At 41.3% G+C, this 60,948-nt stretch overlaps 4 protein-coding genes across 9 annotated transcripts in view; 1 reads left to right on the forward strand and 3 right to left on the reverse strand.

Moving 5' to 3' along the window:
* The window catches only part of tmem88bl (transmembrane protein 88B-like), a 13,113-nt gene extending 3,074 nt beyond the window's left edge, over window positions 1-10,039 (reverse strand). Inside the window, exons 1-4 of one of the 2 annotated variants that reach the window (XM_070549237.1) lie at window positions 9,141-10,039; window positions 7,854-7,906; window positions 7,454-7,709; window positions 6,218-6,512 (exon numbers count right to left, since the gene is read on the reverse strand). In XM_070549237.1, the coding sequence (XP_070405338.1) occupies window positions 6,218-6,511 (294 nt within the window). In that variant the 5' untranslated portion in view covers window position 6,512; window positions 7,454-7,709; window positions 7,854-7,906; window positions 9,141-10,039. Of the gene's footprint in view, window positions 1-6,217; window positions 6,513-7,453; window positions 7,907-9,140 lie in introns of both variants that reach the window. The other variant, XM_070549238.1, reaches the window with a different exon arrangement.
* A 6,659-nt stretch (window positions 10,040-16,698) lies between these two features.
* On the reverse strand, window positions 16,699-23,686 carry nbl1 (NBL1, DAN family BMP antagonist). Its single transcript, XM_015959878.3, has 4 exons — window positions 22,883-23,686; window positions 20,558-20,738; window positions 18,414-18,525; window positions 16,699-17,350 (listed from the first exon to the last, which is right to left on the reverse strand). Exons 1-4 carry the CDS (start codon window positions 22,893-22,895, stop codon window positions 17,072-17,074), a joined length of 585 nt encoding a protein of 194 aa, XP_015815364.1. The 5' UTR covers window positions 22,896-23,686; the 3' UTR covers window positions 16,699-17,071.
* A 2,052-nt stretch (window positions 23,687-25,738) lies between these two features.
* LOC107385775 (mitochondrial contact site and cristae organizing system subunit 10) lies at window positions 25,739-31,722 on the reverse strand. 3 transcript variants are annotated; one of them, XM_015959881.3, is made up of 4 exons: window positions 31,590-31,722; window positions 26,149-26,196; window positions 25,978-26,081; window positions 25,739-25,876 (listed from the first exon to the last, which is right to left on the reverse strand). In XM_015959881.3, the coding sequence occupies exons 1-4, from the start codon at window positions 31,663-31,665 to the stop codon at window positions 25,871-25,873; spliced, it is 234 nt and encodes a 77-aa protein (XP_015815367.1). In that variant the 5' UTR covers window positions 31,666-31,722; the 3' UTR covers window positions 25,739-25,870. The 3 variants fall into 3 exon arrangements, with proteins under 3 accessions (XP_015815367.1, XP_015815366.1, XP_015815365.1); XM_015959880.3 differs by having other exon boundaries at window positions 25,972-26,081; window positions 31,590-31,721; XM_015959879.3 differs by having other exon boundaries at window positions 25,739-26,081.
* Window positions 31,723-37,169: 5,447 nt separating this feature from the next.
* Window positions 37,170-58,238, forward strand: capzb (capping actin protein of muscle Z-line subunit beta). 3 transcript variants are annotated; one of them, XM_015959875.3, is made up of 10 exons: window positions 37,170-37,404; window positions 45,812-45,901; window positions 47,175-47,296; window positions 48,024-48,137; window positions 48,211-48,352; window positions 49,977-50,093; window positions 50,171-50,236; window positions 50,353-50,429; window positions 54,930-55,031; window positions 57,361-57,743. In XM_015959875.3, exons 1-9 carry the CDS (start codon window positions 37,402-37,404, stop codon window positions 55,021-55,023), a joined length of 825 nt encoding a protein of 274 aa, XP_015815361.1. In that variant the 5' UTR covers window positions 37,170-37,401; the 3' UTR covers window positions 55,024-55,031; window positions 57,361-57,743. The 3 variants fall into 3 exon arrangements, with proteins under 3 accessions (XP_015815361.1, XP_015815362.1, XP_015815363.1); XM_015959876.3 differs by having other exon boundaries at window positions 54,930-55,024; window positions 57,361-57,593; XM_015959877.3 differs by lacking the exon at window positions 54,930-55,031 and having other exon boundaries at window positions 57,361-58,238.
* The last annotated feature ends 2,710 nt before the right edge of the window (window positions 58,239-60,948 follow it).

Genomic DNA, 60,948 nt, shown 5'->3' on the forward strand with positions numbered 1-60,948 from the left:
AGAGCTTACAGATCACATGGCTAGATCAGCTCCATGCAGCACTTAAAGTATATTTGACTCATTTTACTTTACATCTTTTAGCTTTCACCAACACATCAATACTAGAAGTCACATCCTGAGTGGCGGCCGACTTCAGGATGTGATTCAAGTTCTTGTGTGAGCCTTGAGCAAAGCTTTGTTTTATTTATACTCATTACAGAGGAAACTTGCTCACAAAGATACGTTTATTTTCACTCTTCATTGTAAAGTATGAAAATAAAGTTTTCACAACCATCTCGCGGGCCGGATTTAACCCGCTTGCGGGCCGCATCCGGCCCGCGGGCCACATATTTGACACCCCTGATCTAAAGGCTCAGGAAACCTTTGCAGGTGTTCTGGATTCATGAGCTGATGTGAGTGTGACACTTTGAGTCTAGAATATTAAATTTCTTCACAATATTTTAATTGTCTGAGATGTTGAATGTGGAGTTTTCATCAGCTGTAAGCCAAAATCATCACAGTAAAAAAATATTAAAGGCTGAAACATCTGGATTTGCATGGAATGGGTCTGTCTCAAAGTTTCACCTTTTATAATGAATTACTAGCATAAATAAACTTTTGCACAATGTTCCAATTTTTCGAGTTTCTCCTGTGATTTTCCAAGTAGGAAATGAGCATCACCTGTTACTTTGCATGCCTGAGTTAGATATGCGTGCTGGGCATGGACGTAATTTTCACTTTAGAAGGGGGGGGGGGGGGGTATCTTTACAGTATGCTCTAATGGGAAACAGGCTTCAACACAAATGGTTGTTTTCTGCTTGGTCCTAGAGCTCAACCAGTGTCAATTTAACATAGCGTAATATTGTTTTTGGATGGTAAAAAGTGCAGGGGTGAAAACTTGACTTTAAAAAAAGTGTGTGTGTGTGTGGGGGGGGGGGGGGGATTACATGTCCCCCCCCAAATTACGTCCATGGTGCTGGGTAAGACTCAAAGCTATCAAGACATCAAATCTCAGCTCAAAATCAGAAAAATTGTCTGACTTATAGCCGCTATTGTTGATCAGCTGTAGCAGCCATCTCATTAATCAGGTACATTTCTCCAGGAATTTTCATATAATCTGTCCAGTGGTTCAAATAAACCAGCACCAAAATATCATCATCATCATTATTATTATTATTATTATTATTATTATAGATAATTATCATGACAAAAAGAGAGAAGTAGGTGTAAGAGCCAACAAAGCTGAAACATAAGCCATGCAGACTGTATTCAGTACCCATACAGCTCACTAATTTCCTATTTTAAGTATTTTTTAAATCTAAGAGTGACTAAATGGCCACTTTGCTTTCTACAGAAATGTTTTCTGTCTGTGTTCTGACCCCAGATGCTGCTGACACCAAATCAGAATGTCTTGTCTTATTAGTAAATGTGTCACCACAGCTGAAAGACTCAAACTGACAGAGTCAGCACCTGTTGGCTTCAAACTGACTCCTTCCCTGATAATAAATAATGTCTCATTGCATTTACACGTTAACTGTTCAACAAGAAAACTCTCAAACCACCAGACTGATAGGTTTCTTTAAAGAGCAAGTCACCCCCTACCAGAGTCTTACTCCACTTTCACTTACTGTTTTAAAAAAATGCAACAAATTATAAACGAGCCACACTTGTATGGCGCCTTTCAGAGTCAGAGGACTCCAAAGCGCTTTACACTACAGTGCATTGTTTACCCATTCACACACGCTGATGGTGATGATGCTGCCGAACACCGGCACCACCGGTATCTCCGACCACCACCAGCCGGCAAGGCGGGTTAAGTGTCTTGCTCCAGGACACAACAGCAGAATTTTCTGTCCAGAGCCAGGATTGAACCTGCAAACTTCAGATAACTGGACAACCCGCACAGCCTCCTGAGCTACCCTAAATCCTGTTGCCTGGCAGACCAAGAAGGCAGAGCTGCTAATACACACACACACACACACACACACACACACACACACACACACACACACACACACACACACACACACACACACACACACACACACACACACACACACACACACACACACACACACACACACACACACACACACACACACACACACACACACACACACACACACACACACACACACACACACACAACAGCACTGTGACATCATAGTGTACCTCTTAGCCAATATTGATGGCCGATTTAAACTCAAATGTAGTGCAGAGGTTTTACCTGAAGAGGGTGCAACACTGACAGTTTTAGGCAGAGTATTTAAATTTGAACCAAGATGCACTAAAGAGCCAAATTATTGACTACACGTGTCTACAGCACGATTAGACACTCGTTTCTATAGTCTATCAGCAAAAAAAGTTGATTTGGGGATGACTTGCTTTTTAATCTGTCGGTGAAAACCAAACTGCTGATCTCAGAACAAGGCACATGTCTGTAATCATCTCATCAGTAGTAGAATCTCCAACTCCAGTTTTATCATTCTGGTTTAGAGATTTTACTCCTAACACTAAACAGAAAATTTAAACATAAAGAATAAATGTCAGCACCTTTGCGGAGAGTTTATCATGTTTTTGTCCAAATAATCTTCAGCTCCCATGAGGCTGATGGTTGGCTCCCCTCAGAGCAGCATTACACTTTCTCCTGCCAGACCTAAAATCCTCTCGCTCTCCACAAACAACACGAGCGTGCATGTCAAAATTTCCAGTAAAGTCAAACAAGAACGAGTGCTGCAGATTCCTTCTTCTAAATGATTTGTGAACATTTCACCTTCCGTTTAATCCAAATATTTCTGCAGCTCTGGGAAAACATGTTGGTTTTGGAGGTGAACGAGGTAAACACAAACCCTGAAGCAGACATTTAAGAGGGTTTTGTTTCCCCATCAGCTATGGAGATTTGATTTTGTTCATTGCATGTTTTAGATCAAATCAGAGAACTTTAAGAGCTTTTGTTGTGTGAGTTTATGTGTTTTGCCTGCTTTTCCTTACTTTTGCTGGAGAAAGCATTTTTCTTTCATTACATTTTCATTCTTGATTTAAATCTCTTTTGTAGACAAGACTTAACATTAAATTCTGGTATGCTGGTGCCAGCTTGGACCCCATTTTGCCTTTAGAACCTCCTAAACTATTCATGTAGATCTAACCAGATGTTCCACAGAGGTTCTGGTCCAGACTGATATGACAGCATCAGCCCCACGCATGAGGAGAATCTCCCGTTCCACCACATCCCAAAGGTCCGGACTGAGCTCTGGTAATTGTGGAGGTCGTTGGAATCCAGTGAACTCATGCTCCTTTTCAGCCAGTTAGAGATAATCTGAGTTTTGTGACACGGTGCTTGATCCTGCTGGATGTAGCCATCAGAAGATGGGTCTGTGTGATCATAAAGTTCAGCAACAATCTTCAGGTAGGCTGTGGTGGTTAAATCATACTCAGGTGGTCCTAAGGGGTCCAAAGTGGGACCAGAACATCTCCCGCTCACCATTACCCCTCCAGCAGCAGCCTAAAGCATTGACACAAGGCAGGATGATCCATGCTTTCATGTTGTCACCAGATCCTGCTGCTGTTGTCTATCATCTAGAACCAGTCTGCCCAGTCTCCTCTGACATCAGCAAAATATTTTCATCCACAAATCTGCTGCCCATATAGGACATTTTCTCTTTTGTGGAACATTCTTCTGTAAAACCAGGAGATGACTGTGGACTGTGTCACTGTAAATCCTCTTTTTTATCACCCAGATGCAAGGTTTGATCTCCAGAAGCTCGTCTTCATCAGGTTTTGATGTGTAAATGCATCGAATTGCTGTCATGTTGTTGGAAGCTTAGATGTTTACATTTAACATCCTAAAATCAAATTATGAAAGTACTATAGAAGAACTGGAACAAGTGTAAAAATTATCTCTGTGATGCTCTAGAAAGCTCTAAAATAATCCCCTAATTCGTCTCTAATGACAGCAAAGTTAAATATTTCTGTGAATGTGTTCCATACTCAAACAAAAGTGTTCCTTCTAACCAAGCAGGTAATGAGTGCCGGAGCCGTTTGATGTCGGCGCTGCACAATCTTCAACTCCACGTCAGATTCAGACACGTTCAGATCGATCTGGATCAGATGAAGAGATTATGCTTCTTCGTGAGGTTATGGTTTGCTGCCAAAATGTTCTCTTTGGAGACAGTAACTCGTGGTGAAAGCCTGGGAGTGAGGGGGCGTCGAATGAGGTCGGAGCGCGTGTAATGTTTATCTCTGTCAGGATGCAGGCAGGACAGGGGGAGCCTTTTATACCAGCAATTCATCAAAACCAGAGAAAAACGATAACAACCCTAGATAAAAGCCTGCAGCTTGTTCTGATACAAAAACAACCCGAGGCTTTATTCAGTTTCTCGTTGTCATCATTTCCAAACAAACTCTGTTTCTCAGGACAAGCAGACACAACCAGAAATATTTCTCCGTGATTCTGCTCATGCGGTGGACCACCCAGTATGAAAACTTCAGAGTCTGCTCTTAGATGTTTATAAGCTTCATTGGCAGGTTCTTTAACTTCTCTGCTCATGGGAACTCCCGGAGAAAATAGAAATATAACTACATGTGTGCAACCCATCGACATAATATACGTGGACATCTTCTTTCCATAGGCTCCAATATCACGTTTTTGATCCCAAATGGGAGGTGGCCACCACCGCCATTTTGACTGTGTCACAGGTTCCGTCAAGCCCAGACAATTCCATAAAAGGGAAGAGAGGAGGAGCTGAGGGTGGGGTTGTAAGGCTGGGATCAACTGACGACACCGGTCGAACTAGCTACAAGCTAACCTGAAGCTAACCCAAAGCTAACGCGGAGGTGGGAGCTAAGCTAACGGAGGTAGCAACCTAGCTACAACCGGACTTAACTGTGCACCACACCAGAGCTTCTGGGTCAGAGATACGCCGGCTGACCACTGGGTAAAACCGGGTGGAACACAGAGGTCTCCGAGACCTCCACAAGCCGGCAGCCGCACAGCAGACAAGCGCCGCTGCGCTCTGAGATGCGCAGAGCTGCCGCTGGGGAGAACCGGGTGGAAAGGTTTCCATCCCAGAGCTCCACAAGCCGGTAGCCCGCGCAGCAGACAGAAGCCGCGATCAGACAGAGATGCGCCGAGCTGCGGGGAGGGGAGAAACGGGTGGAAAACATCGGTCTCCCGAGAGCTCTACAAGCCGATAGTCGGAACCCAGCTCCACCAACATGTTTTATTTCAACCCATTTTCTAAAGTGCAGCATTATGTTAAATGCATTTAACATACCCTATTTACCCTATTACATTTACATTTCATGGTTAAACAGTACATGTTAAAATCTAAGCTCAGCTCGGCAGTGACCTAAAATCCATAAATATAATTTTACTTACCGAAAAAAATGAAGTGGAGACTCCTTGGACGCTCTATTAGTGCAATTAATGCCACAGCAAGTCATGTTGTCCAACAATTGCACTAAAAATATCCAAACAAGAATACACAAACGCTACAACTATGGTCTAAGTTCAGAGACAAAAAATCATGGAACAGTTTTCAGGCGAGACCGAGGCTCTACTGAGGCCTTTTCACGGAGCTAGCTCTGTGGTCACGTGGGTCGGATGCTCATTAATTATACAGAATTTTAGGCTTTTAATACACTTAAACAGAAGAGTGAGAAAAAAAATTCACCCCCCTCAGAGTTGTCATGAGTGTAAACTAGATCATTTAAACCAAAAACATGTTTTGGTACCAGGCTGTAAACATGTTTATTTCTGCTGTGAAATTGGTATTTTTAACATGGGAGTCAATGAGGATTTGCTCGCTTCTGACACCAGCCCCCAGCGGATGAGGGTGGTGCAACCTAAGGCCTCAGACAGCCCCGTGTCTTTGGTGGGTAGCTGCAGAAACATCTGGTGGAGCTAAATGTGGGTAAGTCTGCTCTTTAAAAGCTGAACAATGAAAATGACTTCAGCAGAGAATGCGAATAAAGAGCTAAAATGAAGCTTTTACGATTCATTGATTTAGTTTTCTGCTGACTCTTCACACCTGATCCTCATTTGTTGATTCAGCACACCTGCCTTACATTTAGCCTTTAGCTTCCTGATTACTCAGAGCCCAGAATCATTTGTTTGCAACTGATTAGCCTAATTTATTCCCCTGCGTTAGCTTGATTCAGTTTACCTTCTGACTTTATGATGATGTGCCACAGTTTATACGATCATGTATTAATTCTCTGGGTTGGTCCCTTCACTCACCCTGGAGTGGCAGAGGAAGCCGGCGTACAGCAGCAGCCCTGACGGCAGCAGCACCACACAGAAGACCACCAGCAGCAGCAGAGCTCCGACTGAAACCACACACAGGTTCCAGAGGATGAGAGCTGCTCCACAAGCCAAGCAGCCCCACCTGCCCCTATGGCCACCCCACACACTGCCCTCACTGTGGGCCATGGGAGGGGGCAGCATCTTCACAGCATCCCCGGTCCAGAACTCATCCTCCTCCTTCTCCTCATCAGCTGGACCATCATCCAGGTCCACGTCCACGCCACACATCCTGAGATACAAACAGATGCCCAGAGTACTTCACTGAGCATAAAAAACAAGTTTCTGAAGCTGTTAGTCACTTTTCTGTTTTAGCTTATAAACTTTTAATTTATGGGAACATTTTAGTAGGAATTAGCAGCTTTAATCAGCTCATTAGTCTGTCACAACAGGCTGTGTTTAAATGCAGGATCTAGCTCATCATTTTATATCTGTTTACTTTGCTAAATAACGTGTTCTATAATAATAATAAAAATAAATAATAAGTATTATTATTATTTGTAACTAATTCTAAAATTGCATCTTATGTTGCTTGTATTTTAATTTGGCACAACTTGCATTTATTTATAATCCGTTTTAATCACTTCCTGTTTGAATGAAATGCTTTTATGTTGAAAGGGTCCATTTCCTGTTCTGTTAATGCAAGCTAGCTCAACAGCGATGAAAACGGCCAAAGCAGCGTTGACGGAGATCTAACATGGATTTTGCTTTTAGCAGCCCTCTTGATAGAGGGACAAGGTAAATTATTATCTTAATGTACTTATGTTTGAAATATTTTTTGTTGTATAATGGTTAGATCCAAATGCATTGATTTAACTTATAAAGCTAAGGAAATGGTAATTTATGGTGTATGTTGTTAATAACAGTTGTATTGGTGTAAGAGTGTGGATCTATTTACATGGGTAATTTTTTTTGGTACACATCTCCAGCTCTTACGGTGAAAGTGAGGGTCATAGTCATTAAATCCAAAACTTCATCAGTAAAGTGTCATCCTTCATTCGGGGGGTATTATTATTATTATTATTATTATTAGTAGTAGTAGTATTACAACCTGTTCTGAAATATACATTTCTGCTTATTTTCTAAACTTAATTCTTAGAGAAATAAATTTTCCGACCAAAAGATAAACAACCTCTAAATCATAAATATTTATCCGGTCTTTAGTCTTCTTACCTCGACAAGACGTCCCGTTAATCGGCCAATTCGTTTAGATTCCTCCCGTACCGAGCGCCACGGAGCTTTTAGTTTGTAAAGAATCAACCCAGTGAGACAGCCTGAACGCACAGAACACACACTGACACTCACACACACTTGTGTGTGAACCTGCGCTGCTGAAGTGATGCTACCATCTGTCCACATCCTCTGACTGCGCGTTCCCGGGACGAGACGGCGACCCTCTCAGAAGCGCGTTCACGCGCTACCTTTAGAGCTAAAAATAAAAGATCAGGTTTTAAAATTCAAAGTTTCTGCCGAAAAAATTAAATTAACAAATGAAAACGTTGTGAAAACAACTATTAACTCCCCACAATTACATCCTCATAAATGAATGATATCTTGTTAATATTTGCCTTACCTAATTCTACTATTTTGAGCAGTATGCTGAACTCCTCAATCAGCCCCATGGACCTGAAAGAAGGTGGACCAACATTCAGTTTGAAAAGTGAAACCATAATAACCCATTTGCACCTGCTGCCATGTGGGCCAGAGGATGTGTCCAAATTCAGGGGCTGCATCCGTCTAAGTTTGCATTAAGGTGATGATATCACAGCGAAGCGACAATGCTGTCCAAATTTGAAGGACACCCAAAATGTGTCCTCAAATGTGTCCTTATATCCTCTGAATTTCGAAGAGGGGTCCAGGGTGTTTCTCAATGTAAAGGCACCTGGCCTTGTGAGGCGCCTTGCTTACGAGGACACTGCCTTGGTCAAAGAAAACGGTTAAATGGAACAGACTTGCATCATGTAACGTCACGTAACACAGGAAATAACATTTTGTTTACATTTCCATATAAATGTAGAACGAGCCCTTTTTTAATAATTGTGTATATATTTGTTTAAATATGTAAGCGAGTTACTACCCGCTATCCACCGAAGCTGCAACTGCTAAGCTAACTAAACCATTGATAATTTCTTTGGAACTAAATTGGTTGACTTAAAACTTGAAATTTGCCCCCGAAGTAGCTGCCGGCTTCTGATCCGCCGTCCTTTTGAAAATACAGCGGTGTAATCTGGGAGATTTTAGACCAAGGCTGGGGTACAAGATACCTCCTGTATCCTTGCTCAGCTAGCTAAACGGCTAACGAATGGAGAACACACACCTGGCTAGAACATGAACATTAGAGCACACCTTGGTGGTTCCTGATGACATCTTCTACGTAACCGGGGCGGGGCCAAGACATCAAGGCAAGGATCCTTGGCATTGAGAAACACCCCCGGTGTCCTAAAGGGTATCCCAGAATTCATTACAGCCAAAAGAGAGTTTTGGGTTCTTGTAATAATGGCAGAAGATGCAGGAGAGGATTTAAGTTTAATATTCGTCTAATACCTGTTGATTAAAAAAATAAATAAAAAAACTAAAGCAGCTGTGTTGTTTGGCTTTTCTGTAGTTTGAATAAGAACATTTCTGAAGACATTTTGAAAGACGACTGTCATTGTGGTGTAGAAATCTAAACCACGACATACAGAATCAGCACAGAGACGGGGGTCAAGTGCTTAAATAAGAATTTATTAAAAGGGAAACCAAGGAAGCAGCATAAACTGAGTTCTTTCACAAGGGAGCCGGTGCTGGAAATCTGGACAGATGGGAGTTAGATCCAACTCGAGGGGGGGAACAAGGAATCTGAATTGTGCGGAGGACTTACAGTCTGGAGGAGGGAAGTAGCTCGAGGGAGGAGTGGTCCGGTCTGGGATTTCCTGAGACTGAGATCCAAAAGGTGAGACATGGAGGGAGCTGAGTTTGTGGAGATCCAGGGAGCTTAGGTGGGCAGCTGGAGGTGGTTCTGGCCAGGGAGTGGCTGAGACACGAGCAGGTTGGAGTTTCAGAGGATAGGAGTTCCATAGTTCAGCCAGTCGGAGATGAAGGTGGAGGTTTTATCCAGGTGAACAAACAGGAAGGGTAAATGCAAAATCCAAAACACATCTAAAATCTCAAACGGTCCAAGGAGCTCGAGAATAATACGAAGAGGTGGCTGTAGCAAGATACCCAGGTAGAGTAATCATCCAGCGAAGCGTAGAAGTCTCTCAGCTGCTTAAATACACCTGGCCGGCTGATGAGCAGATCTGCTGCAGCTTGGTCAACCTCCAGACACGCCCACCTGCAGAGGGAAAACTCAAGAGACAGGGAGTGACAGCTAGCCTGGCAAGCCAGACTAAATAAATGTATTATTTAGTCTGGCCATGCTCCATTGACGGCTCTCGGTTGTGGGGCGGGTTCTACCGTTGTCTTTCAAATGATCTCCGCATTCCACTGGACAATGAATGTGACATACTCTTGTTTCACTCTGTTGCATCATCCCACCCACCAGGCATATAGAGTGCCCTGATTGGCCCACAAAGCGGATAAAGCTCTGTGATTTGTTCACTAAGCAGATAGAGCACTATGATTGGCCCACCATTATGGACCAATCACAGCTCTTTATGTGTTTGAAACCCCTCTAGAGAGCTGTGATTGGCTAGCCAGAGTCCTGGTAGGAGCTGCTGAGGTTCCAATGGAGCATGCCTAGACCATTCTTTGCAAAGCAAGAATTTGGTCTAGTTCACTAGGCTAAGTGACAGCAGGAATGCCACCTGGCACAAGATAGGGGCCATGTGTCATAGACCAATGTGAACCACCATGTAATTGGCAACTCAAACCCTACATTCATGTCCTATAAGCTTGCCAATAAATGGTGCATGTCATCAGTAGGTGGTGTATTGAGTGGTCCTCTATAAAACAGTCATTAGTGCTCTGCTGAGCTCTCACTACTGATGCTTATATAGCTGCTTTCCAAAAAAAAATTTGGGAGGGGGGGTTGGTGATGTACAGTTACTGAACCAATGTGTTAAACAGTGAAACACAACAGAGTACACAACATTCTGTATCAATCTGTTGTTGCATTATGGAGATATAGCTGTTTGGAAGGATCTAGGAGGCGCTATTTTAAGAATCAAATAAATCAACATCAGCTGTTCTTAGGTGGACGAAGATCATTTACGTGCAGTTTAGTGTGCGTGAAATAATGCATGTGTTATTCACTTTTAATAATTGAGCATGTGAATGTGTGTGCTGCTGTTGTATGATGGCACAGGGCAAGTTTGGTTTAGTTGTGACCTTGTTTGTAAGAGTCATTAAAGTTTAAATGTGTCTGGGGCACCGTTTCAAAATCCAATATAATCCCTCTCAGCTGTTCCTAGGATGACAAAGATCATTTATGTGAAATTTAGTGTGAATGGGACCATGCTTGTGTCATTTATAGCCAAGTGTCACAAAGGGGGTGGAGCCAAACCTAAATCAGCAAATTATAACATAAATGTGCTAAGTGAGGCTGCATGAAGAAATGAAGCAAGTTTGGAAGAGTTGTGACTCTTTTTCAGGAATTATTAAAGATTTAATCAATCTAGGCTAGGGGGCTCTGTCTCTACATCAAATTAAATCCCAATGAGCAGTTGTTGGGTTTAGAGGTCATTTATGTGTATTTTTGTGGAAATCAGACCTTGCATGTTTTATTTACAGAAAACCGTCTCTAAGGGGGCGCAGCTAAAGTTATTTCAACAAATGACCACATGAATGTCTTAGCGGTGTTTGTGCGAGGACACAAAGCAAGATTGGTACGACTGTGAACTCGAATGTAGAAGTTATTAAAGTTTGAAATTGATGTAGGGGGCACTGTGGCACAATGATACCAGATTCACCAACAATTTGCTAATATTTCTTTTGTGGGCTGGATTAGGATCCATCGTGTTCAACTTGGTGCAGATCAGAGAATGTATGTCAAAATTACAACCAAACGTAACAGGAAAGATCCATTCTGGCAGCTCTGCACTGGCTACCTGTCAATTTCAGAATTCATTTTAAACTTCTTTTAATGGTGTTCAAGGCAATGATCGGGTTGACCCCTGTCCATCTGTCAGAGACGTTGCAGCCACGCGTTCCTGGTTGAGCACTCTGCTCTGAGAACCAATCGCTGCTCTCAGTTCCCAGAGCTCGACTGAAGACGAGGGGATAGGGCATTCTCTGTAGCAGGACCAAGACTACAAGATGTCCTTCCCTTAGCTGCTAGACTGGCTTTTAGCTGTTGCTGATATTTCTAAATGCTCTCTGTTATGTTTACATTGTTGGTTTTTAATTATCCCTGCTGGTCTTATCAGCACTTTGGTGGCATGTTTCATTCATGTAAGGTGCTTTATAAATAAAGGTTGATTTGATTTGAGGGATGTTTTGCATGGTTCAGGGGTCAATCTACAGGTCAGAACCATGATCCAGGGCTTTTGGAGGCCTCTGGAGGACCCCCAGACACCAGGTCCTGATTTTGGCCAAGGGCGGGTGTTCAAGGGTGGCTCTACAGCTCAACACCACAATCTGGGTCTTTTGGAGGCCTCTGGAAGATCCCCAGACCCCAGGTCCCAATTTTTAACATTGTCATGGTAACTCAAAAAGCTAAGAAAAGTAATAGCACACTTCCCTTGACCGAGCCAGTTGTTCTGATGTAAGATTTGTGTGGATGCATGCTTCTGTTCACGCAGCATTAAAAAAAATTATCTAAGTGTTGCCTTCTGGGAAATGTAGTTTGTATTATTGGGGACAGGGAGTTTTTTTGCCAATAACATATTTATGTTGACTAAAAACACAAGCAAAGTAATGGCACACTTCCCCTGACTGAGCCGGTATATTTGATGTGAAATTTGTGAGAGTACATGCTTTTGTTCAAGCCGCATTAACGTATATGGAAAAATATAAAAAATGTTAATCCTTGAAGAACATTAAGGGCCCTGCCTATTCGGCAGGCCCCTTAACAACCTCACATAGAGGGTACTTTAGTTTTTCTTGTATTACTGCAAAGTTTAGTTTTAGATTGTTTAGTGCGTTCAATGGTTGCAAAGTGACAGGACATGTGCTCAGGTAGGAGTAAATATGAAGGCTACGGGGTGAGCATGGCAACTTATCCTGCAGCCAGCCATTGGAGGCGTTTTAGTCTGACTATCATGATGTTCAATGCATGGTGAGCTCTCTGCTTTATACTTAATCCTTTTTGATCATTCATATGTGCAAAAGGTGCAGTTAAAACAATTTAAAAATTCTCATAAATGTGATTTTAACAGCTTTTTTAATAACAAATCTAAACAAAAGAGAAAATCTAAAAGAATCAGGAAGCTCTTTGCTACCACTGGTCCACACCAGGAAAAAGGAATGACTCATTTTCTTCTTTGCATTTGTTTTAGGAGCAAGGTTTGTTATAGCATAATGTAAAATAATATTCAACATTTTATTAAAGATCCTCTTCTTCAAAGATGCTTTTCAGTAAATCTGTGTTGTTTGGGGACTAACTTGTAATTTTTTGTAAAGGAGAATACAATCTTCACAAACTCTAACTCCAATAACCTGATTTAAGTCCTCCAGTTGACTTAAACTAGATTAGAAAACACAGAGGACCTTACGAGTACTGAACCAAGCTGTAGTTAAAAATAACTGATGAATTCAACACCAAATCAGGTGATAAGTCATGTTTTGAAAGGTTCTCATTAGTTCCTGCCTCCTCAGCCTGAGAACGCTGTCAGCACGTGCTGCTGCCAGATAACAGGATGATCGATTTGCTTTCCAGAACGGACGAACAGTCAACCTTCTACTGATCAGATTTAATTACACTGAAGAGGAGGAAGAAAGAAAGAAAACAATCTTTTACATAGCGCCTCTCAAGATTAAAATCACGAGGCACTTCACAAAAATAAAACAAAAAATTCAAGTATAAAAAAAGATTTAAAAAAATGATTAAAATATATGTATGCAGGATAGAATGGGACTCAGCTTTGCAATGTTCCTGAGATGGAAGAAGGAAGAGCGAACAAGAGAACAGATGAGGATCTCAATCTTATCTTCATTCATCTGAAGAAAGCTCACAGCCATCCAGGTTTTGATAGAGTCTAAGCAGGTGTGTAACAGCTGCAGCTTAGACATCTCATGGGGCTTAAAGGAGATGTACAGTTGGATGTCATCTGCATAAAGATGGTAGGAGATTCCTTTGAAGGAGCTCAGGATGTCCTGAAGAGGAAGCAGATAGAGGAAGAGTAGAGGCCCCAGCACAGAACCTTGTGGGACACCATGGGTAAGAGAGGTGGTGGAGGACCGAAACTTGGAGACGGCCACAGAGAAGGAACGCTCAGAGAGATAAGAGAAGAACCACTCCAGAGCAGTTCCTGATAGGCCTACCCAGTCTCTCAGCCTCTCCAGTAGCAGGTGATGGTCAACAGTGTCAAAGGCTGCAGTCAGGTCCAGCAGGACCAGAACAGAACAGTCCCCTGCATCACTGTGAGTCAGAAGGTCATTAGAGACCCTAAGAAGAGCTGTTTCAGTAGAATGAGCTCTACGAAAACCTGACTGGAAGCTATCATAGATGTTATGTTCATCAAGAGCAGCTGTGAGTTGTTTAGCCACAACCTTTGCCAAGATCTTGGAGATGAACGGAAGTTTAGAGATGGGTCTGAAGCTGCTATGGAGAGAGGGGTCGAGACTCGGTTTTTTAAGAAGCGGGTGGATTACAGCATTCTTAAAGTAAGCAGGGACCTGACCAGAAACCAGAGAAGCATTAATTATAGAGAGCACGCTGGGACCGATGGACAGAAAAGCACTTTTAAACAAAGATGAGGGTAAGATGTCGAGGGGGCATGCAGAGGTCTTCATAGAGTTAACTAGTTTGGTTAACTCAGGCAAAGAAACAGGAGCAAAGCTATCTAGGATGACGGGCCTGGTTGGAGTCGGGAGAGGCAGCGATAAGGCTGAAGGAGAGATGCTAGATCTAACCTTATTGACTTTGTCCACAAAGAAAGACAGAAAGTTCTCACAGTCTGTAACAGAGTGGATGGAGGCTATAGGAGAGGCAGGAGAGACGATGCTGCTGATGGTGTTAAACAGCACCTTGGGGTTCCGTTTGCTCTGGGACACCAGGTTGGAGAAATAGGAAACCCTCGCGTCTCTGACTGCAGAGTTAAAGGATGTCAGAAGATCCTTTAGGTGGAGCAGATGGAGATGGGTTTTCTTCCACAAGCTCTCAATTTTTCTGCATTGGCGCTTCAGGCTGCGAATGCTGTCATTAAACCAGGGAGTAGGGTTCACTGCAGGAACTGATCTGGCTCTGACAGGACAGATGTTGTTCAGAATCGAGCTCGTTAAACTGAGAGGTTAAAAAATCTGGGTCATAATCAGAACAACATGGTGGATTAAAAGCAGGAGGACGAATGTGGTTGTTAAATCACCGACAGTCACCAGTTTGGACAGCTCCACTGTGGAGGATAAAAAGTCACTAAACTCTTGAAGGAAAGAACTGTTTGGACCAGGTGGACGATAAACCACAGCACAGACGCGTCAGGAATCACCAAAGCATGGAGACAGGATAGAATGGTGCTGTCAAAGATTTTGTTAGATTTGATGCTTGATTTGAATGGGACCAGCTGCTGACATCTGCTGGATTAGAAGATAACATTATGGAGAATCTGTTGTTACGCAAAACTGAATGTTCTCTTTTTCTCCACCAAGAGACTGGAGAGGCTTTGTCACTCTGCCTCCAGCTATGCATCAGGCACTCAGCAGTCATTAGCTGAACAACATCCTGGTTACCATGGTAATTTGTCTCAGTCAGGTGACAAGTGCAGCACAAAGCTGTAAATCTTTTAGAAGGAAAACATAAATGTATCTATCTATCTATCTATCTATCTATCTATCTATCTATCTATCTATCTATCTATCTATCTATCTATCTATCTATCTATCTATCTATCTATCTATATCTATCTATCTATCATCTATCTATCTATCTATCTATCTATCTATCTATCTATCTATCTATCTATCTATCTATCTATCTATCTGTCTGTCTGTCTGTCTGTCTGTCTGTCTATATCATCATGATACCCTAACTTATTGGTATGTTTTGGAACTTCAGTTGGAGAATTATTTCTGGCTGGATTGATAAGCTAACAGCTAGTCTGAACTAAGACCTGTCTTCAGTCGCAAACATTTCTAAGTGGTAAATGAAAATACAATAAGGCTGTCTAAATAACATAAAATAAACCATAAGTGTAAAATTGCATAATATTTTACAGAACTTTGGCTTTAAAATAATTTTTTTCCAGATAGTAATCATCAGTTCCGTGGTTGAAAAACTTTGGTCACATAAGAAAACTCAGAAAAATCTAACACTATACAAATACTTCTTTAAATGTAAAAGTCCTGCATTTATATTGTATAACATATCTAAATTTTAACTAAAATAGAAGAAACATGCAGAAATAGATCATTTGTGTCATTCTATTTAATACAATTAATAACTTGTTTACAAGATTTAAGTCTTAACAGATAATCCTGACAGGTGTTTATGTTTAATTTCCTGTTTAATACTTTGTAGTAAAGAATAGTCTGCACTTACTCTAAATGCTGAAATCTCAATCTGGAAAAAAACAATCGATGTTAAACATTTTCAAACAATTCAGTTTGTTTCAAGTACTTTAAGTTTTGTACTTTAGTGTATTACTTTTATAAATGTCTGCCCCAGACTGCCTCCTTGACCAGAAAAGCAAAAACCAATTTACTATTGAAGTAAATAAAATCTAATGATCCATAAATGTTTTGATGTGTCTTGAAGAACATGAGACGTATTCAGAGAGCTCCCAGGATGCAGGCTGGGATGTACGGACTGAAGCATGAATACCGTTTTATTTTTTTTATTTCTGCTCAGATGAGATTTTCAAAAATGCAGAAACAGAAATCTGTGTCTGGATTACAAATACACCATGCTGCATCAGGCCCAGCTCTGCTTAGGAAGTTAGTCCAACTGTGAAATAAAGAAGGAAGTTCGTAGATCACAGAGCCCTTAGACGCAACATGCATTAAAGCAGAATTTAAAAGAGAGGATTGTCTCACAGAAAGTTTAACTTTAATTTTGTGCTATAACTAAATAAGTAAGACTTGGCTTCAATATCTCATTTCTGTTCTGGAGCAGAGATCAGACTCACCAAAGAAGCAGCAAACAGCATGGGCTCTCCCTGTCCTGCAGCTATTCTGCGCTCCACTAAGCAGCAGCAGCATCTAATGAATGTTTGTTCATGGACGATCAAAGGCACTAAACAACACAGAATCATGGCTTTGTGTTTAAGTTTGGGCTAAAAAAAACAAACTTCTCTCTGATTTTCTTCTTGCTTGACTCGTTTGTATGAATCCAGCACAGGAGACGGTTACTACAAACACACGTTTTATTGCATTTGAAGCAGATTAAAATACATTATATTAACAGGCTATATTCTGGTGTGTGTGTGTGTGTGTGTGTGTGTGTGTGTGTGTGTGTGTGTGTGTGTGTGTGTGTGTGTGTGTGTGTGTCATTAAAGCAAACAAAAGAGTGCACAGCTGTAGCGGTCGTGTGAAGTGATATTCAATATTGTGTGTCTGTGCACGTGCACAGGCACTTGTCTGCCTGTGTGTTTGTGTGTGTGTGTGTGTGTGACCACAAAGAAAGAGTTTGATACAAAATGACATCTTTACAAAACTACAGGAGAGGCAGAGTGGAGGAGAGGGCTGCAGACGTGAGCAGAGTTCCGGTTCTGGACGGTTCTACCCACCATCGGATGTGTGCGGTAGCGTGTGGTGGTCTGTGTGCTGCTGCTCGGGTTTAGTCGGGTGTGTATCTGAGCGGGGCGGAGCTTGTACTCCACTGAGGAAGTCGGGTAAAGACTGAGATGAATCCAAGGTGTTTTCTGCTGGATAGAGCTGCATCACCGCCCCCTCCTGGCCACTTTCCTTACTGCATGACTGGCAGCTGCAGTGGAAGATCCTCTCCACCAACTTTTCCACCCGAGGAAACTCTTCACTGCTGGGACACTCCAGAGTCACCTAGGCGGATACACAAACACATATGTGGCCCCTTACAGATTTCTCCAGTTTTTTTCTTTTTTGGTCACACTTCTGTGAAAAGGCTATGGCCTCTTTAACACGACCTGTTATAACAAAGTTGGTAGCAACAACTGAATCCAGCATTTGTGAAAACTGGTGTAGTCTCTCACATCACTGTGGAAGAATGATGTTCCCATATCTTCTGTACAGGATGAATTTAATTTAACTGGAGGGTTTTCAGCATAAACCAGTGTAAGGTCAAAGGGGAATTACCTGCTAGAGGGATTTTGTGTGGCATATATTTATTATCCCCCTAGTCAGAAGATTTTCACCACCAGTATCTTTTGGTTTTCTCCTTGTGTGATACTTGTGTAAACTACTTAAAATGTTTGCTGCCCATCAAAACAAACCCCCCCCCCCCCCCCCCCCCCCCCCCCCGTGACGATTGGGGTTACACAAGCTCAGACGGCTCTCCGGACCTCACACAACTTGGCCTCACTGTTTCCATTATCCACCCAAAATGATCGTTCAGCGAGTTTATCAGGAGCCAAAGCATCAGGGAGCAGCGTCTCTTTTGTGAGAACCCACTTTGTTTTGCTTCAGACTGAATTTTGTTTCAAGTCCTGTAACAACAATCATATCCACAGACAAAAACAGCCATTTCCAGATAATTAGGAGTAAAGTGAGAGTCAATGCACTTTCTCCTGCCTTTGAAGTGCAGCAGAAAGGATAAGAACATTAATCAAACTATCTGGTAACAGCTGTCCGCTCCAAGGGATACAATATTTTCTACTGAAACATGAGGTGACCTCACCTGTGCTCCCACCTCCCTGTCTAACTGGCAGCACTCCAGAACCTCACCACAAAGCCTTTGTTTTCACAAGAATGAATTCCTTCTGGCTTAAAGAGACGGACAATAAAAGAATATAAAAATACTGACTTCTATTCCATCTACTGGAATCTATTTGTGCTGTTTTCTCCTTCTGACTGTTTTGATGGCAAGCAGCGAATGCTAACCTTCTTTATTGAACTTGTAGTTTCGTGTGTGTGCAATAACTCTTACCACTTCCCACTGAGTCTGGGCAGGCATGCAGGAGTCACAGTGCGCCAGAGACTCTGTGGACTGTGGGAACGTGTTTGGGACGCTGTAACTGAAGCACTGGCCCAGGCAAGCTCTGTAACAAGGAAGAGAGAGAGTGTGATCGCCACCGTGCCTCAGGCCTGTGTGAGTAAAAGCTGCAGGGGAAGAAGATGAAATCTGAACTGATTAAGGAAGTGTCAGGATACCTGGAGACTCAAGAATCACTGGAAAGCATCTGACAACTTTTAAATAATAATTAAAATTCCAAGAGGCAGGTTGAACATGTGCTTTTCCTCAATAACATCATTCAGCTGTTTCATTTCGTTACAAAGTTTCCACGTAAAAATGTTAAATTTACCTATTTAACTGAAAGAAAACTTGATTTGGAATCACCAGGTTAATAAACATGACAAGAAAGACTCAGTATGTAATTAGACAATTTAGGGGATTTAAATATGTTTATATAGTAATACATACTCGAAGTAGGGATGGGTACCTTTGACGATTGAATCGATCCGGTAATAATTCCCGGTACCTACAAATGGATACCGGTACTTAACGGTACCAATTTTTGATACTTTTGAGTGTTTATTATTTTAATTCTCTTTTATAATTAAATATATTTTTTTCTCAATATATAACAATATTTGATAAATATCACGATAAATAACATTCAACTGTTTGTATTTTAACATCGTCCTTGTAGTTTTATAAGCTGATAATTAAACTGAAGCAAACATCTTTACTGTGAACTAAATTTACTGCGTATCTTCATTCCTTTTGCCGTCTTTTTTCATTTGATTTTTCCTACTGGGAAGTTAGAATTTCCGAGGAGAAAGCGAACGCACCATTAGCTGATAATGGTGGCAATGGAAGCTAACTGATCAAGCTAACGATATTTTAAACAGTTTATTTAGCTACTGGAGCAGATTAAAACGATGATGCCTCACACTTAGATCGTTGTCACTGGTTTCATCTTCACCCGTCACATTTAGTAAAGTGAAGCCAAACTTTAGAGGGCGTTCATGTTCTTCTAGTCGGGAAATTCGGAGTTCCGAGGAGAAAGCGAACGCACCATTAGTGAAACGGAAGCTAACATATCAAGCTAATTATATTTACCTACCGGAGCAGATTAAGATGAGGATGTCTCACTTAGATCGTTGTCTGTCGCTGGTTTCATCATCACCCAGTTACCCATCACATTTAGTGAAGTGGACCCAAGCTTTAGCGTGCGTTCTTTCTACCATACTGCTCTGTTTACACCTGGTTCGCAGCGAGCGACGACATAACGCTCTTGTGCATGCGCAGCTGTTTAGGCAAGTTCTCGTTATGAAGGACGGGTACCGAAACGAGGCACCGTTTTAAATGATGTGAATCGGTGCTCGGTCGGTACTGTGGAATTCGGTCGGTACCTTAAAAAGTACCGAATTCGGTACCCATCCCTAACTCGAAGTTCAATTTCAAATTATGAAAACTGCCCTCAAATATTTACCAGTGAAAAAAATCATAAGCTGTTTCTCAGTGTGCATACTTTTCTGAACTAATGTACTCACGTACTTGGCCGTTGCCCAAGTACATATCATGGCAAGTACACCACCCAGTGTTGCTTTATATTCTTATTTCAGGTTAGAATAAAGCAGCGCTTGTTGCCATGGCGTAACAGAGACTGGTACTGTTCAAAATGTCGTCTTTGTCATCCCAATCTCAGTAGAGTAGTAGTGGTGTTCTTCTACCGAGAACTTAGAAGATATGTTCCCAAGAACATATTTGTCAAGTACGCTACAACGATACTTGGGTAGAGAGAAAAAGCCTTTCTCTTAAGGACCAGTAGCAGAGAGTTAGCAAAAAAGTTGTTCTAAATGTTATTTGTAAATGGAAACATGTTTGATCTCTTTAATTATTATGCTTAAAATTATCCAAGCTCTGTGATGGACTGGCACTCTGTCCAGCGTGTACCCGCCAGATTGCCCATTGACCGCTGGAGATAGGCACCAGCCCCCCCACGACCCTACGTGGACAAAGCGGGTTCAGACAATGGATGGATGGATTATCCAAGCTGTTAAGGCATAATCAGCATATTATAGAATATTTAATTACATTTCTCTAGACTGAGCTTTCATCCTGACCTGTTTTGTATAGAGCGAGGCTGACATCCCGAGTGCCCGACGATCTGTGTGATGTTCTTGGCTTCGCACCAGGCGCTCTTGTCGGGGAACAGCGCCAGGCGGTTGATGTGTGCAGGCGCCGCCGCTGAATGCAGTGCAAACAGTGTGCAGCAAATCTGAATCCTCTGCCACATGACTGCACCTACAGGAGAAGGAAAATCACAGTGTGTTGCTGCTCTGATGACTGTTGGAGAGAAAAGCCACCTGATTTCTGCAGGTCAGACACCCTCAGCTTCAACATCCACACGTAGTTTGAGTTTTGCATATTCTGCTGTAAAAGTCTGACATCTTTTGTGTGATTATCGACTCGTCTGATGTAATCCATCGGTCGGGACCAGCTCTTTTGAATCAATTAAAGAGACTTTTAAATATCTTCATTTAAGATCAACACACACACACACACACACACACACACACACACACACACACACACACACAGAAAATACACCAAAGCTGAGAGGAGAACTTGAACTTCCTGACTTAATCGGTCTGTTGACAACTCAGTTTCACTCTCTTCTTTAAAAATGCCTCAACCACTTACGTCATTTACAACCTGCAAATTCATTTTCTCCTGCTGCTTATAAAAATTGCTCACTAACACTGGCTGTTTAACACACTTTTTAGCACTTCCATCTGGCTCTGACTGACACTGTTTAAAAAGAGCGAACACTTGCCTTCAGCTATAATTTGCCCAGATTTAAAACACAAAGGCTCTCTTTGATGTTTTGTTTTGAAGGGAAAAGGAGTTGTTTTAATAAAATGCTTTTTTTTTCATTCTTTGTTCTGACAAAGTTTCAAAGTCCAGACACATATTTTCTCCACAAAGCGTGAACAGCATTGGCAGATACTGGTGTTTGTCCATGGAAGATGAAGCAGCCTGCCAACTCCAGAGTGAACTTGCAGCCAGGAAATGGAAAATGAAGCAAACACGCTCATGAGAAACATACATAATAAATTCAGGTGACTTTCAGGTGAATCTAAGCCCAATTTTAAGCTACAGATGCCTGAAGTATCCCCTGTTATATTCATCTGCACTTCAGAGGCTAGTATCAATCTTTGGGATACAAACAGTGTTAGGCCACGGTTTCAACAGTTAATGTTTACTTTTAGAGCTTAGTTGGGCTTAACATGTGTTTGAATTTGATCTGCTTGTCCAGCTGCTGCTAACTGGAAGGTGAAATGTACAAACCCACAACAAAAACAACAAGATGTTGGCAGGTTTTGTTTTTATGGAGCTAAAATACACAATTATTAAAGTGGAATTTGAGAAAAATCTAAATGCCTTTAAATAAAAACTGGTCATTTCATTTTCTTTGTATTTTTTTGTATCTAGAGTAGCTCTGCTGTTAAAAACAACTCAGGTATATGGTTTATGGTAAAAGGCTTTCTTACAATGGAACTTATTTCAGGATTTTAGGATTTACTCTTCAATTTTTCCTACAATGTCAGTGTAAGGTAAGGAGTTTATTACTTTCAATTTTAATTATTTCGTGTCTGTATAAATAATTAAATGATGATTTATAAATAACCATTTAAAAGTGTTTCAACATTTGTGCTTTTGTACGGGTTTTGTTCAAAATGGTAAAGTTATTATTTCAAATTTGTAGTCATTATTTCAATCATAATCATTATCAATGATTAATTAAGCAGTATAAAAAAACAAACGATTAGTGATAAACACAGAACTTATTAATGGTGTTACCAAACCCACTGTTTTAAGCTGTAATTTTAAAATGTCAGTAAGAGTTCCCTCCTGGTTTTTATATCAAAAAGCTGAGTAATTTTACTGTAATTTGTGCTCTTTTTTTCTCTAAATGTGTGTTTTTCTAGCCAAGAAATCTGGACACAGTAGCAGAAGCAAAATAATTTTGCTCTACATTTCCTCCCATATATTTTCTTACCAGGCTAGTGTTCTTCTGCATCTGAGACTTGGCTAATTAGCATGTTGCATTCAGCTCTGTTCAAAAGCTATTTTAGTCTAAAATTTGTCATACGCCTTTTAAATGTATTTGTTCACCTCTACAATAATATATTTTGCTCTTTGCGGTTGTAAAAGTTCAGTTTGTAGGACTTTTAGTGATAAATTGTTTTAATTTTAAACACCGGAAGAAGGTAAAGATTTAGCTAACATCACAAAAAAGTTTAAGCCAACGTTTAATGTTAGCTAACATAAATGTAAAATCTTAGTTACCAGAAAACAAACAAATTGTTTTCCAAAAATTAAATAATATTCCAGCAGTGATGCCCAGCAGAGCTCCGGTGGAGGTGGTCAGTTTAGGCGCTCACCTCTGCCCATCATCGCTGAGGAAGAGCCGGGTAAACTCTGCCTAAAGTCCCGCTGAGCCGAACCGCCTCGCCGAAGCCTACAAGCAGATGCGGACCCTTTTCGGAGATGTAGATAAATAAGGAAGACGCGTGCACGTCGTGAGAAAGAGCAGAGATAATCCGAGCTCAGTCAGGCTGTCTTGAAACAGTTACATCATCCGGAAAAGTAAACGCAGGGTCTGAGAGGGATGAGATGGAGCGGAACACTATCTCATCTCCGAGTCCATCAGAGCCCACACCGTCCCTCCCCTTTGTTCCCCTCCCGGTCCCGTCTTCAGTTTCCCTGAATCTCAGCACAAAAAAAAAAAAAAAAAAACACTTTTTGTCTTTCGCTGTAAAATTCTCATGCGAGGGTTAGGCGCGGTTCGAGCCATCAGACAGGCGTCCTGCTGCGCTGGTTCTGGGGGAAGGAGGGAGGAGATCTGGGCTGGAGAGGGTCCAAATGTTCCGGGAACATTTGGAGCGATCATTTTATTTATCCTGCAAATATGCAAACACGACTAGATTTAACACAGAAAAGGCTTGCTTACAGACATCTGGCACCGCTTCGCTAGCATGTGCTTTCAGATTTTATAATTGAAGATTAATAGGGTTTAATAATGATGCATAACTGGAAAACAAATGCGAAGCAAGTCCTTTTTAATTTGGCACACTGAGGAATCAGGAAGAAAAATGACCATATGTTGAAATGTTTTAAATAGCTGGGGACCAAACAGAAGCTCATAACAAATTGATTTATTTGAGGTCTGGAGTGGAAAAGCCAGTGAGACGCATGAACTTGGTGCTTTGGTCTGACCTGTCAGGGAGAGTCCCGAAAACAGGAACGATTGTCTTGTTTAATATATAATACATGAAATCTGTGTAAAGACTTTGTATAAATAGCATCACGTGAATTTGAGAGGTGGAAGTTGATGGTGACCATTTGATTTGGCCATAGCTACACTCGCATGAGCTGTTAGCTCAGTCGTCCTGTGAGACATAATTGTTTCTCTGAACAGAAGCTGTTCGGAAAGCTATTTAGTAGAGCTAGTTATTTGGCATTTTTGTACAGAAAGCCACACAAAATGGTCAAAGCAACTGAAGGGTGAAAACTCACTAATCTTTAATTGGTTTTCTCCATCACAATCAAACTTGTGTCAAAATGTTGCTACTGTAATTATTGCTATTACTAATATATTGTTATATGGCCACATGAATATCATTATTTATAATCATTATTACAGTCCTGATCAAAACTTCAAGACCACTTGAAACATCGGCCAAAATTCATATTTTGCAAGATCCAGTCATGCAAAATATGATTTTTGTCCATTTTTCAAGAATTGCACGCAGACAACAATAAGGTTCATGTTTAACATGAGGAGGAAATGAATGCAAAATAACAAGTGTTTAAGGATTACTTTATCTCTGAGGGTATGTGCGACTACACTCACTCACTCTCTCTCTCACACACACATGCAGCTTTACATGTTTATTTTCAAATAAAAGCAAAAAGTATACATTTTTCTATTGGAGCGTTTGCTTAAATTTTGTCTGCAGTGGAAGACTTCTTGCGCCCCCCCCCCCCCCCACTGCAGCTGCTCATTGGCCCTGGTGTGAGCTCACGGTCTCTAGTGTGCAGTTTAGTTCCTACATGTGGATCCTGAACATGGTTTGGTTCAATGCACAAGTCAAATCCTTGTGTGCTTGAAGGATGCTTAGCTCATTTTGTGATACTTTTATTTTACAAGAAAAAACATTTCAATGTATTCCTCTTTTGGCAAAGTTTGTGTCATCTGATTAGCTGGTGAACATTAGGAAGTATTTTGTTAAGACATGGACATTTTTCGGAAAGCTGTGTTTTAGCATTAAGATGCATTGATTCCCACCAGAGCACCATTGCTCACAGGTGTTCAGCCTGGCTCAGGTCCATGTGGACCCCTATCAATTTCACGCTTCACTTGCTAACACGTATTTTAATGGACATGGGATGAGTGACATGGCCTAATTTCTGACAGGGTTATTCTGTGCCAGATGCATGGTAGCCTAATGCCATGTTGAAGAAATGGGCCTTTGAACACCCTGGAACAAGTGGGACTCCATTGTGCACAGGAATGTATGTTCTTACATTACTGACTGAACTGTTACTTTGATGAAAAGCGAAATATGTCTGTGTAATAGAACGGGGTGCATGCAGCGGCGTTGTCTTTGATGTGAAAGTGTTCAACATGTGTTCTGCTCAGACGTGAAAGGCACAGAACTCACCTGTTAGTAATAAGGCCGAGTTCCAGTCCAGAAATGGTATTTCTCTGCATTCCACAGATTCTGCTCCACCAGGGGGGCTGGATGAACGTGTGCAGTCTCACAGACCAAATCCCTCAATCCCACCCGCTCACCTTGCAAACCCAAACATTAGTGATCAGTCACACTCTGCAGAACCCCGGTGATAAAACGTGCACGTTGGCTCTCCTACTGAAGGTTGGTTTCCATCTGGTATTAATATCGAAGATAAATCTACCCATCTGCACCATGCTTAAACTTCAACACAAAGCACAGGTGAATCTCTTCTTCGATCGACTGCAAACACACCTTGTTTTTTATGAAATCTGTTGTCAACATCTGCTTTGTTCTCCCATCACCAACACGTCTTTGCTCCATCATTCATTACAACTGTTCATACTCCCACTCAGGCTGCAGATGCTGAACCTGGCTCTCATTCCAAAACAGCAGGAGTTTCAGTCTCCTAGCTCATTAACACACAGAATTACCTTCCACCCACAAAACCACATTTCGTTCCCCTCAAACTTTCACACAGGAATAAAACAAAGAGGCACAAAATAGCTCTACACAATGGCTTTATTAAATACAACATTCATTGTTCTTTGTACACACTGTAGGCATCGTTAGATGTTCGTTCCAAGTAAGCAGCGAGTGACAAAATAACTCATCTTTGTCTTCATTTTGTCCTTATTAGTCCTGAACCGTTACAAGACAAAAACATGTTAAATGACATTTCAGAGTGTAGGAAAACAAATCCTGCTAAGACGGTCCATTTTCCATCATGCATTCACCTTTACCGTGTGGCCATGAATCAGATATGGAGACCTGAAGTCATGCTGGCAGTTGCTGTATCCCATTCCCAACCCCAGGCCTGACCCGAATGACACAGGCCACATTCGACCTAGAGCAGGAAAAGCAATCAACTCTGTTTTTTAAACCAAAAGCTAGTTGTACTCCACTATACTTACGTTTAAAGAGAAGGACGGAGAGCACGATGCCGACACCAAGGCCCGTTGCTGTAAGGAAAGAAAAAAGTATGTTTTAGTGTCTCTTAGAAGACAAACAAAAACACAAAGCAGTAAATCAGTGTGTTTACATGCGCATCCAAGTCGATCTACAGCAACAAACTGGGAGCCTTAATCCTAGTTTACATGTCCATTAGAAAACTGAATTATTGAATGAGATGCGTTCCACTCCGCTATGGATTCTTCCTGTTAGCCTAAAGCAACACAAATAGCAAAACGCTGGCAAACAAACACAATGGCTGAAGGAATGGACAACACTGCTGTACAGCCTTTTTGAGACGTACTGTACTGTGTTTGATGGTGTTGCATTACGGCGATGATATTATTGTCATTTCTGGAAGGTGAGTCGTATAACCAGTCACAGCTCGGCTGAGTCGTTGACATGCAGGTTTTATCTGGTTTTCTAGTTCCGTTTTCTGATGTTGCGTGTAAACACACCGAGGGAAAAGTTATGCACAGAAATAAAACAATACTACAAATGCTTCTGAATTATTGTGAATTCAGCACTGAAAGTCCCATGGAAAGACACCAACATTCCTCAGTCAGACAAGAAATCCCACAAGATCAAATGGGACTTTGGTGTAAACAAACATGGCAAAGGACGAGCATGTATTGTGCTCTTGTGACCTCACTTTCTGACTGGCTATAAGTCACATTCAGCAGGCTGCATCCTCGTTTGCTCTGGAAAATGGACCAAGACAATCCAACATGAGTATTCCCTATTCGTGATTGGAGCAGCCCCGATATCTTTCCAAGCTCACCAGAGCACCCTTACCACACCACACACGGCAGGAATAAGATTATCTTTAGGGCCGTTAACACTATCAGAAGGGAAGGATCGGGTCAGAAAATCTGCATAGTTAACTTGCCATGTGAACCAGGCCGTAGAAGTCTTGAGATAGGACAGGGACATCATGAAGAATGCGTTTATGCTTTTAGCATCACCTCACAGCAGGCCACACCTCATCCAGCACAGAAACCACATAAAACAGACGTTCGGGCCCCTCTGGTTCCTAATTAGATTCAGAGAACTATGCATGACCAACGTACCTTACCCAGATCCCTCAACTGTTCCGTATTACACAACTTACACATGTCAAGCAAGACCACAAAAACCTCAGCTCATCTTTATTATCAGTACATAACAACAATATATCACATAACTCCACTTCCATTTCAAGCAATGACTCAGTTAAACTTAAGATTTTCCATCTGGTTCACCTCCCGAGTCTCTCTTTGCTCTTCAGCCAGACCGTTTCTGAAGCCTCTGATTTTCCACTGACAGTAACACAATGAAAGCTCTGGCAAAAATCTGAGGGCAGATCAATATCTCATTTTGGCTTCCTGCACTCTCCTTCTTTTGTCTGAGCTTCTCCTGGGGGACTGGATTATAACAAAAACATTTGCACTGAGCAGAGTATCGTGTACAGCCCCCACCATCAGCCCCCCAAAAGTAAAAAAAATACCGTAAATCATTCCCACCAAATGAAGTCCAGAGACAGTTAATTACACCGTTACTCATCATTTGAATTATTTTTAGCAAATGGCATCAATAAGGCAGTCGTTTACAATCATTGTGACAGAATACTGCAACTTTACCTCTGCTCCTTAACCTTAACGGTTCAAGCTGTGCAACTCGGGCGAATGTTTTCACTCAACGCTGCGGTTCTAACTAGGGCCCGACCGATATGCTTATTTTGGGATCGATGCCGATATAAAACTTTTAACAAAGGCCGATAGCCGATATAATGGCCGATAAATCTCCCTCACAAAAAAAGAAATAAATACAAATGTTCTTAAGATTAAACCCTTCATTCTCTGCCTTTTTGATGCTAACTTATTTCTATATTACACACCAAAGAACTGTCTCAATAACTCACTAGGGTTTCCAAGTAATGCAAATAAGATTTATTTTGCAATCTCAAAAACAACAGAACACACAAACTCAGTCAGTATAAATCTAACATTCAAGTTTTTTGTTTTCTGAGTCGGTGGAGTTTTACGCTTTTGTGTTTTGATCCTTTCCAAAGCCGACAGTATTAGGAAAATAAAAATGAGATACGTTAAATGACTAGTATGTGGCAATGTATAAGCCTTATGTAAAATATAAGGCTGAAAAAATACAATACATTTATTCTATTGTAGAGAGGGATGTTTATTTTCTCGTATTACCGCTGCCCCCCCGGAGAGGAGGGGGGACTCCCTGCACAGAGTTTCATTGCTTTGTTGCCAACCCCCCCCTCGCCCGTCCTCAGCTGCGACAACGGTCGTGTGCCGCCGAAGCGCCGCGAAATGGGGACCGCCTTCATTTGTCGCCCTTGTTATCCTATTCTATAGGCCACATGGGCCGCCGAAGCGCTGCGCGCCGGCGCTCCAGCCTGCGCCGTGTAGCGATCGTTTCGGCGTCTGCACTATTTTTTTCGCGAGCCACGGGTGAACCGCGTGAGTTTGAAAAGGACTGCTGAAGAAGAGCGGAGGAAATTGTCTGAGAATATTCCAGAATGTCTACCAGAAAAAGGCCAATGTTACTTACTTACTGCCCTGCATGACTAAAGGGGAAGCAGCGTGAGCTCTGCATAGAGCGTAATGCTGCGGCAGTTTTATTTTATTTTTTCAGGTTAACTTTTCAATACGAGGCCACGAGGCACACAATAAACTTAGGAAGCATGTTGAGGGGAAACATACTTTTGTCATTGCTTATTTTACCGTGCAAATTACCACTGACACAATAAATATTCTTAAAACTGAAGATTTACCTCCTACTTCTTCATCACTGTCCTCTCTGCTTGACCGAATTGCTTCTGCTGCTCCGCTACATGTGTGCTGTGACGGTGGCTCCACCCCCCCAGGAGTGAAGCCACACAACATGAGTTCATAAAGCTGGCGCCATCTGCTGGATAGCTAGCGCAATATCTGCCATCTTTTTGGCCGATAGCCGATAGTGTTAATGACCCCTATATCGGCCGATAATATCGGCCGGCAGATATATCGGTCGGGCCCTAGTTCTAAAACACAAGGACTTACATATTCCTGTTCGTGTTTGGCTTAAAGATCAATAGAAAAAATATCTCTTACTCAATAAATTGTTTAAAAACTAAACACTTATATAAAAAAGGAGTTTTTGATTAGATTGTTCTAAAAAGCAACTAATTTCATTGCTATTTTCAATCAAACCTAGCTTAAATGTCTATGTCTATGCACATAAAATTAAGGCTGGGAATGTACTTGATTTTTAACCGGCAGAGTCTGTTTGCTGTTGCTCTACATGTAGTACTGGAGGACTCCATTAGGGAGTACAGTACAGTAGGGCTGCTCGATTATGGCAAAAATAATAATCACGATTATGGTGACTGAAATTGAGATCACGATTATTTAGGACGATTTTTCAATTTATGTTGATTTTATTTGTTTTTATTCAGTCATAAATTGCTCAGGGCACAATCAGGACAAAAATAAGAAACAAGATGATCACTAAAAGAACTCCTGATTCCCAGTATAAAAAGACCAATATACTTATAGCTCATAATTTATGACCCAAGGGCTATAGACCTTGGTTTAACTCATTTAAGTCTAACCAGTACAGACCCAAATACCAATATCTTGCAAATACTGACAGCAGGAATTATACAGTGGCATTTATAACAAATAAATTGATGTTCACAAAATGTTGCATAATACATATTTAGTCGTGTCAAGGTGCTGTAGGAGAGTACAATAGCACCGTGTCCTCAGAGAGATTAGTTATTATTTATCAGCGTGTGGAACTTATTTCTACCTTATTTATAAACTATTTACAAGTCCATCAGTTGATGTAATAAATGTCCCAACCACAGCTGCACCCCCCACCCCCAACCCGGTCTCACAGCAATCAGGGCAAGCTGCACGTGTGTTTAGCGCGCTGCACATTTAGCCGTTTTAAGTGGCTCGGGAGTCCGCAGGTGCGGTGTGTGTCACTCACTCTGGTTACTCCAACAAGGAGCTGGCTCCGAGAGCTGTTTCTTTAGCAACTGACACATCACTACATCATTCCCTTTCCTAAAGTCCTGAAGAACGGTCCGGAGCGCAGGCGGAGTGTTTAGCTATCCTGCAGGAAATGTCGACGACAGTTATCCAGAAAGTAGCTAAGGGTTACCAGAGATGTTTCTGAGGTGTTCGCTAGGTACTTTTAAGTTAAAAAGTCAAGAAGGGGGTCTGAAAAGCTGCTAGAAATAGTGTCAAAGTCACTAAGTTGGCAACACTGTGGGAGGAGCGCTTCATTTGTAACTCAGGGCAGCGCAAGCGGGAGGAGCAAATAATCGGCTTGTTTTGTTTTTATAATCGTTCAAAACTCAGATCGTAATCGTGATTAAAATTCGATTAATTGAGCAGCCCTAAGTTCAATGCATTGTTATTATTATTAAATTAGTAAGATTAAAAACTAGAGGAATAAATGTCAGATAAAGGAAAGGGAAGTCATAAAGAGGAAATTGATCAACACTGATATGAGGATATCAAAATTGGAAGAATGAAAATAAAAATAAAACTTGTTCTTGATCTAAACTCTACAGCACTAGAAGGTAAGCAGCAATAATTTATACTAATCAAATTCAGGATAATCTTATCAGTACTTTACTTCACAATATGGAGGACATTTGTCCCATTCTTCTTTACACCATTGCTGAAGGTTTTTAAATTTGAAGCATCTGTTTATGTACAACTCCTAAAGATGCAGCTCAAATTGAGATCCATATCATATTGTAGAGTGTGACCTGGTCAAGCAGCAAGAGTTAGACAGATGGCCCCATATTTGACTCTAGAATACTTTGGTACACAGAGGAGTTCCTGATGAACTCAGGGATTTGAATAATGCCTTGGTTCTGTGGCTGCAGGGGCAAAACCATCAGTCCTCCACCACCATGTTTGACAACTGTTAAGCTGAGTTTTACATGAAATATGCTTCAGTAAAGAACAGCTAAACATCTTTACTTTATAAAATGTGTAGTGCCAAAGTTCCTGTGGTTTGTTCAGACAAAATTTTGCAAACTTAAGCCATGCTGACATGTTATTTTAAAAGAAACATGTTTTCTTCAGGCAGCTGTTCCAAATTAGACTTGTTTGGTTTTCATCTAAATGTGCTCTCATAAACTTTAACATCCTAACTGATGCAGTACTTTCTGCAAAGCCCCGACTGTAAAAGTGGACCTATGTGTCAGCATCCTGACAGCTTCTGCAGTTTTTTCATCCAGCACACACCAGTTTGACCTTAACTGGCCCCGCGTGGTCAGATTAAGCTGCTAAAAACCTTCATTAGTAGCTCACACTTTACATTTAGTGCGATAAACTATTAAAAATCTCAGCATTGCAGCAAAAAAATAATAGCACAACATTTAAGAGGAGATATTTACCTGTTTTCACGGCTGTATCAGCGAGACAGCGGTCCCATTTCCGTCCGTATTCGTCCGCCATGTTTTCTGAGGTCATGGAGCTCCAAGTCTCGCGAGAGAAACACTAAGGACCGCTATGTCGTTGGCCGTGTTCGCGTTTATTTATTTATTTATTTATTTATTTATTTATTTATTTATTTATTTATTTATTTCTGCTGCGCCTCGCCTGGAAAACAGACGAGAGCAGACGGACGCAGCAGAGGGAGTGGCTGAAAGCCGGCATTAAAAGTCGGACAGATTTCCCTAGCTCGTGGGTGACGATGGATGAAGATATCGCGTTAGAGTTCATACTTGTTTAATTATTTATTTTATGGTGCCTGTTAGCAACTGAAACATCCTCACGTGCTTGTGGATGTAATATATTGTATATGGAGATATGACTGTAATTATAAGTAAAGGTTATCAGCTGTAGCTTTAGTGTGCTCATAGGAAACGTGACAAAAGAACACAAATGACATTCCTCTTTATGGCCTATATTGTTGTCATCATCAACTTTACATGATTTATAGAATACATGTGACCAACTAACATTTTGCATTCAACCACCACGGATGTTTGGATCAAAATGTGAACCAATCAGAACTTAGATCAGGTGAGAGCCAGGCGTTTCCCGTCATGCCCTAGGTTTTGCAGCCGGTGGAGAGCAACTGCAGCGCCTTGCTGCAAAATCTGCGGCTGCCTTGATCTCACGAGGTTGTCGTTGCCTACGTAGGCATGACGTCAGAGCAAGTCGGCGTCAAGTCAGACGCAAATCTAACCGGCAAGCACTGCGCGCCGATCATCGTGATCTAATCTGCGCAGAACTGGCTCATCTCGAACACGGCCATTTATGTGTCTGGACCATCGACATATAAATATTGGACAATGGGTTTCCATAGCCTCCAATAACACATTTTTGAAGCTAAATGGGAGGTGGCCACCACCTCCATTTTGACCGTGTCACAGGTTCTCTCAAGCCCAGACAATTCCACAAAAGGGAAGAGAGGTGGAGCTGAGGGAGTGGGTGTAAGGCTGGGATCAACTGACGTCACCCGGTCAAGCTAACCTGAAGCTAACCCAAAGCTAACACGGAGGTGGGAGCTAAGCTAACGGAGGTAGCAACCTAGCTACAACCGGAGTTAACTGTGCACAACACCAGGGCTTCTGAGTCAGAGATACGCTGGGCTGACCGTTGGGTAAAACCGGGTGGAACACAGAGGTCTCCCGAAAGCTCGGCGCATCGCCGAGCTGCCGGGAGGGGAGAACCACAAGCCGGCCGGCAGCCCGCGCAGCAGACAGAAGCCGCGATCAGATAGAGATGCGCCAAGCTGCGGGGAGGGGAGAATCACAAGCCGGCCGGTAGCCCGCGCAGCAGACAGAAGCCACGATCAGACAGAGATGGACCGAGCTGCGGGGAGGGGAGAAACGGGTGGAAAACATCGGTCTCTCGAGAGCTCCACTAGCCGATAGTCGGAACCCAGCTCCGCCAACATGTTATATTTCAACCTATTTTCTAAAGTGCAGCATTATGTTAAATGCACTGGGTTTTACCCTATTACATTTAAATTTCATGGTTAAACAGTACACGTTAAAATCTAAGCTCAGCTCAGCAGTGACCTAAAATACATAAATATAATTTTACTTACCAAAAAAATGAAGTGGAGACTCCTTGGACGCTCTATTAGTGCAATTAATGCCACAGCAAGTCATTTTGTCCAACAATTGCACAAAAAATATCCAAAAAAGAATACACAAGCACAGGGACTCAAAATCCCGGAACAGTTTCCAGGCCAGACCGAGGCTCTACTGAGGCCTTTCCACGGAGCTAGCTCTGTGGTCACGTGGGTCTGATGCTCATTAATTATATAGAATTTTAGGCTTTTAATACACATACACAGAACAGTGAGAAAAAAATTTACCCCCCTCAGAGTTGTCATGAGTGTAAACTAGATAATTTAAACCAAAAACATGTTTTGGTACCAGGCTGTAAACATGTTTATTTCTGCTGTGAAATTGGTATTTTTAACATGGGAGTCAATGAGGATTTGCTCTCTTCTGACACCAGCCCCCAGCGGATGAGGGTGGAACTGCAATTTTTGGTACTTCCGGGTTTGCCTCAATTTTTGAGCCGCATTGTGGGGGCTTGGTCTGGATGTTTGTAATTGTATTTATCTACTATTATAAATCAGTGCAGTTTGACACAAACAAATAGATTTTTTAAATCTCATTAAACTTTTTTAAATGAAGTATCAGAGTTCCCATTTCAAGTCAACAGATAGACAGATTATAAAGTGGTGTTGTGAAGTTATTTTGTTATCAACATTAATTAACCATAATGTTATGTCGTTGTCGTCTTCCTCTGCTTATCCGGGTCCGGGTCGCGGGAGCAGTATCCTAACTAGGGAGCTCCAGACCGTGCTCTTCCCGGCCACCTCCACCAGCTCCTCCGGCAGGACCCCCAGGCGTTCCCGGACCAGATTGGAGATGTAACCTCTCCAACGTGTCCTGGGTCGACCCGGGGGCCTCCTGCCGGCAGGACATGACCAAAACACCTCCCCAGGGAGGCGTCCAGGAGGCATCCTGACCAGATGCCCAAACCACCTCAACTGACTCCTTTCGATCCGGAGGAGCAGCAGTTCTACTCCGAGTCCCTCTCGAATGCCAGAGCTCCTCACCCTATCTCTAAGGCTGAGCCCGGCCACCCTACGGAGGAAACTCATTTCGGCCGCTTGTATCCGCGATCTCGTTCTTTCGGTCATTACCCAGAGCTCATGACCATAGGTGAGGATTGGGACGTAGATCGACCGGTAAATCGAGAGCCTGGCTTTCCGGCTCAGCTCCCTTTTCACCATGACAGATCGGCTCAGCGTCCGCATCACTGCAGACGCCGAACCAATCCGCCTGTCGATCTCCCGATCCCTCCTACCCTCACTCGTGAACAAGACCCCGAGATACTTAAACTCCTCCACTTGAGGCAGGACCTCTCCCCCGACCCAGAGTTGGCAAGCCACCCTTTTCCGGTCGAGAACCATGGTCTCAGATGTGGAGGTGCTGATCCTTATTCCCAAGGGCCGTTGCTAGCTATTTTGGTGCCCTAAGCACAAATTCTTCGTGGTGCCCCAGACAACATAGCTCTTAGCATCATAGGGTGCAAGGAGGAGGTAATGTTATGTGTTATGGCAATTACACATAATTTGATTTATTTTAATTAATTAAATAGATATAACATAATTTGAGAAATTGGGAAAACCTTTTGATAAACAAAATCAACCATTTGTATTTTCTTTCTTCAGTTGTTGCTAATAACGTGCAATCCAACTTATTTATGATCAATTTCTGTTTTATATCTGTTTCCTTTTTGATTGTGGGATGTTTTGGAAAATGGAATGTTAAAATTTACAAAAAATAAACATTATTCATCCAGCCATTATTTGATATTTTCCCCCACTCTTTATTTTAGACGGCAGATACTAGAAGAAAAATAGCTCTCACGTTCAATAATATGCACTTGATTTTGACTTGTCATTTGGTGCAAAAAATACTTTTGTACAAAGCCATGATGGTAATTAGCATTTGAGCATGTATTTTATTATTATTTATTTCTGATAAATGTTCATTTTTTAAAGAAAAACTACTGATAAGAAAAAAATGAATACTTTATGTGTTTAATATCAAAGTTAGTTTGAAATTACATATTGGCATACATTGATGGCAATTCAGTTGCAAATGCAAACAAACCATTTTTAAAGACAAAGCAAACACAAAACACCTTTACTACCAATACTAGCTTTCATCAGTTGCACCACTGACAACAATAATGCCAATAAAAATAAACACACTTCATCTGTTTGCTTAATTTGTTCCACACCTGTTTAGTGTAGACTGTTGGTCTTGTTGTTAAATTTAAGTTTTCCCTGTTTTCTTTTTGTAAAATGTACATTTTTTTAGATTTCCCAGAGTTGTGTTTTATTACATTTATTGAAAGAAGTTATTGGACGTTCTTAATTTCTTTGACAGCAACATTTCTGATACTTTTAAAATATGCTCTCTCACCTTGCCAAAAGTGAAAACTGTGAGTCATAAAGATCGAATCTCATTTAAAAGAAAATACATTTTATTGGAAAATGGAGCACATTTTTTTTACCATTATTTTGTTTACATGACTATTTTGAAATGGCAAACAGTAGCTCAGGAGATAGAGCCGATTGTCCAGAAGGGCTGTAGGATTGATCTTCTGCTGTTGTGTCCTTGGGCAAGACATTTAACCCACCTTGCCTGCTGGTGGTGGTATGAGGGACTGGTGGCACCAGTGCTAGACAGCCTCACTTCCATCAGTGCACCCCAGGGCAGCTGTGGCTACATTGTAGCTAATCATCACTACCGTGTGAATGTGTTTGTGCATGGGTGAATGCAAGGATGTGGTTTTGACTTTAGACATGGGGGATGTCTAGATGAAGAACGAGGCTCTGTCCTTTACTTCCATTCTCATTTATCTAGCATCGATTAACAAGGGCTGCCTATAGGTGTGCATAAGCCTTGATTACCGATATGGGATTGAATCCACCTGAGAATCGTTTGTGGCGCCGGCGAATCTGGGAGGGGAGCGCCTGATCAAGCAGGGATTTATCAGGAGATCCCGATGATGAAAGCACATCCTGTTTACAACCTGGAACGACAACAAGAATGGCCAATCACACGTTAGTAAGTATCAGCAGAGCCAATAGATGAGCTCATGGATGGTTCTAATGAGAAACAGGCGTAAACACAAGTGGTTGTTTTCTGCTTGGTCCTAGTGGTCAACCAATGTCTATTTAATACAGCGTGATATTGTTTTTGGATGGTAAAAAGTGAAGAGGACAAAAAAATGTCATTGGAAAACATTGGGGGAGGGGGTGGGACAGGTGAATGACTGATTGTGTTGTGAAGTGCCTTGGAGGGTTGTAGAACTCTAGAAGGTATATGAGAACACATGCAGGCCATTTACTATAAATAAATAAAGATGTGTCAGAAGTGTCCTACATTTTGTTCCGATTTCAAAACACAGGTATGTTTAGTTTTTCAGTAACTGAGCATCTTTTTAAAATTTTGATTAAACAAAATCTTTTATTTGCATTTGATTTATCATTTTTAATTAATCCTCTCATGATTCATGAAGTCTGAAATTTATGACTTGCAGACCTATATTTGAATAACATTGCCTAAGCATTCTATGAAACAACCTTGATAAAGAATGCATAAAACAGCAAAACCTCTTTCTACGGTCACTGAGCAAAACTAAATTTCTGAACACGGCCAGTTTCAAATGATAATGTTCAGTTCTAATTATATAAATGTTGACAGGAAGAATTTTAATTGTAATATGGATGACAGGTTTTTATGTTGTTATTATTATTTATTTGTAGTTTCAGTTTGCAATTATAGTTTTTTTTTCAGTAGCTGTCCATCTTCCGCCCTCCCTGGCTGCATATTTGCTGCTAAGCTCATCTCTTTCCATACTTGGCAATGCCTTTCTTGCTCCGTCGCTATTGGCTGATGCAAACTAACCCCCAGTGACCCGGATGTACAAGCGGGGCCTGTTTTCTCACCGCAGCCTCCTTCCTATAGCCCGGGTTGAGGAAGTAAATTTCGCTGACAGGGCTGGGTTCAGAAAGGGAGAGGCGAACAAAACATCTTCCGCGGGGTACTAAGTATAAATAAAAACGACAAGAGACCAGAGAAGTACGTTGGCAAATCACCACAAAGCTAAGGTGTACAGTCATCGGTGATATCGATCCCCGCTGAGACCGCCGCAGACATGGTAAGGCCCTCGGAGAAGCTGGTTGGAGATGGGGTTTTAGGCTTTGGCTGCGGTTGCTTTTTCACTCAGCTGCTGGTTGGAGGAGCTGGGTGGTAATTTGAGAGGAGCACGGAGCACAAATCACTGAGTGCATCCAACTTGCGTGGCTAGCAGAACTTCTGCGTGGCGAAAAGTATTATTTAGCTTCATGGCTAAGTTGCTAGTTAGCTTCCTGCTAACAGTAGTCAATCTACTTGCCTCATAGGTAAAGTTAACACAGGATGTTTTGTATTTGACACAAGTTTGCTACAGCAGGGATCAATCCTAATTTAGCTCTCTCTCTCACACACACTCACACAGTTCATCCACCCTTTTACTCTGGCTGAAACAGCCAAGCACGGAGTGGCTCGCAGCTAAAATAAGAGCGCTTGCTCCTACTATTTCTAATCATGACAAGTTGGCTGCCTTTCTCTACATTTTCCTGGATAGGTCTGACACCCAGTCCAGCCCAGTCTCCATGTTCACATGACTTATTTTTAGTCTAATTTTATTCTCGTCAGCCTTAAAATATGGTTACCTTTGTATGTTATGTCAAATTAATCCATAAAACATCATATTGAACTAAACAAAATGACAGAATTTTTCTAACTGTTTAATCTATTGAATTGTATGAACCCCAGATATGTGTGAAAATAACAGCAAAAGTTACAAGGGTTAGAATATTAACTGTTAATGAAATTATTTAAAAATGTAATAAAACAGTTGCTGCAATATTTTTCTATGTTTAGCAACATATTTTAATGTTCTAAGTTTTCCAAACTCTCTGTAAGCCTTTTTTTAGTCTCGTGGTGACTCCAGAGAACCAAAAAGATGCTTGTTATTTATCTGAATTACTAGTTTGACAAGACTCATTCACTTAACACCGCATGAGTGCTTGTTCCATTCAAGTGATATCAAACAGGTTTTCCATAACACTGAGATAATATGAATCTCTTTTCTGCTTCAGTTAATTTGTTGCCCAAAGTTTCAGCAACTCGCGTTTGTTTCCTGACAAAAGTTCAAACACACAATACAATGCAGAGGGTGGCATTTGTTAATAGATATGATGCTTATCTCTTAAAATTCAAACGTATTTGTTTTCTACTCAAACCCTTTTACTAGCTTCATTTTACATCCAGTTTTTTAGCATTTTCTTTCCACAAGTAGGCAGCATGACTGTTTGACGTCAACAGGAACTAAACCAAGTAGAACAGCTGCCCCCGTCTTTAGTCTGTTCTCCTATGACCCCAGAAGTTGCTCGTCTGATCGGTGTTTACATGAAGACAGCAGCACTTGTAAATGCATTGTCAAGAAACACGGGTGTTTAATGAAGCAGAGTGATTCATCAGTTAGAAATTGATTTTAAAAAGTGACCTTTGTGACGGGAGATTTTATGCGAGACACTTCCTATAAACATCTGTTATGTTCTGTTTTAGCCTTAATGAAAATATTTATGCTCAGAGGGCTCTCTGCTTTGTAGCATGTCATTATTCTTGTACCAGATGGTTGATGCATTCTTATGTACTTTAGTATGTTTGCACACTTCAGGTGTGGATTACCCATGTTAGATGGTTTTGTTTACATCTGTAAGGGAAGTGAATTAATCTGGTATAACACATTTTGTTGAGATAGGGGTTTGTTTGTTTGTTTTTCTTCTGTTTCAACATACTTTATTGTTGGTTTATAGGAGCATTGGATTGGGTTTTGTGTCGTTTGTCATTCTTGTTAGCAGAGCTTACATTTATCAGCGGTTCAACTTAGTTCACAAAGACAGAGGAAGAGAAGTCTCAGAACGCTTTACTCATCTCTCTGCACACACACACAGGTGAGACACATTACCTTAAATTTCATCTGACCAACCTGTTTGGAGTCAGGAAGTCACGTAAGCACTCTTAACACCTTCAAAATAAAAGCATGACAAAAACGAGAGCGTAAAAGAAGCATATACATAGCTCAACAATTCTTTGACTTTTTTGCAAACTAAGGGCACACATAGGTGTAATCTGTTGTGTTTTAGTGTATATTTTAGCACCTTAACTATGTAAGTGCTGGAGCAATAAGATTTACATGTGATCTCTGAAGACTTTGTTTCTGTCTGTCTGGTAAAGGTTGGATGAAAACATGTGTAGACACTTCTGCAGCCTGTTATCTCACCTTAAAAATGTCACTCCTTAAAACAGTTTCCTGTTGCAACTGGTCTGCCCACTAAGGTCCTGTCTCATATGGCAGTCTAGGTTGGGCTGGCCCATCTCTGCGCAGCCAGGTTTTGTTCACACAGCCTTCTCAGGGAATTAGGGGTGTAAGAAAATATCGATATGGCAATATATCGTGGTATTTTTTCCTGTGATTATTACATCGATATTCAAAAGCTGTGTATCTCATTCTTGAAAGAATTTACATGCAAACATTTGTGCATTTTCTTTTCGTTTTGTGCAATTCAATCGCCACCCGCTAGTTGGCAGCAGTGTGCAACAGGTTTTGTTTCCACCACTGAAATGTAAATCCCTCCATCATGGTTCTGATACCTCACGTTAAACATGTTGCGTATCAGTTTGGACTGTTTATTGAACATTCTTACAATAAATTCAGTAAAAAAAATTGCTTGTAACGTCTGACTGAATGTATCGCAATATATCGTGATATATTGTATCGTCTCCCCTGTATCGTGATATGTATCGTATCGCCAGAATTTCAACATTACACATGCATCCCTGCAAGGAATGCTGATGTCTCCAACCATGTGGCCTGGGCAAAAGATGCACATAGAAGTCCGTGGTGTTTTCCCTAAGTTGGTAAACAAAAGCAGCTGTGAGCCATGTTGCTTTTGGAGACTCTGATATGAAGCACACCGCTTCCTACTCTCTCACTGAGACTGCTGTGTGCTCCTCACAGCGGTCTGTTCTCGTGCTACCGTGGCTGGAGCGGTGATTCTGAGTTGCAGTCAGAAGATTCTTTCTCCAATTGACTGACAATGAATCGTGCATGCAGGAATCGCTGCTGGTTGATTCTAGTCGCCAATCAGAGCCTCCCTCTAGTTAGGCATGAACTTCAGCCGGCTAATCAGTAGGTAGTGGGTGTGTTGGGTCGGTTCTGCACAAAGCGGACCGCCGAGGAGCAGGTCTGAAAAATCCGGTTGGCTGAGCATGAAAAATGCACCGATTACCCAGATGTAAATTCAAAATACATACCAGGGTTAGGCCGGCCCGACCCAGATGTGAAATTCCTAATACTTAACGTTTATGGTGCGGGACCTCCCCATGAGAAGAGGATGCTGTGTAATCTCAAGTGTGTTTCAGAGATCATTACTTCTAAACCTGAAGGAATTTTAGCTTCTCTACTTTTCACGTCAGCCTGAGATGTTTAGTTTAAACTGGTTGTGACTAAATGTTTTTTTTTTATCTTTCCTGCTACAGAAGGCCAGTGTTTATTTACTTCCTACTGGAATAAAATACAACAGGTGCTGTCTAATCCAACCCAGTAGATAATTGATCGTGGTGCACGTTACTTTGCCATAATTAATTACTTCACATTAATATCGGGGGAGAAGATACCTCTTAATTTTGTAAAGAGCCCAGTGAAACACCAACAGGGGCCTTAGCAGTGCAGCAAACTCCTTGTTGGACACCAGTCACAAGATCATTTGGTTTCTGGTAGAACAATTTCCTTATCAGTTTGAATAATGTCCAGTTAGATGTTCAAGTAATTAAAATTTCCAGTTGGTGCTCTTTGGAGATTTAAATGTTATTATGTTGAATATTTGGGAAAATGCTGGAGGAGCTTGTCAAAGTTGCAATGATGCATTTGGTGGTCAGATCTTCATTTACTTTGCTATAGCCTCCAGTATTGTGTTAAAAAGCAGTTTTTTTACCAGTCTTGCCATCATCTTAAAAACATTCACATGACAAGTCATGAGCACTCCTTTGTTCAAATGCAGCATCTGTATACCCTCTGTGCTGTTTAGAGTTTGCCTGGAAGGGTGTGAATATTTTCTCTTGTTACTGATCCTTTCATTTACTGATCCACTCTTTTCTTAAAAGGAGGCATAACCCCTCCGTGATCGTCTTTGATTTTAAACAGTCTCCAAGATGACAGCGTTGGGTTACAATCATGAATATGTGGGTTATAAGGCTGGGCGACTGGATGAATTATTGGAGGATTTTTGAGCTATATGCCTAGGGTTGTCACGGTAACCGGTGTAGCGGTAAACCCCGGTAAAAAAGTTGACTATAATAATAACCGTCTTGTTTTTAAAAAAACTATATTATCTCGGTGGATTACCGTGGCTGCGGTGTAGGCGTGGTGACCCTTACCAGCCACCGTATCATCTGCTGAAGTTGCCGGCGGCACATGCGCACTTTGATGTTTACGACCAAAACTTTCTTGAAGCTAAAGCTGAAATAATGGCCAAAGGAGGAGACGGCAGCGCGCAGGACATTTATTGTTCCTCAAAGAAGACAAAGTGGGAAGTACGGGTAGGGCTGCTCGATTATGGCAAAAATAATAATCACGATTATGGTGACTGAAATTGAGATCACGATTATTTAGGACGATTTTTCAATTTATGTTGATTTTATTTGTTTTTATTCAGTCATAAAACTGCTCAGGGCACAATCAGGACAAAAATAAGAAACAAGATGATCACTAAAATAACTCCTGATTCCCAGTATAAAAAGACCAATATACTTATAGCTCATAGTTTATGACCCAAGGGCTACAGACCTTGGTTTAACTCATTTAAGTCTAACCAGTACAGACCCAAATACCAATATCTTGCAAATACTGACAGCAAGAATTATACAGTGGCATTTATAACAAATAAATGCAAATAAATTGATGTTCACAAAATGTTGCGTAACATTTACTGAGTCGTGTCAAGGTGCTGTAGGAGCGTGCACTAGCACCGTGTCCTCAGAGAGATTAGTTATTAATTATCAGCGTGAGGAACTTATTTCTACCTTATTTATAAACTATTTATTTACAAGTCCATCAGTTAATGTAATAATTGTCCCAACCACAGCTGCACCCCCCAACCCGGTCTCACAGCAATCGGGGCAAGCTGCACGTGTGTTTAGCATGCCACACGCGCACATTTAGCTGTTTTTAGTGGCTCAGGAGTCCGCAGGTGCGGTGTGTGTGTCACTCACTCTGGTTACTCCAACAGGGAGCCGGCTCCGAGAGCTGTCTTTAGCGACCGACACATCACTGCATCATTCCCTTTCCTAATGTTGTGAAGAACGGTCCGGAGCACAGGCGGAGTGTTTAGCTAACTTGCAGGAAATGTCGACGACAGTTATCCAGAAAGTAGCTAAGGGTTACCAGAGATGTTTCTGAGATGTTCGCCAGGTACTTTTAGGATTAAAAAGTCAAGAAGGGGGTTTGAAAAGCTGCTAGAAATAGCGTCAAAGTCGCTAAGTTGGCAACACTGTGGAGGAGCGCTTCATTTGTAACTCAGGGCAGCGCAAGCGGGAGGAGCAAATAATCGGCTTGTTTTGTTTTTTATAATCGTCCAAAACTCAGATCGTAATCGTGATTAAAATTCGATTAATTGAGCAGCCCTAAGTACGGGCATTTTTGGATATCTGAAGAATGCCGAGAGACAGTTGATAGACGGCTATCCTGTTTGCAGCACGTGCAGAAAAAGTGTCTGTGAAAAGCAGCAACGCTTCAAATCTCATGACACATCTGCGTGACCATCACCCACAACTCTACAGTCAACGCAAGGCAAGCTAACGTTAGCTTTTTAGCTAAAATGCGTGATCCGAGGATTTGGGTTGAGGGAGAATGCAACGAGTGGCTATATAAAGCAGCCGCAGCGCCGCTACCTGCATATAAACCGTGTCGCGGACACCCCCATGTTGAAATGACGCTACGCATTACGGGGCTCCCAGGGGCAGATAAGAGTTGGTCTCTCTCCAAGAATAATTATGAATTTAACAATGATTACTGCCTGATGACATTTTCCCACATCTGCAAAGCTCACTGGAAGGACACAAACCGAGGACGATATTTTCCTGATATAGGGTTTATTACTCAAGTAAGGGTAAAAAAAAAGTATCTGATTAGAAGGCTACTTGAGTACTGAGTATAATCTGATCTAATATTTTTTAAATGATGACATCAAACAGACAAAAAATAAGAAGTTATGGACAAATATTGGTATTTAAAAGACTAAAGGGGAAATATGTAAACAAATAAACAACATAATTACAAAATAACACATTGTAGATAAAATTTAGACACAAACTGAGGACAATATTTTCCTGATATACAGGGTTTATTTAGTTTCCTGAAAATTTAACATGTTTAAAAAAATGCTGCGATAATACCGAAAACCGTGACAATTTTGGTCACAATAACCGTGAGGATAAATTTTCACACCGTGACAACCCTAATGCCTATGAATTAGTCAGATGGACACAGATTGCAAACTTCCAAATCAATACAGCATCTATTTACAACACTATGTATACATATTGGCTATGATTCTTATGATTCCAATGATATGTGCTGATTAAGCATGTAAACGCTTTTGTCAGACAGAAATTCAAAACAATGTCCAACTGGCGGTTCAAAGCCTCATCATTGACAGAGTAGAGCCATCTCCAACAAAAGTTACAAATAATGATAAATGATCCGCACTCGTATAGCACCTTTCAGTCAGAGGGACTCCAAAGCGCTTTACACTAGTGTCATTCATCCATTCATACTAGAGATGTCCTGGTACAACTTTTTTAATTTATTTTTTACATCTGATACGATACAGACATTGCAGTCTTCAGTATTAACCGATCATGCCGATATCAATCTGATAAAATATTAGCACAAATCACCACCAGTCCCTCCGACCACCACCAGCGGGTAAGGTGGGTTAAGTGTCTTGCCCAAGTGTATGTAACAAGTGAATTTCCCCACTGGGATTAATAGACTATTCTTTTCTGTTTATATGATTAAAACATGGCAGCAGATGTAGCTAACAGAATTGTGGGGACTTCAGAACAAAGCTAATGATGCTAATGACACTCTGAGAAAGTGTAGTGGAAGCCAGGCTTAGGTCAGAATTGAGCATTTGTGAGCAGCAGAATGGTTTGATGCCAACCAAGTATCCTGAAAATGCTACTATTGCTTTAATAATTCTGAAGAAGTACAGCTAAGGTCAGAAGGATGAGCATTTTTGTAGATTTAGAGAAAGCATATGATGGTGCTGAGAAAGGAGTTGTGGTGCATGAGGTCTGGAGTGGCAGAGGACGTGTGTGAGCGCTGTGAGACAGCTGTAGGAGTTAGGCGTTCAAGGTGGAAGTGGGACTGCATCAACAATCGGCTCTGAGCAACTTATCGTTTTCTTTGGTGATGAACAGGCTGACAGATGTCAGACAGGAGTCTCCATGGACCATGATGTTGGAGAAGGAAGATTCTCAAACATCAAGGTTTGAGAAGTTGTGATCTGCAGTTACAGCAGGGTGCAGGTAGAGAAGATGGAGGTGGAGATATGAACTGGAAAAGAAAGGAAAAAATTGTCACAGCATATCTTTCCTTTAGGGTCAACGCCATATTAGACACCATGTTTCCTTCTATGGGAGCCCATGAGGACAAAATGGATTTGCTGATTTGTAACAAATGGTTACAAAACTTTTCCATTCATAATCGTTTTTACACATTTACATTTTCACTTCTTGCCAGTGATGAAAGGGAGTCTGGTGTGCTTATTTGGTGGAGGTTGCGCTCTCGGGGCTTTTTGACCCTAATGGCCCTCCTCCGTTGGAAAGGTCGTACTCTAACACAAAAATAGTGCTTGCTTGCAATGATTTAGGTATGTACTGCCCCCGTCGTCAGGATAAATGCGCATCGTCACTTTAAGCTACAATATTCTTAAGTAATTAACATTCTGCTCACCCTTTTATTATCATACAGTGGGGTTAAATTTTAACTCATTACTTTTTGACACTTGAAGGGAGATACTGCTGAATGTGTATTTTTTTCTACTAATTTCTAAGACATCAGTATCTTTTTTTTTTTTTTTTTTTTTTCTTACCATCCAGCAGTAAACCGATCAGAATCACGGGTCTCTATCTCTTTAACAGGATTAGTGTCCTCAATCTTCAGCTCCATTGAATTAGTTTTCTGTCTCCCTGTGGAAGAACAAGTGCTGCAGGACATAAGTGCCAGTAATACTTTACTTCTGTTGTAGTGTTGTATACCTAATATTTTGTTGTCATAGATGAGTCCTTTAAAATAAATGAAGTTTTGTATTTCGTGCATCCGGCTTTAACGGGTTAAAGTGGATCTGCTGAGTCATTCTGCACAATGAAGCTAACTATCAATATAAACAGTAAAAGCTGCATTTCCTGAACTATTGTGTTGACGGGGGTCTCCCTGTGGGTGTTTGTTTCAGAATGACCAGCAGCTGGACTGTGCTCTGGACCTGATGAGGCGTCTGCCTCCTCAGCAGATTGAGAAGAACCTCAGCGACCTCATTGACCTGGTGAGTTACTGTCCATGAAATCTGGTCCGACCTCCTTAGAGGACAAAGGCTCGGCCAGAGTCTAGCCTAAATTCAATCTTTAACCGGGTTCTGTCGTTTAAATGGGTTACGCTTTATACTATTTTTGCTCACCTTTGTACCTTATTGTGGATTTCCTTCACCATTTGACAGAAGTTATGATCAGATTTAAGCTAATTTTAAAAATGTTTTTGAATTTAAGTGAATTTGTCCAGACTGGACATAAATCAAGTCACACTTGTACCTTCATATTTCCTGCTTACATCCGCTTGTTTGGACCCCCACCTGTTCTCCTCTCACCTTTAACCCTTCTTCCTCTGGACATCTGCTCTTTTCTTACTCCAAGACCACTGTGTCCGGTTATTAATGATTATTATCCCAGCTGTCAATCACCTTTGCTGCCAAGTTTTTTCTTTTCTTTTCTTTTTTTTTTTGGCTCCTGCCTAGCTGAAACTCCTCCATCACCCACAAACAGCCAAAATCACAATTTTCATTCCTGTTTATCCTGCACCTGTCCTACTTGACCCACTTCTTGTGTGTGTGTGTGTGTGTGTGTGTGTGTGTGTGTGTGTGTGTGTGTGTGTGTGTGTGTGTGTGTGTGTGTGTGTGTGTGTGTGTGTGTGTGTGTGTGTGTGTGTGTGTGTGTGTGTGTGTGTGTGTGTGTGTGTGTGTGTGTGTGTGTGGATGGGGGACCTTTCTGGATAACGGGCTCCTTTGTGTCTGCTCTGATGCAGGAGCACAGAATTGGGGTGGGTGGTAGGGTCCAATGTCGGTCTGTGAGAACTAATTTGTAGACTCTTATCTCTTGGATATTACATTTCTGTTATGTTTTTAATCCAAACTCTTCTGGCTGATGGATGCAACTGGAATGTGGACTTTTGTTTTACTTTTATTTTTCTGTTGAAGTTGTGGCTCTGCGTCGTCCCCACCCACCCAGGAAAAAAGTCAAAGTTCATGTTATCTTGCATGTTTTCCTTAAGGAAGAGTGACATTTAGATGCAGCTGTTTTACTTTATTTTTGTATATTTTATTAGACTGTATTCTTCAATAATCTGTTGTTTTCTACATAAAATTTCTTGTTGAAACCGTTTTTTCTGTGGATGACCTGCTCAGTCAATCAATCAAAGATACTTTATTAATCCCAGAGGGAAATTAGAGATTACTGTTGGAAAACTGAACTTCCTGGAGGATTAATAAAGCTAATCTGGATCTGAATTATCCTAATCACCTGTTTTTTCTGTGCGTTTGCCTCCAGGTACCCAGTCTGTGTGAGGACCTGCTCTCCTCGGTTGACCAGCCCCTGAAAATTGCTCGGGACAAGGTAGTGGGGAAAGACTACCTGCTCTGTGATTATAACCGAGACGGCGACTCCTACAGGTGGAGTTTAGGAGGACAATTATGTCTGCAGTTTGCAAAGAACACACACACACACACACACACTTTACATGTTTAACCCTTGTGTTATGTTACCTGGAAAATGATTAAAGCTTTCAAAAGTGTTGGACTATTTAGAGATGGTATGATATTCTGATTTTTTTTACCATGAAAGTAGTCATTTGTGGTTTTTGTACATCATATGGAGTCATTAGATGCTGAACATATCCTTTATAGTTGAGCAAAATGATCAATTCTTTAAAAGATATCATCGTAATTGTCTTTTTACAAGCTGAACATTGGCTCAACAAGAACTAAAGATGATTAGTGTAATTTAAGACTTTAAGCCAGACATTAATTTGATCTACCCTCAGGATGTCTGGTTTTTATTTAGCTATTCTCTCTTTTGTATTATGAATGGTCTGATTTGTAAGTTGTAAAACTAATGGGAAACATTTTGCCAACAACATAAAACTACTTTCTCTTTTGGCTCCAAAACTCATCAAGTCTTTTTCTCATCTTGTAAAGATGAGTTTTAATGGTGAGCATTTATTCGTGCACAGTTGTTTAGTGACATCATCCTTCTCCACTTTTATGGACTGATTTAATGATTATATTTTGTGATCCTGATTGGTTGTGCTTCAGCCAGTCTTTAGACCTTTCCTGGTGTTTTTTCTCCCTTATTCTAGAACCGCCTTGACATTCCATTCTGTTACGTGTTCTCCTTTAGATCCCCGTGGAGTAATAAGTATGAACCCCCTATTGAAGATGGAGCCATGCCTTCGGCTCGCTTGAGAAAACTCGAAGTCGAAGCTAATAACGCCTTCGACCAATACAGAGACTTGTAAGTACTAGCAGGGCTGTCCGTCTCAGGATTTCTGCAACGGGCATTCACACTTCATACATTTGCTCTTCAGGTACTTTGAAGGGGGCGTGTCCTCTGTGTACCTGTGGGACTTGGATCACGGTTTTGCTGGAGTAATTCTCATTAAAAAGGCGGGGGATGGATCCAAGAAGATAAAAGGGTGTTGGGACTCTATCCATGTGGTGGAAGTGCAGGTGAGCAGAAACTGGTTTTGTTTCTGACTTTATGGTTTTTAATCTGAGCTTTAATAATTTCCTGTGATGGGAGAATGTTTTATGTTTTAGCAGTTTTTCAAAAGCAAAGTGACCACCAAAAGAAAGGAGAAAGGAGTGTTTGGTTGAGGACACCTGGAAAAAGAAGCACTCTAAAATAAGAAGCAGCCTGATTTTTCAGAGCTTTTTCAAATTCAGAGTTACTGAAGCGATGCTAAAACTGGAGAAATTCTCATGCAACCCAAAAGAACCAGCGTCAACATTCTGGATCAGCTGAAGGCCTCTTTAAAAACCTTTTAAACATCGTGCTAATTGCAGTAAACATGGAGATGCAATAAATGCAAATGAGTTGTTTCTGCATCAGTTTGGTAGCCTGGCCTGTCAGACTCGTCCTCTGCTGAATTCTGCACAGAGAGTCTGGTAACACACAGGCAGAGAGGCACTTGAGGGGTGGGACTAGGCAGCTCAAAAATAACCAATCAGAAAAAAGATGAAAATGCCGACTGTACCGCGCGATGCTGTAGTTTTTAGCTGTGGTCAAAAATAGCATCTTGCAACGACGCAAACATATATATATATGTGTGTGTGTATAGATATATAGATATAGATATATAGATATAGAGATATATATAGATATCTATAGATATATATAGATATCAATATATATATCTAGATGAGATATATATATATATATTTTGAGAGAGAGAGAGAGAATTTTAGTTGTTTTAGAAGAAAGGCTTTTAGTGCTTCTACTTGTGGTTTTAAAGACACGTTCAAGTCATTTAGAACAGAGGAAAGAGCCGCAGCGAACTCCTCTTCAGACGCCATGTTTATGACAAACTCGGCATTGTGGTGTGTGACGTACGCTACTCGGCGCTGATTGGCTCGGTTAGAATTCTCAGAGGGTGGGGTTATTTGAATAGGAGAGTTCCCAGACCTTTTCTCTGTGCAGATTTAAACAGAGCAGGAGTCTGGCAGGCCAGGCTGTCACTCTGGGTCAGGATATTCCAAAAATGTAGCAACAACACGGAAGAAGGCAGTCCTAGCAACATGTTTCTGTATTAGAGCTAAAAGACGGTCCTGATCCACAACACCAAGGTTCCTTGTGATGGTAGAAGACAGGTTAATGTCATCCAGAGGAACCTAATAACTCATTTTGTTCCCAAAGGGCTCGGGTCCATAAATAAGCTCGTCTGCATTTAAAAACAAAATAAAGGTTTTTATGTCTCTTATGTCTTTAAACATGTTTGTAGTCTGATCACGAGGCTTCAGAGATGAAGATAACCATCATCAGCATTTATCCTGTGAGGTCCAAGAGTCTTGGTTCCATCACTGAATCCTGAGGAACTCCATGACTAACTTTACCAAACATTCAGTAGCACATCTGTCCTCTTTATAAAACTATTGTAGCTTGTGTTGGAAATGCCCTAGGGAACATCTAACTGGCCTTGAATGCTCTTCTGGACCAAAGATGCTGGTTCAGTCACCCAAATAGTCATCCAACAGTTCTGACAGATGAGCTGGTTCTGGTCCGTTTTGTTTACATGCTGTTCTGTTGAGTCTTAGTTAGTTTTTCATATAATATTCAAATATTTTTTGTTTGTAGGAGAAGTCCAGTGGTCGCACTGCTCACTATAAACTCACCTCCACTGTCATGCTGTGGCTCCAGACGACCAAGACCGGTTCTGGCACCATGAACCTGGGTGGCAGCCTCACAAGACAGGTGTGTCTCTGCTCTGAACAGCTTGTTCTGTGATGCTGCAGTGGTACTTCAGGTCATTTTATTTTTTACTTGTCTAGATGGAGAAAGATGAGACGGTTGGAGAATCTTCACCCCACATCGCCAACATCGGCCGACTCGTTGAAGTCAGTATCACTTGGAGATATTTAGTGTGAAATAATATTTTACAGGTTATTTGCGGGGTGATGTGGTCATCAGTCATTTTTAGGTCACTCTAACAGTTGTTAATGTCCTGTGTCAGGATATGGAGAACAAGATTCGCTCCACGCTGAATGAAATCTACTTTGGGAAGACCAAGGACATCGTAAACGGCCTAAGGTACGGCTGCTTGAGCTGTCAAGTGATCTGGTATCGGGCTCCTAGTCAGTTCCTCCATAACTGCCTTTTTTAACTCTTATCTGGTGGTTTATTTAAAGCTGACTTTCCCAGTCACATGGGCATGAGTGGTAAACCAGAGGGTTTACTGCTCCCATTACTCAGGTGTGACTTGACGTGGTTAATTATAGGAAGACTTGCAACCTGACTAGAATTGAATGTCAGTGACTTGTGACTCCACTTAGTTCTGTCTAATGACAGGGTGTCCGCGGGGTTTTAAAAAGTATTAAAAAGTGATAAATAAAAATAGTCAAATTTAAGGCCATTAAAAGTGTTAAATTTGGTCTCAGAGGTATTATTTTTTTCCAAGTTAGGTATTATTTTTTTCAGACTATCAGGTGTCGTATTCTGAACATCGACATAGAAATATATTCCGAATGAAATGTTTTGAACGATTATAAAAATAAAACAAGCCGATTATTTGCTCCTCCCACTTGAGCTGCCCTGAGTTACAAATGAAGCGCTCCGTTGCCAACTTAGCGACTTTGATGCTATTTCCAACAGCTTTTCAGACCCCCTTCTTGACTTTTTAAATCTTAAAAGTACCTAGCGAACACCTCAGAAACATCTCTGGTAACCCTTAGCTACTTTCTGGATAACTATCGTCGACATTTCCTGCTGCAGGTTAGCTAAACACTCCGCCTGCGCTCCGGACCGTTCTTCAGGACATTAGGAAAGGGAATGATGTAGTGATGAGTCAGTCGCTAAAGAAACGGCTCTCGGAGCCGGCTCCCTGTTGGAGTAACCAGAGTGAGTGACACACACCGTACCTGCGGGCTCCTGAGCCACTAAAAACGGCTAAGTGTGCGCGTGCGGCGCGCTAAACACACATGCAGCTTGCCCCGATTGCTGTGAGACCGGGTTGGGGGGTGGGGGGTGCAGCTGTGGTTGGGACAATTATTACATTAACTGATGGACTTGTAAATAAATAGTTTATAAATAAGGTAGAAATAAGTTCCTCACGCTGATAACTAATAACTAATCTCTCTGAGGACACGGTGCTAGTGCACTCTCCTACAGCACCTTGACATGACTCAATAAATGTTATGCAACATTTTGTGAACATTAATTTATTTGCATTTATTTGTTATAAATGCCACTGTATAATTCTTGCTGTCAGTATTTGCAAGATATTGGTATTTGGGTCTGTACGGGTTAGACTTAAATGAGTTAAACCAAGGTCTACAGCCCTTGGGTCATAAACTATGAGCTATAAGTATATTGGTCTTTTTATACTGGGAATCAGGAGTTCTTTTAGTGATCATCTTGTTTCTTGTTTATTTTTGCCCTGATTGTGCCCTGAGCAGTTTTATGACTGAATAAAAATAAATTAAAAAAAATCTACATAAATTGAAAATTCGTCTTAAATAATCGAGATCTCAATTTCAGTCACAATAATCGTGATTATTGTTTTTGCCATAATCGAGCAGCCCTACTTTAGCATATCCGGTCACATTATGATGACGTCATATTCAGTGGTCGTTCTGCATCATTTCAGGCGCCGTGGTCAACTGTCTGAACCGCTGAAAAGAAGTGCCTGGCATATTTTCTAAGTAAAATAAATATGCGCAATACGTTGTCAACATCAGTGAGTCTCTAAGTCTATGTTTTTTGTATGTTATATATGTTAAAATATGTGTAAATAGGTCGCTGATTAACACTTGCAATTTAGTGTTGTGATGGTTTTAAAAAAATTCTGAAGGTAGTAAAAAAAAGTATTAAAAAGTAGTAAATTTTACTTAAGGATTGCTGTATATACCCTGAATGAACATTTCTGATCATTTTGTTCTGAAGGTGGTACAACAAAAATAAAACATCAGTCTAATCGGTAGTTTAACTGCTGTTCACACCCTAATGTGCTTGTATAAAATATAGTAGCAGTTAAATGCGGTGAGTCAGTAATGACAGCAGTACTAAACAGCAGAACAGTTTTCATGAGAATTCACAAGTCAGGTCAATAATGGGCACTTCCCGCTCGCTCAGGGTTCAGCCAGACCACACCTACATGCCGCTGAGCACACCGGGAGACGGGAAGTAAATCCCCCCCAGCAACTGCTACTGTACAATATATGTTGTCCAACTAGAGGGCGGGAGAGTGCAATACAGTGATCCCTCGCTACTTCGCGGTTCGTTTATCGCGGATTCACGACTTTGCAGATTTTTTCTTTGGAGCCTTATTCAAGGGAAATTCGCCGATTCGCGGTATTTTTCTATGCGAAATGTCAAGTAATTCCTGTTTTTTTTTTCATCAATTTCATCATAAAGTGCACTTTTTGTAATAAAACTATAAAAAAACCAAGTAAAAATACAGTACTATGTAAAGGGAGGGTTTTAAAAGTCTGAATACCGAATACGTACCTGTTACATAAATACTGTAAATATGGTGTCCCTACTTCGTGGATTTTCACCTATCGTGGCCAGGTCTGGAATGCATCTACCGCGATAAACGAGGGATCACTGTATATGTTGTGCAACTAGAGGGCGGGAGAGTGCTATGCAGGGATGTTCCGATCACGTTTTTTTGCCCCCGATTCAGTCATTTGGTTTTGATTATCTACCGAGTCCCGATCCAATACTTTTCAGAAAAGCATTAAAATAAGAAGAAAACACATCCAACTTGAAGTTTCACTTACATTTTTTGAGGGATGTACACCGATTAAAAAAAGTTTACATTGTAAATATACTTAAAAGTAGCAACGTTGCTCTTGTTTCAAGTTGTTTACTCTCTCAATATGCAGCTGTGAGCAATTCATGTTCACATGATGGAGCAGGCAGGGTAACGTTTCTCTGCATAACACCTGTGGCTCCAGCGTGCAGCTGTGTTAGCAGGCTTGCTAACCCAGCTGCACTTGGTGTCTCAGTCCTTGCCTGCCGTAAATTGTTTAACGTTACTGTGTTTTTGTACAAGAAACTAATATTATTAATGTAGAGGGACTTATTTAAATTAGGACGAAGCCATTTTTATTCAATTTTAAATTCTCAGTCTCAGGATGAGTTTAAAGAGCCATGTTTGTTGTTTTAAAAGGTTAAATCTGATTTATTTCTCCCAATCTTCCCGTTTCCAATCCTTAAAAAAAATAAAAAAAATAAACATGATCGGACTTGATTTCTGATCACGTGATCGAAGCATCCCTAGTGCTATTGACCTACAAACCAGAGAAGAGGCAAGCTCGTCACTCACATGAATCAAATGCGTTCACTTAAAGATGAAGCGGTTAACAAAGAGCACAACTTGGTAGCGAACCGAATGAGCCCTACGTCAGAGTGCGTAGCCTGGCAGAACATGGTAAAGGAAGCCGCGCAGCAAAGTGAACCGAGACCAGTAACCGGTCAGTCTGCCGTGATGCTCCTGCCTGCGTCCGCCTCCGAAGAGTCATTTGTTTAGTAAAATAAAGAAACGTCAGTATAATTTAGTTCAGTGTAAGGAAACTAAAGTGCTTTTTAAACAAGTGTGGCCTCCAGAATACGCTGATAACCAGGATCCTCCTTTGATGCCAGAAGGCCCATTGGGCAACAGGTTCTGATGGACAGTTTTTTTCCTTGTTCCAGGGACCCATGGTCCGACCGGAAAGGGGGGACACTTAGGCTCCCTGTAGTTGCTTTCAGTCCAAACCGTTTATTGGCAGAGGGTTTGAAGTACTTTATTATTATTATCTCCACAATGTATTTATATACAATGTTGGAACATTGTTAAGAGGCATGATAAGATGTTTAGGCTAATGTAACGTGGACAATGCCATGGATTTGTCCACAGCCTGCCTCATCGGTAAGACATCGACTAATTTGTTTTTCAAATTTGCCATTGCAGCTTTTAAAGGTTCTAATTCCGAGTAGCGTACAAAGTTTAGAGTCAAGATTTCAACAACTGATCAGGTCCAGAAATATGCATCCATAGTTATTGACAATGGCTATGTAGATCAGCAGCACACACTGGCCATTCGCTGACCATAACCTCTACATATCAGCATCAGTAAAACTCCTATAGTTCGATCTCTAACCGGGACTACATTCGTATTGATTTACGTGTGCGGTGAATAATACTTTTGTAGGTTTTTAGCAGCACTTTTATTTGTAATCAGGTTCTGCTGCATCTTTTGCTATTGGAGCAAATGAATGAAGCCTTAGGAAGTATAATTTCTGGAAATGTCTGTTTTTGTAATGAAATGACATAGTTGCTCGGATGTCTTTAAACTCAAAATCTAGGACTTGTCTTGGGACATGGTTGTTTACTTGCGACTTGACTGGAAAGACTCATGACCTACTTGTGACTTGAACATTAACTTTGGACTTGGTCCCACCTTTGCCACACTTCATTCCATAACCTCTCATCAAACTCTCCCATCAGGCTTTTTTTGGGCTCTGACACCATGTTTCTGCTCTCCATCTCATCCTGTGTGTTCTCTTTCATCTCGGTTCTCCCGCTTCCTCTCCCGTTTGCTCCAGATCTATTGAGTCTTTGCCTGATAATCAAAAGTACCGGCAACTCCAGAGGGAGCTGTCACAGGTCCTCACTCAGCGTCAGATCTTCATTGATTAGGGTCAGAGGTACAGCCCGGCACGGTGTGTGTTATGCATGCACTTGTGTGTGTTTTCTTAAAATATCCCAGAGTTTTAAACCTTCATGAGAATAGAGAACCTGGTAGAGGGTTTGGAACGAGCAATGAAATGAACAAGTTGTTTGGAAAAGAAAACAAACCTCTCCATTATCGTTGGATCCTGAGCCAGGTGGAAGGCTTTCATGTGTCCACCATCAGCGTTCTCCCTGAGCAGCTGTGTAAAGCATGTTGTGCTGGGTTGTTCACCTGTAGTCTAACAGATGATCTGAGACAATAACACACTAACGTTATGGTGCTCGGTGTGTTTACTGTCTGTTGTTTCAAGTTGATTTCTTAAGGGCGTTTTAAGGAAGCCCGGTTCTGCCTTTCTGATTAAAGAAAAACAAACAAGCATCTCATGATTGTGGGATATGAGTTGTTTGTTTTTCATCACAGTGGCAAAAGTGGACTTCCATAACTGCATATTAATGAACATGTGTGTATGTATTAATGTACTTATGTAAGACTGGACACATTTTCATGTCCAGTCCTTAGATGGGTTGATGCCCGCCACACATAAAGAAATAGTAAAGATTAAAGATAACACGATGATACAAACTGCAGCATGAGGTAAGATAGCATTTTATGGTGATTTTACACAGGTTACGGTGGCAGCAGCAGGTCAGGTTGTGGAAAGGTTTCCCATGATTCTGTTTGAAGCACTTTTTAAAGCATCGTCTACAAAGATAAGGTTTTATTTGGCATTTGTAAAACTGTTATTCTGAGTACGTGGAAATTCATGTGCAGAGATTAGAGTTAAGACGTAGGCAGAGGTCAGCTATTAGCATAAAACGGGTAATAACGTTATGTAACAGTAACATCATAACACAAAAGAATCAGACATTAAAAATGGAAAGTGTAAGTAGGGCTGCTCAATTAATCAAATTTTAATCACGATTACGATCTGAGTTTTGAATGATTATAAAAACAAAACAAGCCGATTATTTGCTCCTCCCACTTGCGCTGCCCTGAGTTGCAAATGAAGCGCTCCTCCACAGTGTTGCGAACTTGGCGACTTTGACGCTATTTCTAACAGCTTTTCAGACCCCTTCTTGACTTTTTAAATCTTAAAAGTACCTAGCGAACACCTCAGAAACATCTCTGGTAACCCTTAGCTACTTTCTGGATAACTGTCGTCGTCATTTCCTGCAGGTTAGCTAAACACTCCGCCTGCGCTCCGGACCGTTCTTCAGGACATTAGGAAAGGGAATGATGCAGTGATGTGTCAGCCGCTAAAGAAACAGCTGTCGGAGCTGGCTCCCTGTTGGATTAACCAGAGTGAATGGCACACACACCGCACCTGCGGACTTCTGAGCCGCTAAAAACGGCTAAATGTGCGCGTGCTAAACACACGTGCAGCTTGCCCCGATTGCTGCACCCCCAGGGTGGGGGGTGCAGCTGTGGTTGGGACAATTATTACATTAACTGATGGACTTGTAAATAAATAGTTTATAAATAAGGTAGAAATATGTTCCTCACGCTGATAAATAATAACTAATTTCTCTGAGGACACGGTGCTAGTGCACTCTCCTACAGCACCTTGACATGACTCAATAAATGTTATGCAACATTTTGTGAACATAAATTTATTTACATTTATTTGTTATGAATGCCACTGTATAATTCTTGCTGTCAGTATTTGCAAGATATTGGTATTTGGGTCTGTACTGGTTAGACTTAAATGAGTTAAACCAAGGTCTGTAGCCCTTGGGTCATAGACTATGAGCTATAAGTATATTGGTCTTTTTATACTGGCAATGAGTTATTTTAGTGATCATCTTGTTATTTATTTTTGTCCTGATTGTGCCCTGAGCAATTTTATGACTGAATAAAAACAAATAAAATCAACATAAATTGAAAAATCGTCTTAAATAATCGATCTCAATTTCAGTCACAATAATCGTGATTATTATTTTTGCCATAATCGAGCAGCCCTAAGTGTAAGTGAATATTGTGCTACAAATAACTTTAAAATGAGTTAAAATGCTAGTTCTGTACTTTATTATGTTTGCATAAATTTCATCCAACAGATTAGACAGGATGACCAGCATCACATTAATGTGTGCGTATATAATGTTGTGGGATTATGATTTTTCTTTAGTTTTTCGTCTGCTGAGGAAGAGTTGGACTGACACAAAAACATGAACCTTTTCAGTTTTGTCCTTTAAAACACGATCTTTTCATTCACTAAGGAGGTTCCAGTGTGTCCTGTTGTGTGATGATGATGATGATGATGATTGTACACACTAACTCTCTCCTCTCTCTGCCTCTGCACACAGGAGTGTTCAGCCTCAGGCCGACAGGTCGCAGAAGGAGGCTCTAAAGAACGACCTAGTGAAGGCGCTCAAACTCAAACAAAACCCGTAGAGATGCTCCCACTTTCGCTGAGTGTCATTCTCTCTGCGTCTCTTCTGCCATCTTTTTTGTTGTTTCTTCACGTCTCTCCCTCCGTGCCGGTTTCAGTGCTACATGTGTTTGTTTGTTAACAAAAAAGGAAAAAATGCTTAGCTTTCTATTTATGGTTGTTTTTGTTTGTTTCCACAAAGCCATTCACTCCCTCTGTTTCTTTGCTCTCTGCCGCCCATGTTATTGACATACTAGTATTATCACAGTTAATGATAATCTTATGTTGTAGTCAGAGTCCCTGATGCGTTCAGTCAGATGTCCCCACTCTGCTGAGGAACCAGACCCAGACTGTTAGTCACAGTGGGCGTGACCGTGATGTCATCAGCTCCTGTGTTGTTGCCGACACCGGTCTGATATATAGAAGTGTCAGTGATTGATTGTCAGCCTTCCAGGTGATGTAAACAGAAGGGCGGCCTTTTTTCTTTCTGCACAACCTGGTTTTTACACTTTGTGTCACTCTGTCTGCATGCCTGAGAGCTGAGTGGGAGCATGGGATGGACTGTTAATATCACCCATTTCACCCCCACCCCAAACATAAACAGAGTGTAACAGGACAGTTGCTTCCCCTTGTGTTCAGCTCTTCTCTGTACTGTCTTTGTTGGGGGTCACAGGTTTTTATTTTTGTTGTTTTTGTCTCAGTGGAAACATTTGGGTTGTTTCCATTTTGGAGGGGAATCTTTTGTCTTTTTTGTAAAGCTTACAATTCATATTGTATTAGAGCCTCCAGCAACAATAAAAACTGTAAAAAATGTGCTTGTTTTTTTCTCATTGTTGTGATGCTCTGCAAGGGTGGTGGAAGGAATAACATGCAACACAATGAAGCAGTACTTTTGTTTAGTACCCAAATCGGTTGAAGATTTTTCAGCACCCCAGTTCTTTGCACTCAAAGGGAGAACTTAACAAACTTTACCTCACTCTGAGCCCATGAAGGAGAGGATTATGTTTATGTATTTAGCAGACGCTTTTGTCCAAAGCGATTTACAAGTGATAATCGGCATGTTGCCCTTGAGGCTAACAACAACTTGACATCAATCATGGAGAGGAGAGAACAAGGAGCGGACAGTAGAGAGGGGGGACGGGTGCAGGGAAGGTGCTAGTTAAGAAGATGCTCTCTGAAGAGCAGGGTCTTCAGGAGTTTCTTGAGAATTGAAAAGGAAGCTGTAGTTCTGGTAGTGCTTGGTAGGTCATTCCACATTTGTGGAACGATGCATGAGAAGAGTCTGGATTGTCCTGAGCGTGGTGTAGGCACTGCTAGCCGACGATCCTGTGATGACCAGAGCGGCCGGGCCGAGACGTACGCCTTTGGAAGAGGATTCAGGTAGATGGGAGCCGTACCGTCTCAGACTTTGTATGCTAGTGTTAGCAATATGAATTTGATGCGTGCTGCTAGCGGTAGCCAGTAGAGCTCAATGAACAGAGGGGTGACGTGTGTTCTTTTTGGCTGATTGAAGACCAGACGCGCCGCTGCATTCTGGACCATTTGAAGAGGTTTTATAGTACAGCCTGGAAGACCAGTAGAAGGGCATTGCAGTAATCGAGGCGGGAGATGACAGTAGATTGCACCAGGAGCTGGGTGGCATGTTGTGTTAGGTATGGTCTGATCTTTCATATGTTATACAGTGCAAAGAGGCATGAACGAGCAACAGAGGTAACATGATCTTTAAAGGTCAGGTGTTCATCAATCACAACACCCAGATTTCGAACTGCTGGATTAGGTGGCTAAAGATGTAAGGAGTGGGTCATCTTTGACGAGTAACTATTGAGTTTTTGAAGTCACAAAAGCAGAATGGAAGGTAAATGCAGTTCCAGAGATCAACAGCAATGGAGTGGTTTGGTTTATTTGAGATGAAAAGTAAGTCAGCCAGGAAGTCATCTCAACAAGAGCAAAGCTCATATTGCTATGACCACATTTCTGTGGCTCTGACATCTGTGGTCATGAAGTCATTTGACCACCTGGTTCTCACGTATTTTGCAAAAGAATACCACTCGTGTGGGATGTTCGCCACTCAACATCTAAGGAGAGACCACTTCAGCTTTAGGACAAACTACCAGTCCCAAATTGAAAAACGTTTTTTGACAACAAAGACATTTGGACTTGAACAGTGACTGTTTTAAGCTCTTTTGTTATACTTTGGCAGTGCAGGTTCCGGTATCAGCTAGCTTGTTTTGAATATTTGCTATTGCAGCTTTAACACCTCAACCAAAAGGGTGGCCTTCCTGGATTCTCCTGTTGCTCAGGGCACGGGTCCTGAGCCAGATGATTTGAGAAGCTTGAATGGCAACCTGACATATGCTTTTGGGACCTTCCCATATGATCTGATACAAACTGCTCTGAGGCACCACCACATCCCAGATTATACCAGGGCCATTTACCTGAATGGAGACCAGCTTTGCTTTAATGCAAGAGAATGTCACATGGTGGCAGCATGAGAGAGGGACTGTAAGCCGGGTGGACACTGCGAGTTTATCACTCGTAGCAATCAGCTTCGGCTCAAACTGTGCGACTTCCTTGTAGGGCAGATCTCACGAGTCATGTGCTCACACTGTACGTCTGGTAGCAACACGTCAGACCTAAAAATAAGCCAAAATAGTGTGGAAGACAGAAGATGGGAGTTGCCAGATTCTAGGGGCGTGGCTATCGCAAGCCTTAGGGATCACAATTCGCCCACTTTTGAGCATGTTTGGTAACGGCGTTTAAATCCAGGGTATTTGCAGGTTTAAGGGAGCCAAATTTAAGACTTTTTAAGACCTTTTTTTAAGGCCACTTAGACCAAATTTAAGCTATTTTCAAAAATAAATTTAAGCTATAATTTCCAGCTATTGCCTGGAACCGGTGCTAACCACATGCTGAACGTAGGATTAGCCATCCAGTTACCATTAAACTTGCACTTCCCCATGGCGCTTAACCAGCTAATGTGCTGATCTAAAAACAGCCCCCTTTCACAACCAACTGAATGTGTACGGTTCTGCTTATGCCAACACCATACACAAAAAAAGCTGAAGACTAACTAGAAATTCAGGAAAACAAAAGAATCTTGTTTGTTGGGTCTTTGGTAATTTAAGACCTTTGAAAACTGTATTTAAGGATTGTTAGTCATTTTTAAGGATTTTTAAGGCCTTAAATTTGGAAAAGCTAATTTAAGACTTTTTAAGGACCCGCGGATACCCTGTAAATCACCGTCTTTAAACTTAAAATGCCGAAAAAAGCGGCGAACATCCCTTCAGAATGCTGTGTTGCTCGCCGTCTTCATGTAGTCTTTTAGAGCGCCGTAAAAAACAACGTTGACAGCTAATATAACAAAGAAGGTGTTTTATATTGCCCTGTTTAAACATCTTTAAAACCAGTAATATAATGCCAATAAACGTGCAGAGCGTGTCGGCACCACTCCGACCTCCACGCATTGAGACAACATGCACATTTGCGCAGTCCTATTTATTTCATTTCTACATAGGTTAAAAGC

The sequence above is a fragment of the Nothobranchius furzeri genome, chromosome 3, assembly GCF_043380555.1.
Source record: "Nothobranchius furzeri strain GRZ-AD chromosome 3, NfurGRZ-RIMD1, whole genome shotgun sequence".
Taxonomy (NCBI): domain Eukaryota; kingdom Metazoa; phylum Chordata; class Actinopteri; order Cyprinodontiformes; family Nothobranchiidae; genus Nothobranchius; species Nothobranchius furzeri.

Coding starts and splice junctions, on each gene's coding strand:
- capzb (XM_015959875.3), top strand. Junction 48,138..48,210: donor TTCGACCAATACAGAGACTT/GTAAGTACTAGC, acceptor TTTGCTCTTCAG/GTACTTTGAAGGGGGCGTGT. Junction 50,430..54,929: donor GACATCGTAAACGGCCTAAG/GTACGGCTGCTT, acceptor CGTTTGCTCCAG/ATCTATTGAGTCTTTGCCTG.
- LOC107385775 (XM_015959879.3), bottom strand. CDS start 31,665: ATGACCTCAGAAAACATGGCGGACGAATACGGACGGAAATGGGACCGC. Junction 26,197..31,589: donor TGATACAGCCGTGAAAACAG/GTAAATATCTCC, acceptor CTTTCCTTACAG/CAACGGGCCTTGGTGTCGGC. Junction 26,082..26,148: donor CTCCGTCCTTCTCTTTAAAC/GTAAGTATAGTG, acceptor TTCCTGCTCTAG/GTCGAATGTGGCCTGTGTCA.
- nbl1 (XM_015959878.3), bottom strand. Junction 18,526..20,557: donor CCTCGCTCTATACAAAACAG/GTCAGGATGAAA, acceptor TCCTTGTTACAG/AGCTTGCCTGGGCCAGTGCT. Junction 17,351..18,413: donor CCCAGACTCAGTGGGAAGTG/GTAAGAGTTATT, acceptor GTATCCGCCTAG/GTGACTCTGGAGTGTCCCAG.